Source organism: Vicia villosa, unplaced genomic scaffold (assembly GCF_029867415.1).
Source record: "Vicia villosa cultivar HV-30 ecotype Madison, WI unplaced genomic scaffold, Vvil1.0 ctg.000780F_1_1, whole genome shotgun sequence".
Taxonomy (NCBI): Eukaryota; Viridiplantae; Streptophyta; class Magnoliopsida; order Fabales; family Fabaceae; genus Vicia; species Vicia villosa.
In genome coordinates, this window is record NW_026705349.1 from 2,660 (window position 1) to 74,748 (window position 72,089).

At 34.7% G+C, this 72,089-nt stretch overlaps 1 protein-coding gene and 1 pseudogene across 1 annotated transcript; both read right to left on the reverse strand.

Moving 5' to 3' along the window:
• Nucleotides 1-19,516: 19,516 nt before the first annotated feature.
• On the reverse strand, nt 19,517-22,058 carry LOC131631148 (uncharacterized). Its single transcript, XM_058901924.1, has 4 exons — nt 21,763-22,058; nt 21,416-21,456; nt 20,164-20,476; nt 19,517-20,069 (listed from the first exon to the last, which is right to left on the reverse strand). Exons 1-4 carry the CDS (start codon nt 21,833-21,835, stop codon nt 19,759-19,761), a joined length of 738 nt encoding a protein of 245 aa, XP_058757907.1. The 5' UTR covers nt 21,836-22,058; the 3' UTR covers nt 19,517-19,758.
• A 12,384-nt stretch (nt 22,059-34,442) lies between these two features.
• LOC131631155 (uncharacterized) lies at nt 34,443-36,861 on the reverse strand (annotated as a pseudogene).
• Between the last annotated feature and the right edge of the window lie 35,228 nt (nt 36,862-72,089).

The following is a 72,089-nucleotide window of genomic DNA, read 5'->3' on the forward strand; positions in this document are numbered from 1 at the left end:
AGACTCTTAATTTTCAGATTGGAGTTTTCTTTGAAAAAAGATGTGGGCAAATTTTGGGGTATAACAGTTGCCCCTATTCAATCTTCTTAAACCTGAAGAGATTGTCTGAAATCTGAGGGTAGAAGATGATTGAATAAATAGATGCCCTGAAAATTTGCACTTACCTTGATCAGCAGAGATGTTGGAAGTTGCATTTGAATGTTGTCTGTGAAATGTTGTTGGCAGATTGAAACATTACCTGAGATGGGCTTTCGGATGCCACCTGGACAATGTGTTGATGGTTTGTTCATCAGAATGAATCTGTTGATTATATCTTGATGAAGGATTTGAAAGTTGATCATTGTGGAACCGTTTGAGGTATCACTTTAGATCTGCAATGTTAGATCGTTCTGGAACCGTCTGAGGTTTCGCCTTAGATCTGAAATGCTAGATCGTTCTGGAACCGTCGGAGGTATCGCCTTAGATCTGAAATGCTAGATCGTTGGAACCGTGGAACCGTCTGATCGTTCTGGGTATCGCTTTAGATCCGTAATGCTAGATCGTTCTGGAACCGTCTGAGGTATCAACTTTGATCTGTGATGTTAGATCGTTCTGGAACCGTCTGAGGTATCAACTTTGATCTGTGATGATTGTTCTGGAACCGTCTGAGTATGGTAGACTAGCAATGTTAGATGATAAATGAGTTGAGAATGAGAGTTCAGAGTGAATCTTTGGTTTGATTGTATCTGAAAGGACTGCTTGTCTGAATAAGATTCAGGATGAACACTGCATGTGAGTGAGAACATCTTTGCTGAAGACATCTGTCTACCTGAAAAATCAAGTTAATAATATGCGATGTCTATGATGCATGTATGATATGAGATCCTCGAGCTAGAGGAGAAATATGCAAGTTATGTTGTGTATGAATATGCGTATGATGCATGATTGTGAATGTGAATATGAGTGTGAATGTGATGCATGGTTTATGCAGCTTAGAGCGTGTCAAGCTCCTGATTGGGAAAATAAATCCCAGCTTAATCGTCAAGAAATGAAGGCATTGTGATTGGGAAAATAAATCCCTGCTAGCCATTTGGAAGTGAAGGCATCGTGGTTGTTGATGATCTTCTGTCTCGCTTGAGTACCCTGGGTTGGGGAAATTCTTTGAGAACCAGGATGTTCTATTGAAGGATCTTTGATTACTGCTCGGGGATGAACAGTAGTTTTGAGAGTTCGGACTGTGACGCCCTTTGGAGTGGGAATGAGGAAGATGCATAATCCTCCGATGCACTATCTGACCAAGTTTGGGTGCGGAGATCACACCTTCTGAAGACAGTAATCTGGAACAACCCTGCTGGGGAATAAGACTTCTTTCGAAAGAAAAATCTTTTTGAGGGATTTGTTGAGGAATGTGTCTCCATTGGGGAAACTTCCTTCTGATGCTGGTTTAGGATAATGTCCAAATAATTGGGACATGTCCGGAATGCTATTCCTGTTTTTCCTGGTAAACATCAATCATATTCAAATGCATATGTTCATTCAAAATATCATTGGGATGCTCGCGTATTCAAAACAGAAAAAATGAAAATGTTAGTTATAAGCTGCATTGATTTTTGAAAAGGTGCCGTGATAGGCGGATTAGTATAGGGAGACAACAATCCTAGAAGTAGGAAATTGTCAGAAAGTTTTGAAAAGTATTTATGAAAAGAAATAGCTATGTGAGAACGATCCAGTCAAGTTTCAATTCTGCTATTGCCAATCTGTCTTCGAGCATCTCATCCCTCACTTGTTGGAAGAAAGTGATTGGACTGATCGGTGTCTTTGAGGTGTTGAACCTTGTCGGTGAGTAGGCAGCTGAGCGGGACATAGTTGTATGCTTTATTCCCTAATTTTTGCCTAGGCTGCCCTTTCAGGTTTTCAGCCTACCGGGATTGTATTTGTTTTGTCTCTAATTTTTGCCTGGATCGCCCTTTCGGGTTTTCAATCCACCGAGACGCTCATTTTTGCCTAAGTTGCCCTTTCAGGTTTTCAACTTAGCGAGCTGTATATTTTTTTTTTAAGCAAAGTACTTTTTGACTATGTCCGCATTCACAGGGTGTGGGAAATCCTCGCCATCCATGGTGGTAAGCAACATGGCACCGCCGGAGAATATTTTCTTGATTATGAATGGTCCCTCGTAGGTGGGGGTCCATTTGCCTCTGGGATCACCTTGTGGTAAGATGATGCGTTTGATAACCAAGCCACCAGTTTGGTATGCTTGACTTTTGACTTTCTTGTTGAATGCTTTGATCATGCGCTTTTGGTATAGCTGGCCATGACAGATAGCTGCAAGTCTTTTCTCATCGATCAAGTGTATTTGGTCGAATCGAGTTTGAATCCAATCGTCTTCGTCTAGATCGGCTTCTTTCATGATCCTTAAGGAAGGAATCTGGATTTCGATTGGGAGAACTGCTTCCATACCGTAGACTAACGAGAATGGAGTTGCCCCTGTTGAAGTACGCGCAGATGTGCGATAACCATGAAGAGCAAAAGGTAACATCTCATGCCAGTCTTTGTAGGTTACTGTCATCTTTTGTATGATTTTCTTGATGTTTTTGTTGGCGGCTTCGACAGCGCCGTTCATCTTTGGTCGATATGGAGAAGAATTATGATGTTTGATCTGGAACTGCGTGCAGAGTTCAGTAATCATTTTGTTGTTTAGATTCGTGCCATTGTCAGTGATGATCCTTTCGGGGATGCCGTACCGACAAATGAGATTGTGCTTGATAAACCTGGCTACCACATTCTTGGTAACAGAAGCATATGAAGCTGCCTCTACCCACTTTGTGAAGTAGTCAATAGCGACCAGGATAAAGCGATGTCCGTTGGAAGCAGTAGGTTTGATTTCTCCAATCATATCAATACCCCACATTGCGAAAGGCCAAGGAGCCGTCAGAACGTTTAATGGAACTGGAGGTACATGCACTTTGTCGGCATATATCTGGCATTTGTGACAAGTTTTGGAATGATGATGGCAATCTGTCTCCATGGTAGACCAGTAGTAACCTGCTCTCAAGATCTTTTTAGCCATTGTATGTCCGTTGGAATGAGTACCGAAGGTACCATTGTGTATGTCTTCCATGATTTGTTCTGCTTCCTTCTTGTTTACGCAACGAAGTAAAGTCGAGTCATGGTTGCGCTTGTACAAAGTTCCATTGCTTAGGAAGAATTTGGAGGCAAATCTCCTTAGAAACTTTCTGTCGTTAATAGATGCCCCTTCAGGGTACTCCTGGGTTTCGAGATACCTTTGTATTTCATGGAACCATGATTTGTCTTCCATTTGTTTGGTATCGATCTCATTGCAATAGGCTGGTTCGTCTTGCCTGTAAATGGTGATCATAGGAGCTTCGTCGTCCCAATTGACTTTGAACATGGATGACATGGTAGCTAAGGCATCAGCTAGTTGATTTTCTTCGCGTGGGATGTGTTCGAAAGTGATCTCCTCGAAGTAAGGAATCAAACTCAACACATGTTCTTTGTATGGAATTAGATTTGGGTGCTTTGTGTCCCATTCCCCTTTGACTTGGTAGATTACCAAGGCCGAGTCTCCGTAGACTTCAAGGAATTTGATTTTTAGATCAATTGCAGCTTTGAGACCCAGAATGCATGCTTCGTATTCGGCTATATTGTTGGTGCAATTGAAACACAATCTGGCGGTGAAGGGTGTATGACCTCCTGTGGGGGAAATGATCACAGCTCCGATGCCATTGCCGAGCGCATTAGAAGCTCCGTCAAAAACCATAGTCCATCGGGATCCTGGTTGTTTGTAGTCATTGACTAGCATAATGTCTTCGTCTGGGAAGTCAAAGTTCAATGCCTGATAATCATCTACTGCTTGATGAGCTAAATGATCAGCTACCACACTTCCTTTGATTGCTTTTTGCGAAGTGTATTGAATGTCATATTCTGTTAGGATCATTTGCCATCTTGCAATCCTTCCAGAGAGAGCAGGTTTTTCGAACACGTATTTGATTGGATCCATCTTGGAGATCAGGAAAGTGGTGTGATTTAGCATATACTGTCTTAGTCGGCGAGCCGCCCATGCTAAGGCACAGCAAGTTTTTTCGAGTAGTGAGTATCTTGTTTCACAATCGGTAAACTTTTTGCTAAGATAGTAGATTGCGTGCTCCTTTCGACCGGAATCGTCATGTTGTCCGAGTACACACCCCATTGAATCTTCTAACACAGTTAGGTACATTATCAGAGGTCTGCCTTCCACAGGAGGTAACAAGATTGGCGGTTTTTGAAGGTATTCTTTGATTTTATCAAAGGCTAACTGGCATTTGTCATTCCATCTTTCCACTTGATCTTTCTTCAGTAATTTGAAGATTGGCACACAAGTAGGAGTCATATGGGCAATGAATCTGGCTATATAGTTTAGACGTCCCAAGAATCCTCTGACTTGTTTCTCGGTACGGGGTATAGGCATTTCTTGAATGGCTTTGACCTTGGCAGGATCAACCTCAATACCTTTACTGCTGATGATGAAACCTAAGAGTTTACCGGATCTTACTCCAAAGGTACACTTGTTCGGGTTCAGTCGCAATCTGTATTTCTTGAGTCTGTCAAACAGCTTGTGTAAATGACTCAAATGTTCTTCTTCGGTGTTGGATTTTGCGATCATGTCATCGACATACACCTCTATTTCCTGATGAATCATATCATGAAATAGTGTTACCATTGCTCGTTGGTAGGTAGCTCCAGCATTTTTTAGACCAAAGGGCATTACTTTGTAACAAAAGGTTCCCCAGGGAGTTGTGAAGGTTGTTTTTTCCATGTCTTCGGGTGCCATCTTGATTTGATTGTACCCTGAGAATCCGTCCATAAAGGAGAATACCTTGCATTGTGCGGTATTGTCAACTAGTACATCGATGTGCGGTAAAGGGAAATCATCTTTAGGGCTTGCCCGGTTCAGATCTCTGTAGTCTACACACATTCTGACTTTCCCGTCTTTTTTGGGTACAGGCACGATGTTAGCTATCCAAGGAGGATAACTTACAACTTTTAGGAATCCGGCATTGAATTGTTTTTCAACCTCGTCTTTGATCTTTTTTGACATATCAGGCTTACTCCTTCGCAGTCTCTGTTTGACCGGAGTGCTTCCTTCTTTGATTGGCAGGCGATGAACTACAATGTCCGTGTCAAGGCCAGGCATATCTTGATAAGACCAGGCGAATATCTCGGCGTAGTCTTGCAACAATTGAATCAGTCTTTGCTTGACACTGTTTTCTAAGTCAGCCCCAATTCTGACCTCTTTCTTTTCTTCGTCACTGCCCAAGTTGATGACCTCAATCGGCTCCTCATGAGGCTGTATGGTTTTTTCTTCTTGTTCTAGAAGTCTTGCAATTTCTCTTGGCACTTCACAATCTTCCTCACTTTCGTCCTCAGTTTGGTAGATCGGATTTTCAAAGTCATGACGGGCAATAGCAGAGTCGTTATTGACTGGATCCAGCGTGTATGTGAATCTGCATGGTAGATATGTGAGTGTGTATGAAGAGAAAAACATAGCTATTTGAAAGCGAATAAAGAAAGAAAAAGGATCACAAAATTTTGAACATGCAAGCATCCCATGATTTTATTGAATGCACATAATCATGATATGACAAACCCTTTTTATAGAAGGACCGTTGTGCTAAGGCACACGGCTTTCAAGCTCATGGTTTGATTGTTCAGGAACCACTTTTATCTTTGCACAATATACACAAAGAAAACAGGAAATGGCATTTACTCCTGATCAAAGGAGATCACATCCTCTGCTTTCCAGTTGTTCAATCCACCGTTGTTAGCAGGGAGCACCCAGCTGTTCCAGTTGCAGTTGTTCTTTTCGTCTTCCGTAGCATTGATTCCGCTAGTGGGAAAATGCGTAGGTAATTCCTCAGGATAAGTTGGATGATTTGTTGGATATGAGAATCCAGGTGGAGGTCCCTCTATTGGCTGAGCGAGATGCTCGATAAGGCCGTCCCATGCAGTAGGAATGATGTTTTGAATAGAGACTTGTGCATCCTGATAAGGAGTGTACTGTGACAGAAAATAACCTTCGTTGTTTGGCATCTTCCTGGCTTCTTCAAGAGCGAAGTTGTCGTCGTACTGTTCGTCCCATCCAGTCGGGACAATGTCTTTGATGGGAGTTGAAAAGCTCGGAGGAGCGGAATATTTCACCATATAGTCGTATTTGCCGCTGGGTTCTCCTAGCGTGTCCCATACTTCTTTGGGTGGATTTTGATATTGCTGAGTGACGGGACTTGTGATACTTCCGTCATTTTGATTACCCTCTTCTGTTGGAGTAAGATCTTCCAGAGCGATGTAAGAATTCTGAGGTGTGATATACTGGTAGTTGTAACCGTCATTTGGTCCTCCCACAGCATCCCACATTCCCATGGTAATGGGTGGAATTTCGTCTGGATATGGCTGAATGATGTGGTTCAAGTATGTCCCTTCATCATCAATGGCGTTTACTTCTTGGCTGGCGAAGTGTGATATTAACCCTTCAGAGCGAGGATTTTGATCATTCTTTTGATTTTCACCATTATAGCCCAGACCTAGCTTGTCGGACTTGTAGGGTATATCAGGGAGTTGTCCCCATACTGTGCGATCACCCTGTTCAATCATGGCTTTGGCATCTTTGAGAGAAGCCATAGTTGTAGCTGGAGTAGCAGGAATATGCTTGGTGGTAGAGATATCTGGAGATACAACCTCAAAAGCTTGATACGGAGTTTCGATGGATTCGCCCTCCATCTCAACATACTTGTCGTTGCTCAAGTGACTGACCATATATTCTTCTTCGCCATAGACTGTGACAACCTTTCCTTTTACTGGGTATTTTAACTTCTGATGCAGGGTAGAAGTTACAGCGTTTGCCCCATGTATCCAAGGGCGTCCTAGTAAACAGGAGTATGTTGGAAGAACGTCTATTACGGAAAAGATAACATCGAAAGTTTGAGAGCCCACTCTGATTGGGAGCTTAACTTCTCCGTACACCGTTCTTGTTGACCCATCGAAGGCTCTTACAACCACATCACTTGGTTGTAGCACAACTCCTTTGAAGTCAAGTTTTTCCAGTATTACCTTTGGTAACACGTTTAGAGAGGAACCATTGTCTATTAGCACATGAGACAGAGTGGTGCCGTTGCATTCGATAGAGATATGCAGGGCCTTGTTGTGATTTCTTCCAGCAGGAGTTAGATCCACATCAGAGAAACCAAGACCATTGGGCACTGTAAGACTGGCGACACAATTCTCAAATTGGTCGATTGGGATTTCTTGAGGCACATGCGCAGCTTGAAGGAACTTCATTAGAGCTTTAGCATGAGCTTCTGAATATTTTAGCAGAGATAACATTGAGATTTTTGAAGCAGTATGCCCCAGTTGTTCGACAATATTGTAATCACTTTTGCAGATGATTTTCAATATTTCGTCCATCTCTTGCTTTGATGGATCCTCAGCAGTGATCTCTACCGGATTTTGAACTGGTTCGATCAGTGGCTCTTTGCCTCGAGTGTTGATATCTGGAATAGGAATTGGAACCTGGATTGGACTAGCAGCAATATTTGGAGAAATTTCTGGTGAAAAGATTCTTCCACTTCTCGTGATCTTGCTAGTGCCTGCAATGTTACTTACAGCTGAAGTAGTTAGTGTTGCGTCCTCTTTAGTCGAGGGATCCTGCTTAACTCCATGAATGTAAACATTAGTGTCATATCCCCATGGGACAGCTTTGTCTGAGGAGTATGGAAATGGAGTTGGTCTAGCAATGACTACTGATGCCACTTTGAGTGTAGCAGAAATTTTGAATGGAACCTTGGTAGAGATTTTGAATGGTAAGCTGGAGATCACTGAGACGTCTTCCATTCTTATCCCGTTGGCAAAGACTTTGCCCAACATGTCCATAGAAGGGAGCCTCTCAAACATAATGATACGGCGATCCATGTGTTTTTGAATTCCCATCTTTAGATTTTCACAACCATTGGGTTGGCGTGAGCAATAAAAGCAGTCGGGATCACAACCTGGAAAGTAACCAGCTTGGATGAACTTTCTTTTGACTTCGAGGAGTGGAATTGATACTTCGTTCACATCATAAATGTAAACTGTGTCTATGATAGCATTAACAGTTTTGTCATGCTTTGGCATAGGTGCTGTGATGACATTTGGAGTTTCTGGAGGATCGAACTCAATTTCTCCAGCATCTATCATGTCTTGGATTTTATTTTTCAGGGCCCAGCAGTGATCTGCGTCATGTCCTGGACAGTTTGAATGATAGGCACATGTTGCATCAGGGCGATAATTCAGAGAAGAAGTATTGACATTCTTTGGAGGACCCCTTAATGTGATCAGATCCGCTTTAAGCAAGTGCTGCAATGCCTGAGAGATTGGCATGTTGATTTTAGTGAAATTTCTTCTTGGTGCATCTGGTCGATGCGTATATTTTGGCTGTTGATCTTTTTGAGGTGCAGATGCGGAGATCAGAACTGCCCCTACAGATTGATGCTGATCACTTTTGTGACTTGTCTGAATTTGCGCTGTATTGACCTCATTTCTGATGGGCCTTTTTGTAGTACCAGAGGAGGATCCTACTTGAATTTTTCCATTTCGAATGCCACTTTCGACACGTTCTCCGGTCAGTATTAGGTCAGTGAAACCTGATGATGAACTTCCCAGCAAATGGCTATAGAATGGGCCAGTTAAAGTGCCCATGAACATGTCGACTAGTTCGCGATCAGATAAGGGTGGTTGAACCCTTCCAGCCATATCTCTCCACTTTTGTGCATACTCTTTGAAACTTTCTTTTGGTCCCATAGACATGCCTCGCAATTGAGTACGAGTGGGTGTAAGATCAGCATTGTATTGGTACTGTTTGTAAAAAGCAGCAGCTAATTCTTCCCAAGTATGAACCTTGGTATTTTCTAGCTGGTAGTACCATTCGAGTTGTGTACCTGACAGACTTTCTTGGAAAAAGTGAATCCACAATTTGTTATCTGTTGTATGAGGTTGTATCTTCCTCACATAAGATCTCAAATGTAGTTTTGGACAAGAAACTCCATCATACTTTGCAAAGGTTGGAACTTTGAATTTTGGAGGGATGACAACATCCGACACGAGTCCCAGATCATTGAAATCTAAGCCAGGTATTTTTTGTATTTCCATAGCTTTCATACGATCCTCCAACTGTTGGTATTTGTCATCATCCTGTTCGTCTCCAGAATGATCTTCTTCTTCATTTGAAGAGAGAGAGGGTTTAGCAGAACCCTGGTTGCTTTGATTATCTTCTTGTTCACCATCACCGACTATTTCAGGGATTGGTGGCTTTTTGATCTTTTTGACAGGGATCTTGATCTTCCTTCTCAGGTAACTCAAGCCTGCAGATCCTTTGGGCTTCTTTTTCTTCTTGATTATCAGGGCTTTCAGTTCTTGCTGCCCCTTTGCCAGTTCCAGAATTGCCACTTGAACTTGGGCATTCTGTGCTTCGAGATTCTTGATGCTCATTTCGGATTCCATCTCTTCTGACTGAAATAAACAGCGAGAAGATGAGAAATCCGTCATGTGAACCTGTTATGAAATGTGTATGACTGGATGCCATGTGTATGCAATGTATGAAATGTATGTGCAATGTATATGAATGCAATGTATGAAATGTATATGCAATGCATGAAGTGAAATGTGTGTGCAATGTTTCAAGGATCTTAGAGTTTAGATTTGTTAAAGAAGAAACAAACGTTAGTTAATCAATTTATTCTTTTTTCTTTGCCTCATTTGGGCTTACAAGACAGAAAATAAAATAAATGATCTTTCAGGTCTCCCGTGGGTGCTTTTTCTTTGTCCCCAGGAATGCGTTGATTCTTTGTTCTTCTTGAAGCTGTCTGGTGAGCTCGAATAGCCTTCTCTCATAGTCCTGACAGTGTTCTTTGAAGGTGTCTCTTTCCTCTTTGAGTTGAACCCAGGATTTTTGCAACTCTTCCAAGTCAGTTGGCATATCCGGGTGTAGAATAACTTGAGGTTCGTAACCTTCGACTTCTGATTCGATAGTCACAGGTAGAACAGCGGGATAGGGCATCATGAGTTTTTGAGCATGAGTACGCACCCATCTGAGGTAAAGTTCCATAGGAATAGAATTCCATTGCCCCAGAGTTTTGCTTTCTATTCTATAGACACTGTCCCAAGCCTGTATGAATCTTCGTCGGTGTCTGTGAGAATCATTCTCGTAATCAAACACAATGCCACGGATAATCATGTCATGAGGACCGTTGCTTCTTGCATATCCGAATTGGCGTAGAGCTAGAGAGGGATTGTAAGTGATACCTCCTTTAATGCCAAGGAGTGGCACATTAGGGTATTCTCCACAATGATCAATGATAGTAATGTCTCTTTGAAAGAAGTTGTTCCATCGGATATCTGAATGAGATAAAGACATGATTCTGTAAGACCATTGTGCTCTTTGTTCATTTCTCAGTACTGATCGGGGAAGATGACATGTAAACCACCTAGCCAGCAGTGGTATACAGCACATGAGAGTTCCTCGCTTCTTCGTGGTACGAGTGTGTAGAGAGTGTAGGATGTCTCCCAGCAATGTTGGTACCGGGTTGCGAATTAGGAAAAGGTTGATGATGTGTACACTTATGAACTGGTCGGAATTAGGGAACAAAACCAACCCATAGATCAAAAGAGCCATAACTTCTTCAAAAGCTGGATAACTTTTGTTTTCTAGCAGTAGTCGAGCCTTTTCCAGTAAGAATTTGGCAAGCAAACCCTCAACTCCACTCTTTGTTTCCCAATTGGATTTGATTTCTGACTTTTGCAGATGTAAAGCAGCAGCAATGACTTCAGGTTTTGGTTTTCTTTCTAAACCAGTGAAAGGTAATTGATCTCGGATTGGTAATCCAATTAATTCAGAGAATTCTTCCAAAGTGGGTACCAACTGGTAATCAGGAAATGTGAAGCAATGATGTTCAGGGTCGAAGAACTGGAACAGGACCCGTATCATGTCTTCTTCAAACTTTGAGGTAACCAAATGGAGTAGGTGACCATGCTTTTCAGTGAATTGAGCATTCCTGGGGAATTCTGCTACCAAGACTTTGAGTTCAGATGGCACCGTTGAGATATTGATTCGGATGTAATCTCTGGTGGCGGGAGCCATTACCTGCAAAAACAAAAGTAAACTCTTTGATCCTTGAAATGTGTAGTGAAAAATGATGTGTTTATGATGCAAACATGTGGCACACAAAAACAAATCAAACAATAGCCTTAGGTTTAAAGGCTTGCATGAGGTTGATAGGTGATACCCTCCCCTCTGAAGTTGAGTTGGTTGAAAACCTGTCCTAGAATAGTATTCGGGTTCTATGATCCTTGGAGACAACATCTCAATACGGCGCTCGGACGGCCGATCAAGAATATTCCTCGAGGATAACTAGCTTCGATCAATTTCAAAGCTAGCCACTTAATAGGCCACAAGTCAAGTTCAACTAAAAGGTTCTAAGACAAATTAGTGTTAATGACACTTCGGAAGCCTAATATACTCCTTGATCGCTTTCAAGGGACATCAGTATAAACCAAAGTATCACACTAACGATGACTACCAGATCAACCGTATCGGTACATGCCGTACAGTTTCCTTGGTCTATTGTCATATACTTAAGGTATCTCGAGATTCGGGTTAGAATCTTTCACACAAGCAAAGTACCCAAGCAAACCTGTGAAAAGTAAAGCAATCAGATCAAACAATTGAAAACATCGAAATGATCTATACTCTAAAGGTAACCCCTTTTGAAAACATTTTGAATTTGTATTCCCCAGCAGAGTCGCCAGTTCTGTGGACCGTCCTTTCGGGCCATACCCCTCCGTGGGTGGGATACGTGAACTGACTCTTTTTTGTCGATCGGACGCTTTCGCGTCACTTTTGAAAAAGTTTACAGAGTCGCCACCGACCTTTTATTTTATCCAATGAAGGAAAGGTTTATAAAAGAAACAGAAAAAAGACCTTTGAGAGATTCTGGGTAAGGGGGTAGGTTATACAAAGGGAAGGTGTTAGCACCCTTTGTATCCATGGTTATCCATGGGCTCTTTAGTTTGCTTAGCTCATTTGCTTTACTTTTCAATTGATTCGGAATGCTTTACCTGTGTTTTTGAAATACCTTTGCAAATAGAATTTGTAATGATCCTTGTGCGGATATATACAAATGCTTGTTTATCTTTCGAAAGATGTTTTGAAAAGATCGTTAATTTTGTAATGATCCGTGTTTGGATGTATACAAAATATTGTCTTTTGGAAAATTCGTTTTTAAAAAAACAACAGTGTATGAGAATTTTGTTTGTTTTGATTTTGAGCAAGCAAACTAGGAGGTCTACCCTGAGTTAGGAGGTCTTTATCCTTGTTCCCTTTAAAAATCTATCCATTCGTCGGATATAAACAAAAGGTTCGATTTTGTACTCGAAACAGTAGAAATGTAACTTTGATTTTGAAAAGAGTGAAAAGGGGTTACCCTAGGAGGTGCAAATGTGATTGTGATTGAATTCAGATATTTATCTTTGAAGTTAGTGATCTGACGGTTCAGTTTTATCTTTGACATACACGCAGTTTATATGGGTGCTGGAAATTAAAATGCGGAAATGTAAAGTGCAGAAAGTAAATCTACGCTATTACATCGATTGTGCGGGAAATGTAAACTAGCCTATTTACATGAATTTGACATCCTATACATTTATCTAGGAATTTTAAATTGCAAGAAATAAAAGGCATATTTTTGTATTTTTGTGATTTATTTTAAATATAATTAATGCATTATTAATTAATTTAAAATAAAGAAAAGATGGAAATATGATTAAACCTAGCAAATAAGTTTAAAAATATGTACAAAATGTTTGTTAATTGATTTTAGAACAAAACTAATTTTTTTGGAATTTTTGAAATTTGTTTTTGGATATTTTAAGTTAATCAAAACATAATTATGCAAATAATTACACAAATAATTAAAACTTAAAGAGAAAATTATCCTAAATATGTACAAAATTAGTTTATGATATATAAACAATATTTAACACAAAGAACAATTTTTTTTTTATGATTTTTTGACTAATTAAAATAATTAATAAGCAAATATACAAATACATACTAATTAATTATGAAAAATATTGAAATTTTGAAGAAAAATAAAATATTTTTGTTTCATAAAATAATATATTATTTTAGAAGTTTAAAATATTTTTTGTGGAATTTTTGGAAGTTTTTAACTATTTTTAATTAATTTATCAAAGAAACTAAAATAAAAATAGAAAATAAAATTAAAAATATAAGGATACTGATCTGGTGTGGCAATTAATGAAGGAGCATGGTGAGCTTGCATGTGTGAGGCGTTGGATTGGCTTTGAGATTGATCCAAGGGCACAGATTTGTAGGTGCATGGTATGATGGTGTACACTGAATCCAAGGGGATTCAAAGTCTTTGCAGGGGCCCACGCTGGATTGACCAGCGAATAAGATTTGAGGGAAGGGCCACCTTGGCGCGCTGAAAAGTCAGACGAACCACGCTTGGACGCGTGGTCGTCTTCAACCTCCAGAAGTGAGGTTTTCAGCTTCAAATAGCGGGGGTTTTTAACCTCCCCTATTTGGACGTTAAAATTCCAGTTTTTTAACAACCTATGAACCTGCAAAAAATACGAGTTAGCAATAGAAACAAGTGACCCAGATCCACTAATTAGAGTGTCCTGAATCCAAATATGTCATTTGTTTTAAGGTTTGAAGCTCCTAGCTATGGATACGAAGAAGATGAAGCTTAAACACTCATGGACTCGTTTTAATGGTGGAGCCTGATCCTCACGTTGGAACACTCATGCTAAGGCCCAGATCACACATATAGGTCCCCATAAGGATGTTAGGGTGGTTAGTTTGCAGTGAAATTAGTTGCATATACAAAAACGAAAATAAAACTCATATGTACATGAAGAGCTTTAAGTGCTTTATACGACTCTCATATGTCTATATTTAGAGCTCAATCTTACTCTATAATGTTTGAGGAGATGATTAGAAGTGTTTATTGGTATTGATATTGATTGGAAATTTGAATTTGAAAATTACAAAGTATATGCAAATTTTGAGAATTTTTGTGATATTTCTTGCTATACTCTTCCCCTATTTCGTGTGTCCCTTCTTTTGCTGAAGTATGATGCTTCTTTTATAGCCCAAAGTTGCTTGGAACTCAAGCTAAGAAGCTTTGTTGTCTTTGTTGAAAGTTTGATTTTTAAAATATTAAAAATCTTTGAATTGTTGACCAAGCTTGACTCCATTCAATGCTCTTGTCTTGCTCTTCAATTCTTGCAGAAAAAATGAAGATTCCTTGAAGTGAGTCATACTTGGAGGCCAAGCAACCATTATCCATGCATTTTCCTTTTAATTTTAATCTTAAAGTAAGATAAAATTATGCAAAAAATGGCCAATAAAGATGTGGGCTTTGTCTTGGTCGTGGGAGGCCCATAGTAACATGGCAAAGATGTTTGGACCATAAAAACTTGGACTCATTTGGAAAAAAAACATTTTTGAGCAATGTTGATTTCATGCATTTTCCCAAAATTTAGCCAACTTCAACAAGGTGTAAATCCTTCAATTTTTGTCATATGAAGGAGATCTTGCACTTTTTGGAAACCTCAAAGAGTCCTCTAACCAATGTCTTTGGTCTCATATCAAAATGATTTTTGGTTCTCCTTGTGTGTCCATTTGAAAAAAGTGTCTTTTTGTTGACTTTGAAAATGACCTGTAATGTCTTTGGCCATATTTTTCAAATGGTGAATGCTATGACCATGGGATCAATTGCATTTGAAAGATAATTGAATTTCCTTCAAAATGAGCTTTGGTTGACATTTTTTGGATGAAGGATGAGAGAGTTATGATCAGTCAAAGTTGAGTTGACTTTTCAGGCAAAAACCCTAATTTTGAATCTTAGGGTTTTGTTGATTTTTGATCTTTCCTTGATGAATTGTGATCATCCAATGATCAAATGTTGAATCCTTTGACAAAATATGGACTTTGACAAAAAATTTCATTTTTGACTGTCAGTTGACTTTTTGGGTCAAACGGGTCGTCTGTTGACTGTTTGAGCTGCTGACGGTGCGTCTGAGTGAATTGAAGTTTGAAAATTTGTATGATGGTACTTTGAGATGTATGGATGTATATGAAATCCATTTGAGCTCTCAAAACTTGTTGCTCCTGTTAAAACAAGAAAAACCCTGATTAGGGACTGTCTGTATAGGAGGCAGTTAAGCGTACCTGATTTTTGTGCAGTGTTGAGTTTCTGCTAATCATGTGATATTCAGAAGACTTCTAACACAAAAATCTTGGAAATTTGAATTGTGAATGATTGATTTGATTGATTGTACAAATCACTGTGAATTGTACTGTCTGCAGTTTGTCTGTCAACCGACTGTTCGTGTACTGAAGCAGCAGTTAAAGTGAAAAATCAACCGTCAAAGTTAATTTTCTTTTTTTTTTTTTGTTGTTATTTTTGTTTTTGTTTGGTGTGAAGCATGAAAATTTATTTACATGACTTGTTAGAAAACAGAAACATAATAAATAACTTGATATTTACGGTATGCGGGCAAAATTACCGATAATAACCCTGAAAATCATTTAATGCACAGAAATAGGAATATTTGACTGGCAGAAAACACACAAAATATTATCTTAGTAATTAAGCAATATTATGACAAATAGTACAACATTTAATACTGACAGTACAAATATCACATACTATATTGAACAGTACGACGAATAAACGGTACATTTAAGAAATAAGAAATACGGCAAATTTTAAGAATGACGATTGATAACCCATGCTATGAACAATAACATGTAGATGATTGGGAGCATAACCATTGCAGGTCCACACTCCTCAGGACTATGCAGGCAGAAGAAAGTCATGATCACCGTAGCAATGGTGATGACTGTAAGAAACAGTGTCTCTATCCACTTTGCCATTCTTGTCAGGGAAGAAGAGAAAGGATGGATTATGAAGATAGGAATTTGAAAGATGAATTGGAATTTGATGTGAGATTTTATGAAAGAAAATGAGAGGTATTTATAGAATGGAAAGAAGGAAAGAGACGTTGGGGAATGATGCGATTCCGTACAAAAGGAAAATTTGAGTGGAAGTAAGATTTGAAAGAAAGTGTATGATAGTGTTGGAAAAAGAGAGATGGATAGAATAAAGTTGAGATTTGAATTTGAAAGGATAGATTTGAAAAGATTTTGAAAATAATGGAATATAGCACAAAAGTTAGTGGGAAAACAAAAACAATTGTTACCAGTACAGTGTGAGTTTCCTGCTTTTGCGCCTGCAAAAAGATTTAACCCTGCATGAACTGTGTTAGTACTATTTATCTGTAAAATAAATAAATAGTATTTGTGAAGTAAAGAACAGTATTTGGCGTTTGCGTAAGAATAAATTCCACTGTAAGCCAAGTTACTGTGTAAGAAAAATTCTGAAAACCAAGTTCTTCATATGTCAGGATATTTTGAAAAAATCCATGTTTATATGAGACTCTTAATTTTCATATTGAAACTTTCCTGAAAAAAGAAGTGGGCAAATTTTGGGGTATAACAATGATGATGATGAAATGAGTATAGATGATGCTACTCATAGAGTGGAGATGATGAAAGTATGTTATATATATGTTTGCATGCATTCATAAGCATTGAAGAGGACTGAATCCTAGATGATGAGAGGATTCAGTGAATGGCAGAATTCCCACTGTGTGGAATTTGTGCTGGCAGGGCCATATCTGGATGATGATAGATCGGTCGGTGGGTGATTCCCATTGATGATGATTGGTACCACATGCATAGAGTCAGTTGCATTCATTTGCATGGATTTGATAACATGACTATATGTATACTCTTATATTGTTGTGATGATATGTGTATGTATGTTGATGGACGATCTGGATATAGATGAGTTGGGTGGATAATATAACTGTTAATGTACTGTTATTTATAATGCAATAATATTTGTTAATTGCGAATGAGACTCACCATTACACTATATTTTTCAGATTGAGGATAGCGGCTTCGACTCGGTGAGGATTAGCTCATGAGTCAATGTGTCGGTTAGCGTCGGATCATGCTCTGATAGGTGTAACACTGGGGAACGCTGTTTTTAGTTTATGACATTAACTCTATTTTATTTATCTTATTTAAGGATTAAAGCATGGATGATGTAATGCTAGTTTGATAACATATTCCGCTGTGTAAACATGAGATAGTTGATTTATGAGTTATGTTAGTATGTTTCTTCAGTGAATGCATGACTTGTGACCAATGTGGTTTATTTTTATTTATTAATTGTGACGCCCTTGTGCATGTTACGCTGATTTAATTTAATTAATCGCCGCGGGGTTTAGAAGGGTGTTACATTGACTATTGGCTTGTCTATCTCGGCATCGTTGGCACTTGTTGTTACTTATGTTTTTGTCTCGGATGTTCGAGTTCCTACTATTGTGACTGCTTCGGAGACGGTTGATAAATGCCAACTATGACTATAATTCCACATGAAAACTTGGAATTTTTAAGCTCCATTTAATATTATCGATCAACGAATTCCCCAAGTTTGCTAGAGTGTGACCTTAAGTGTATTTAGTATTGTGTCTTTGATGTGTGTGTTAGTGTGTAGGAAATCCTTGCAACAAACCATTAAAAAAAAATACATAAACCAAAGAATAGGTCACAAAGCAAACCAGAAAAATTTCAGCAAGCTCCTAGGAGAGCAATGAGAGAGCGCGCCCAGCGAGCCAAAATAGAAAAGTTCCAATGAAAAAAAGTGACATGGTCGTCTGGCGTAGGTTTTAGCAAGAAGCTCGTTGGGCGAGACTTTGGCCGCCAGGCGAGGCTGGATATTTCCAAAATGGTGGGTTTAATGCTTGTGCGCTAGCAGAGGCTAGGCCAAAAGAAGAGTTTGCCGGGTGAGAACAGAAAAACAAAAACTCTATAAATAGGAGAAAAATATAATTTGGGCGGTTCTTCATGTAATTTCTACCCTAGAAACTAGTTGTGAGAGAAAACTTCACCAAAAACTCAAAATCGATTAATCGGAGCTGAATATGCAACCATTTTTTATTATTCAACTTGGATGTTTATTCATCTTTTTTCATTTCTTGTAAAGCAAGCTACCATGAAGATGTGTAGATAAACTTCTTGTGTCCGGATTAGATATAATAAACCGTAATCGTATGTATTTCTTTTGATCTTTGTTATGTGAACTAAATTATGAATCAATATAGATGTTATCTTTATTTTCATGTTATGTTTATGATTTGAATCATTATTGAGAAATATCTTTCAAGTCTTTACCTAAGATCATCATCTATCAAAGACCAAATTCTAGACATAGATTTGGAGTTTGATATTCACTTGTATCAAGTCTTAATATTATTGTATTGCTTAATAGCTAGAGAGATTATCAATTAATCAATACGATAAAAACTGCAACACCAGTTAGACATAAGCGGTGTTGATGAGGATACGTGATTATAGCGATTAATAATGATGTTCACATGCTAGATTAGTCTAATACATACGAAATAGGTTAATGAAATCGAATCCTGACATGTCCTTTTAACCGTTAATTTCCTAAGCATTTATCGTTTTTTCATGTTCTTACAAACCGATATTTTCCACAATTAAAACTTTTATGAATCTTTCCTTAAAATTGTATTAACTGTGGAACGACATTAATATCACACTAATCCCTGCGGAGACGGTACAAAATACTTATCTCACCTAAAAACATTTCATCAACGGTCCCATTTCTGACCCCTGAAATAGGTCAGTTGGCTGTTGCGGCTGATTTATCTGTCGCGGCTGATTTATCTGCTTCATAGACTTCACCAAGCCCCCATGTCCGACAGTTTGCGTGTCATGGAATTCGTGCATTAGTAAGGACTTGAATTTGGATTTGTGACTTAACCAAATTCGATCATCATGTAACAACAACTCATCCTTTAATTTATACTTTGGTAGGAAGAAATATTACTTTGTAACCTAGTAATCATGGACACAAATTCAGGACCAGAGGCCATTTCCTTCTTGAGGTTATTTAAAAAGGATATGTGTGGGATAGACAAGGCATAACAGATCTGATAGTTATTTGTGACAACTATAGATAATGCGTCTGCAAGAACATTAGTGCTACCAGGCTTATATTGAATCTCATAGTTATACCCCCAACATTTTGGCTAAATAATGTTGTTTTGATGTTTGTATAACTTGTATTAACAACTCCTTTAAACTCTATCAATCCATTTGGATAACAAAGTCAGTGCCCAATAAGTATTGACGCCAACGCTTCATCGCCCTAGTGATGGCGTGCAGCTCTCGGATGTAAGTCGAAGCGTTCATTACACACCAATTGTACCAAGGAGCCATGGCAATAGAAACATGTCATAGACATTGCATACCATGTAGCATATATAGGTCAATCAATCAATATGCATCATCTGAAATATGAAATATAGTATGCATGAAGACTGCATATCAAACAATTATTTCAAACTGTATATATCTTTTCAACTCTAAAACATTTACAGCTACTAGAATTTCTGCATCACCACTCAGTTTTTACATAATAATATTACAAATTTACAATCCCCTATAAGCCTAATGAATTTTAAAAGTATACCACATATTCACAAATTCTAAGGACAATGCAGAGATCCTGATATAGTCAGCATCTACATAGTCCATAGAAGAAGTTGTAATATCCATCTACTTGAAAACTATTCTTGTTCTTTACATTCATGATCCTGCAAGAGTAAACCTGTACATATAGGACATGACGGATCGCGCATTTCTTCAAGGTTAGTTCTTTGCTCGAGACAATCCGCGTGATAAACATGACCACATACTAAAACTGCTACAACTGCAAGTTCATTGCAAGACAGTGAATTCCCCATAAAATTAAATTTCTGTCTCAGTGGCTTCTCGCAAATCATGCAAACCATCTTCACTACGTCCGATGATACTGAATCCGTTGAGAAAGAACTTGATCGAATTCTCTCTGGCCTGGAACATGTCTTCTCTCGATACTCTAACATAAATCGAAAATAAACAAGAAAAGCTTGAATCAATAAGCAATTTTCCTAGTAAAACTCAATGCACAAAAACAAGCATTAAAGGCGCACCTATATGTTGTCTGGGTTGTGAGTTTGGTTGAGGAGCCAACTTGAACGAAAGCCTGTCATCAAATGAGGAAGAAGAAGAACCCTTGCTGCGAGAAGATGATGCATTGGCATGATTGGCAGAGTTACGTCGAGAATACTGGTGACCATAGTAATACCGTGATCGTTTCAAAAATATTGAACGACCAAGATTCTGAGAATGATGATGATGATGCATCATGACAGGATGTGTATTAATTAGCTTCATAGATCCATCTGATATATCCAATACAGATGGAAGAGCGAGTGCACCTTGATCACCGGAATACAAAGGGTTCTAGAAAGAAGGGAAAAGAGATGGAAAATCACATAAGTTAATCCTATCAAGTATCAATCATGTGCAATGAGATCAAAAGAAAGCAACCGATGTTGTTTGTGAACTACTTTCATGTTACTTTTGAAAATCAGAATGTGTACATAATGTAATTGCATATGTTTATTCTTGTATGACCTTATGAACAATAACTAGTGAGGTAAGGAAAATGAAGCTGAATGATGAAATTAAAAGAGCAAATCATTGTATGCCTGGTTCCACTTTTAGAAGAAGTAAAATTGATTCTAGAGATGTATAACTGATTTTGACATGTTTGTTTTTTATAACGTACTGTATAATTGATTTTTTTCTTCCAGAATTTATTTTACTTGAAGTTAGGATATGTAGGTGTGATTGGTTCGGCGCAAGGTTTTTAAAAAAAAATGCTAGTTACAGCAAAAACGGCTGCGACAAAATGATATCGAAAAATATCAATACTGATCCCGTTATTCATTGTTTTTAAGATAAAGAACAAGTTGTGGTTAATTTACACCATGACGACCGCAATCAGTGTCGCAACACCTGTATCGACCAAAATCGCAAAAGCCTTTACGTGACTACGACCATTATCACCAAGTAGGATCTATTATGAAAAATAGTTATTAATTATACTTTTGATAAACCAAAACACGTAAAAAGCAATCTACACCTCTAAATTAGATTATACCTCTTCCAAAAATGAAACCAAAGATACACGTAATATTTGAAATATTTGAGTATAAACGTAATTTTTACACTAAAATATATTGTTCAAGTCATTTTTTTATATTTATAAATATATTCAAACATAAATCATTTTATCTTCAGCTCATTTCTAATCCGAATCAATTTTAAAAAATTAATGCACAAAACTAAACACACTTAAAAGGAGCAATATTTAAGGAATGAGAGAAGAAATCCAACCTCGTCTGACAAGAGCTCCATCTTGGAAGGGCATCGAATAGCTTTTGCAATATTGATAAAAAGGACAAACCACAATTGTTTAGCAACATATCAATCACACACCATCAAGTACAAACTAAAAACAAATAAAAAATTGAGAGAAACAAAAAGAAACCATTTTCCAACTCATTTTTTCTAGATAGATTCACAATGCAATAAAATGTCACTTTCAGATTTACTTATATATATTTATCATCCCTCATATTAGATTTGGAAAATATCTTAATATAAATATATCCATTTCTGCAAAAAGTATAAAACTCAAACCCTGAAACCCCATAGAATAGGAAGATAAAGAAAAAACGTACCCGAAGGAAGAGAAGATGAATGACGATTCCTTTGGAAGAGAGTGAAATCAGAAGTTCCTTTTCGTCTACCCATTATTATTATTAATTGAAAAAAAAAGAAAAGAAGGAAAAGTGGTTTTGATGGATGAGAATGAGTGACCAAATGGGGAGGGAGGGGTTTGCTATATCTGTGGTGGCTACGCGGCGAAAAAGCATGAAAAGAAAAATAGCTTTTATTGTGAGATGAATTAACGGTGAAGAAATGATTAAGTTTGATATAAGTGTGTTTAGAATTGGAGCAGTTTATTTATGTCTTTTTGGTGTCAAATGAATGAAAAACATGTACTAGTATGTACTTTGTGCAAAGCAAATAGAGAAAACAGGAGTGGAACACGTCATTATAGTCTTGAGAAAGCACAAACAAACCACCTTTTTTCTGTATGACCATGTTACTTGATTTTTGTTAAGCATTTGCAATGGCATGATGGCATGGCACCCATCAAATTCCGGACTGACTAGTTTAGGACTCTTACTTTTACTTTAGTTAGGGGGGTAACACTCTCTTGCCGTGTTCTCCATTTCTTCTCTCTTTTTAGTGGGATTTGTTTTCGGATTCAATATTTATTCTTAAGAATTTAGAGGTGGGAAATTTAATTCAAGGATTTTATTTTAAAAATGAAATTGTTTGACAAACATTTTCATATTTCTAGAAATGTTTGTGATTTTAGTTAATTTTTAAAAAAAATTATAAAATTTTACAGGAATCTATTAATTGAGAATAATTTTATGGGAATGTGAGAAGTTATTAGGAGTTATTGTTTTTCTTAGAATCTTTATACTATAAATAATTATTTTCATTTTTGTAACAAACATGAGTATACTTATTTGTTATTCATGTATTCTAAGGCAGGGTTGCTATTCTTACACTATGATATTACACTTTGTATCTACACCATATAAAATACACAGCAAATATGTGTTCTTTTTGCATTGGAAAAGGTGAGGATAATATTAAATATTATAAAAGGAATGAAACCGTATTTTTATACGGTGTAGTTGTAACATATAGTGTAAGATTATCATTCCTCATTCTAAGGAGTGTGATTTTTAAACTTGAGACAAATACTTCCTGAGGATAAAGTGAAGTATTGATTTTTAAAGAATTCATTTTATATTTTTTTTAATAAATGAAGTTTTTTCAATGAGGTATTAATGAAATTAATCATTTAAATCGAGGAGAATCAAAGCGAGCGGTAAAATTCCCCCCGATAATCAATTTTATTCAGAGCTACTCTCTCGAGTCACTATTATAAGCAAAAAAGTGACCTTAATTTTTGATCACTTTTATAATTAAAAGTCATTAATTTTCAAATTAATTAATGTTTGTATTACTAATATACCTCTAATTTAATCCAATATTATTTAATATTGGTAGTTGATTCATAAACCTAGCTCTCAAAAATCTTCAATGTGAATGTTTGGATTCTAATGTAGGTTTGAGCTCCTTATATAGCATAATGATTTTGGATATTTCTTCATGGATATTTGATTTGATTTCTTCCATAAATAATGCAGAATCTGTTATATATTATGTATTCCATAAATCTCTCCAACAAGACATGGCTTGTTGCAATTTAATTTCAAATTTAAATCTCCATTTAAATCTGAAATAATCTTCTTCTAGCTGTCAAACAACTCACCTAATCATATTGCTAAACCAATAGCAATAAAATCTGATCCAATCTTTGACTAGAGAATCTTCCAAAATGCAACAGTATTGACCTATTGTGTAAGGCCCAGATGTCGTACCAACATGTTGCGACACCATGTCCAACATGTGTCAATTCTACACCTCTATACAGCTTAAGCAAGTTAGAATAATCTTGAACACTTTGAACAATTTTCCATGTTGTTATTTTGAAAAAAAATAGTCAATACAAAGAGCTAATCCACAAGGAACTTCATAAAATTGTGCCACTTCTCGTCTCCCCTTTGCTGAAGACTTTCCCTTTAGAGTATAGGGTTTATGATTTAGGGTTTAAGATTTATGGATGTGATTCCTAACCTTCAACTTGTTAAGATCATGAAGCTCGACGGGTTTGGAGGGAGTTCAACCTTTGCTCAAGACAATAAGGACAATGGCATAAAGCTTGTAAAGACAAACATTTTGAAAGATGAGGTTGAAGGCGATTATCATAATGGATCCCTTATTCGAGCACAAGACTCTTAAAAAACTGGAGGATGTTATAACACCAACTTTATGGGATAATCACTTCAATGCTAAAATTTATGCAACTTCTTGTCTCCCTTTTGATGAATACTTTCCATTTAGAGTTTAGGGTTTAAGGTTTAAGGATGTCATTCTTAATCTCTGACCTATCACGGTCATGAAGCTTGAGGGGGTTTAGAGGGATTTCGACCTTCGCTCGAGACTATAAGGACGAGGGTGTAAAGATTATAGAGACAAACATTTTGAAGGATAAGGTTAAAGTCAGTGATAAGAACGAATCTCCCATCTGAGCACAAGTCCCTAAAAAAACTAGAGGGTGTTACAACACCATCTTTATGGAAGTATCACTTTGAGAATAAAAGTTATGCTATTTCTCGCCTCCCCTTTGATGCTGAAAGTGGTGAGTAGAATAATGACCAAATATATGTCCAACATGCTGGAGAGCCACATGCTAAGGCGCCTGATGTTGGAGCACATATTGTTTAGTACCCATAATTAAGCGGATAAGTTCATTTATGATTAGAAGTCTGAGTTGAATAGCACATAGGGAGAGCTGGTTCAGAAGCAGGATTCCTTGAGGATTATGACTAAGGAGCGCGATGAGGCGAAGCGTTTTGAAAAGAAGTTGAAAGAGACCTTAAAGAAGGCAGAGGAAGACGCTAAAAGAGTCGACGATAAACTCGCTCAAACTGGAAAATAAGCTGAATGATTCTGAACAACCTCTTAAAGTAACCCTTATCTCGAAAAAAGATTAGAGGATGATTTGTCATAGTGCAAAGCTGAAACTGTTAAGACCTCTCACAAGTATTTTGAAAGACCTAATAAACAAGTGGACTTCTTTTACCCTGGCCTATATTTGAGCCAACTAGATTTTTTCAAGATGATCAAGGATGACCAGCTTGTGGACTTCTTCTACTGAGAGGAATGTGGGTTCCCATGTCCTTGACAAGAGGAGATTTGATGAAGAAGACAATCATTAGAAACCCTTTATTGTTCTTAACCTTTATAGTTTTTCCCTTTGTATTTTTTTTATAATCATGCCTTTGGAGGATTTTTGTAATAATGACCCTTGGGGAGTTTTGTAATCAGGCCTTTTCAGGGGTTTATGTAATCACGCCCTTTAGGGATTATGTAATCATGCCCTTCGATGCTTTATTATCAATGTTTTGTTTCATGCTTTCTTTATAGAGCTTTGTTGTTTTTTTTTGTCTTTAGGGCATGCACATTATGTAGCCTATTGCAGCGGGCAGCGGCGAGGATCTTTCAGTGAAGGTTTAACCTATACATTGCCTAATAAAGCATCATTGATTCTTCATTTAACAAATGATTCCTAACATGGTAGCAACGACACTTCAATGAAGTTCCATCAAACATTGCCTAATAAGGCAGCTAGGTTCCTTCGATGAAGGTCCATCAAACATTGTTTATTAAGAAGGTAGTGATCCTTCAATGAAGGTCTAACAAAAATTTCCTAATAAGGCAGCAAGGATCCTTCATCGAAGATCTAACAAACATTTCCTAGTAAGGCGGCAAGAATCCTTCATTGAAGGTTCAGTAAATAACTCATACATAACATGTGAAGATCAAAGCAGTTAAGAAGATATGACACCTCACTAAAAGAGTGTTACACCATTATTTGAATCAAACGTCCTTAGAAAATTCGTACAAATTGAGTGTTTCACAACCTCGTCTTATTCAACCAAAAGCATATAAAATAACTAGCTACAGTAATGTCTCAAATTATTGAGCTTCAAGATCTCGAAGTATTGTTTGAAGTTATTACCTTGAAAAAGCTTTAGGTTTGTTGGATTGACATTCTAGGAGTTATTCCCCATTTCTAGGTGACATTATTCCTCATTTCTCAATAGAGATCTAAAGTTATGATAACTTGACATACAAGTTAACAACAGTTAGAGGAGTGGATCCCTTAGGCCAGATGGTTCTTACATATAGGTTGTGTTTGCAAGCTTCTAGATCAAAGCTGTTATCTATCCTCCGGAATGTAAATGATTATTCTATCACCCTTGACACGAGGGATCGACAATTAACTCAATGGTAATGTTGCAAACATTGTTAACAGTTTGAGCAAATGTTTTCGTGCTTTGTGTTTTCTCAACATCGTTGTTGATCATAATAACCAGGGCAATGTTTGTTTCGAGGAATCGAGCTTGAAAGTGTGAATCAAACATAGTTGAATCAAGAGGGAGATGATGGATAGGTAGGTCAAAGTGGTTTTCTCTATCATCCTTTTCTCATAACAATTTTAATTTTTAACATTTAAGTTTTTTTTTAAGTTCAATGAGGGAGTGAGTTGTTTATTTTTTTATTTATATTAAAATATTTTAATAGTTTGAGTAAACAAATTTAAAACTCATCTTATCATTGTGAAAAAATTAGTGATCTTATTTTTTTAATATATTTCTTATGCTTTAATAATAATATATATATATATATATATATATATATATATATATATATATATATATATATATATATATATATATATATATATATATATATATATATATATATATATATATATATATATATATATATATATATATATATATATATATATATATATATATATATATATATATATATATATATATATATATATATATATATATATATATATATGAGGGTTATATTGACTCCAAGAGTAAGTGTTCAACACTTACTCCAAATCATAACCATTGATTTTCATTAATCTAACGGTTTTAATTGATCATTTAATCAAATTATTTTTGGAAATATTTTTTTATATAAAACTTTAATTAAAACCGTTGGATTAATGATAATCAATGGTTATGATTTGGAGTAAGTGTTGAACACTTACTCTTGGAGTCAATATAACCCTCCTCATATATATATATATATATATATATATATATATATATATATATATATATATATATATATATATATATATATAGTATTATTCTTTTAAAGTGACTAACCACAAAACTCAAGTATGTTGCGTTGAGAGTTCGAATTCATCTCAAATATCTTCGTAATTTTTCTCTCATATAAATTTTATAGGAATCTAGCCAATCGAAAATAAAGTTTGAAATGAAAATTCAATCTAACACATTCAATTCAAAACTACAATATGCATATTTTTTTGTTCACGTTGAAGTTCATCGAAATAAGACATTTGCTTTATCTGAGTCTAATTTGCATACACTATAATATAAAAAGTGTTACACATGTATCAAGAGGTGGCAAAATAGGTTGTGGTCCGCCGAACTGGTCCGCGGACCCGGTTGAGTTGAGATATTAAGTCAGCCGCCCATCTAAGTTCGTTCTCACCAAAATTCATCGTCTGCCATAGCCTGCCCTATCAAAGTCCGTTGTTCCGTCTTTTTTTTTTTTTAAAGCTAATTCTATTAATTTTAATTCTTGATGATTTTATTTTATACATTTATATGTGAATTTACACAATATTTTAAAGTAAAATTTGTTTAGAAAATGTTTTATAAAAAATTACTTTAAAAACTATGTGAAAAATCTAATTAAAATGTAAAAAAAGTCTATTAATCTATTAAAAAAAATAAAAAAGTAGGTGGACAAGTCCGCCGTCCGCCTACCCACCATCTTGGCGGGGTGGATTAGATTCTTATACCCATTTTAATTTGGCGGGTTTGTTTGTCCTGCTCTTTTTTTGGCGGCCCGCTTTGCTACCCGTTCATGTATCAAATTATTTCATGGTGTTATTTTTAAAGCTGGTTTCTAAAATATTTCTAAAAATAGTTATTTTATGTAATTTGGATAAACGTCTATCCATAGAAAATGATATCTTTATTCAAATGTCTATGAAAAATATATATTCTGTTATGAATATTTATGTTAGTGAATGTCCATCTATCTCCTAGTTCTTCATCTTCCTATTCCATACTTAATATGTGTTTAATATGTGTGATTTTCTATCTCCCTTGAGTCCTATAAATAGAGACTCATATTACAATGTAAAGTACACTTGAAATAAGATAAGATAATATTGCTCTCTTTCTTCTCTATCTCTATTTGATCTTTATTATTTTAGTTAGTTTTATAACACGTTATCAGCACGAAACTCTACCAAACTTGAAAAAAATTTGAAGCCCTAATTGTTAGAGGTAATATTAGTTAATTATTTTATTATTTTACTTTCTCATTATTCATGTTGAATTTTCATATTATATCTTATTAAATTATCAATAATCTCTAAAGCATTACAAAAACAACGTGTTTGTTATATAGTTCCTGAATAACTTATCAAGCATCCCTGAAGGATAGAAAAATAAATTATTTTTATAGTTCCTGAAGAACTTATCAAGCATCCCTGAAGGATAGAAAAATAAATTATTCTTATAGTTCTTGAAGAACTTATCCATCCATGAAGGATAGTAAATCAAATTAATTATATGACGATATAATTTTAGTGATATAATATTGTATGATTAAATATGTTTAATTTTATTAGGGGTAATTGTTTGATAATTATATGATAATATGTTCATTTGAATGTGTTTGATTAAAGTGTTTATTAATGAGATATTATTATATTGTTTTTGAATTATATTAGAGGTATCGAATATCTTTGTATTACACAAATGAACTTGGACATAAAATATATAATAGAAAAGCTATCGGCTTTTTCCTCGGGCTTGTACTACACTTATATCAGTACAATTTAAGCACATGTCATTGTAAACTAGTAGTTTACAAATTACACTTAAATGTGTCGTTGGTAAAACCGGTTGGGTCATCTCGGATATAATATGATGCGAATAATTTGTATTGAAGAACCAGAAGTTTCTTCAATCCAGTCAATTTTTGTGTGTTTCAAAAGGAAAATAAAAATTTGAGAAATTACGTTTTTATGACATTAATTGTTGCATCGACTAAAATAATATGCATATGTCTCTACTCACAACCAGAAGTTTGTGAAATTATTTTCTCAACTAATTAGACTAAGATCTTGTTTTATGGATTTTTTAGAAATTCCTGTATAAGTATCACATATATTATTAAAATTGATATTGAATATCATGTAATATATGTTCATAAAAAGAAAATGGACCCGAAGATCCATTCTTTAGACGTCTAAAGTTAATTATATGGTTGATACTTATGAGATCATCAATTCCAAATTATATATTTGAAACACCCAAAGTATGATATTAAGATATTTATTCGCATTAAGCCAACAAGATACTATATTTTAGTCCTCCCTAATTTATTCTAATACTTCTCATCTTAGTGAACATTTGGATGTGTTGTGTATATTCCAATTGCTCCAATATAATACATTAAGATGAGTCATGAAAGAATATTGGAAAAATATAATTAATATGAATCTCAATTTTGAGGATATAATTTGAGAAAATAATCAAATACTTGATTACAGCCCAGTATGCTGATTATCACTTGATAAATTAATTTTCCCAATATTAGGGGGAGGGAATAAGCAGCTGAAATCATGAACAAGAAGTTCAAATGAACAGCTGAAATCATGAACAAGAAGTTCAAATAAACAATTAAAATAAATTGTTGTCTTGATCCTCGTACAAATCAATATGAACTAAAAGTTCAAAATATTATTCATTTGCAAAGTTTATGAAATAAATTATCAGCTGATAGGGGTGGGAATAGGCCAGGCCGACTAACAGGGGCCTACAACCCAGCCTACATAGGCCTAGGTCAGGCCAGGCTTTTTAGATAAATAGAAAAGGCCTAGGCTTTTTTATAAGCCTATTTAGCTAAAAAGGTTAGGCCACATAAAAATCCTTTTAAACCTAAGAGGCCGGCCTATTTAAATACATATGAATAATTTTATTATTATTATATTATATTTTTTACTTTGAATTAAAAATATAAAAATAAATTTTAGTTATCTTGAAGAAATTATGAAAATAAGATGAAAAGAATCTTATGAACAATGTCATAAGTTGTTTCGATAAGTTCTCTCAAACAAATAATATCACAAAATTGATGCTACTAGGTAAACTCAAATAAACTAATGCAAACAAACATTTAATCTCATTGACTTTTTAATTTGTTAGTCAATATAAAGACGAGTTGAATGACTTATTTACAAATGTTCAAATGAAATAGGCTTTTAAGTAGGCTAATAGGCCAATCAGGCCTTCAAAAAGGTCAGGCCCAGGCCAAAAAAATAAGCCTATGATAGGCTACAGGCCAGACTTAGGCTTTGAATATTATAGCAGGCCAGGCTCAGGCTTGGCAAAGCCTAGCTTGGCCCAGCCTATTCCCACCCCTAACAGCTGGTAATACCCCACTCAAAGTGGATTCTCCCATTGGATAATATAATATTGCAAATGAGTTGTAGTTGCGCCTGAAGCGTGGTATGAAAGTTGGTTTCAATGTTAAAAGTCCTCTACTAAGAAAAGAAACTAAAGATGACCCAAGTGAGGATATGAAAATGCTAAGAGCACTTTGATCTAATTTAATTTTCAGTTCCAGAAGAACAAATCAAGTACTTGAAATATGAAATAAAGAGATCTCGATAAATTATGTCATGGATGAAATGGAATGGAACCGAAATTGAGATAACTAAATAAAGTCAATATTGACAATGTCTTTGTATACAATATAACGCTAAAAGTGATCAATGATAACGGGGATCATGAGTCAAAATTTATTAAAGATTAGAGACTAAGTGAGAATTGGCCAAAATAAATATATTCAATTGAGTAAGAATTAAACTCACTTTACAAGTGACTCACTTTTGGACCTGTAGTCCGAACACATCATGGTGTGAAACTAATTGGATATAAATGAGTTTTTGTGAAAAAGAAAAATAAGAATGATATAAAGTTTTATTTATTGCTCAATGATTTTCACAAAGACCTAAGATTGATTTTTATAAAACATATTCACCTGTAGTGGATTCAATTGATTTTTGATAATTAATTAGCCTTGTAACACATGAAGGGCTTAATTTGAACATGATGGATGTAATGACATCTTATTTATATGGTTCACTTAATAGTGACATTTACATGAAACTCACTGAAGGGTTCAATATACCAGAGGCACGTAATTTTGGATCTCGAGAAAATTACTCCATCAAATTGAACAAGTTTCTCTATGGGTTGAAACAATCTGGATGCATGTGGTATAATCACCACAGTGAATATTTACTAAAGGATGGAGATACAAATAACTCAATTTGTCCTTTTATTTTCATAAAATGATATGGAAAAGTATTTGCAATAATAGTTGTCTATATGGATGACATAAGTATTATTGGAACTCATGAAGAGCTTCCAAAAGCTATAAATTGCTTAAATAAAGAGTTTGAGATGAAGGACTTAGAAAAGATAAAATATGTCTAGGTTTGCAAATTGAGCATGTGGACAAAATAATATTTGTACATCAAGAAGGCTATATAGAAAAGTGTTGAAATGATTCTATATGGACAAAGATCTTTAGATGAAAATGTTAGATCATTAGATGTGGAGAAAGATCTTTTTAGGCCTTGAGAAAATGATGAAAATTGCTTGGTCTTGAAGTACCATATCTCAGTGCAATTGGAGTACTAATGCACCCTGCTAATTATAAACATCATGATATATCATTTTCCGTCAATCTATAAGTAAGATAGAATTATTCACCTACACGAAGAAATTGGAAAGCAGTCAAACATATACTTCGTTATCTTAAAGATGCTGGTTACTTGTCAGATTCTTCAATGGTAGATCAGAAAGAGGTTATTTGTTTACATGTGATGGTACAACCATTTCATGGAGATCAATGAAACAAATCATGGCAACAACTTCATAAAGTCTTGCATAACTATTAGCACTACATGAAGTCACTTCGAAGAAGACATTTTAAGCAACGACTACAAAGAATATCGTCTCACATGTAAATGTCTGCATGAGGGGGAGAAATACATATGTTTTGCACTCTTTTTTCCTTCACCATGGTTTTGTCCCATTGGGTTTTCCTGGTAAGGTTTTTAACGAGGCAATTCATATTCAAGGGATATTGTACTCTTTTTCCTTCACTAGAATTTTTCCCACTGGGTTTTTTCTAGTAAGGTTTTAACGAGGCATATCCTCAATGGACATCCAAGGGGGAGTGTTATGAATATTTATGTTAGTGGATGTCCATCTATCTCCTAGTTCTTCATCTTCCTATTCCATACTTAATATGTGTTTAATATGTGTGATTTTCTATCTCCCTTGAGTCCTATAAATAGAGACTCATATTATAATGTAAAATACACTTGAAATAAGATAAGATAATATTGCTCTCTTTCTTCTCTACCTCTATTTGATCTTTATTATTTTAGTTAGTTTTATAACATATTCAATAATAATTTTGTGAAGAACCTAAATGTAATAGTAAATCTGGAGATCTAAATAGCTGTTAATTGAACTCCAGAATTTGGGCCATATTGAGTTTTCAGGATTCTGCCCATTCTGAAATGTCTTATTGAGAATTTAATATGCCACCATAAAATTTGAATCCGACACCTCCCTAATATTTTCATAATGTTAGAAATATTCGTGATAAAAATAAAATAAAATAGTCAAACGAAATTTTCAGCAGGAGTTTAAAATTTCGGCTTCGCATAAAGTTCTCAGTTGTTATACTGAAATTTTCAATAAAAAACACAAAAGCTTTTGCGGGAAATTTTTAATAAAAAACGCACACATTTAAAAATTGTTGATAAACAATTTTATGAGTTTTTATCGAAAATTTTAAAATTTCTAATGAATATATGTATATATCGAAATTGCTGATAAAAAATTGCATGAGTTTTTATCGAAAATTTTGAAATTCTCGATAAAAACTCATTTTTTAAAATTTGATAATTTTTAATAAAAGTATTATGATAAAAGTATGCAATATAAAGATTGAGGGGGTGTCAGGTATAAGTGAATATTGGATTCCATATTTTCGACGCAGGTCAGACCTGTGCACGAGGAGCAGACTCTACAGCAGAGGTCTTTAAATTTTGGAGGATCAAAATCTTAAAAACTCTAATTATTTTTATATTAAAATTAATAATTATAAAAAATGTTATAAAATATTTAATAAATTGAAAAAATATTATGATAAAAACTCTATAAATTAAAAAAATAAGATCGATCAAAGTCAAAATAATTATAATTAAATATTTTTTTATTAATATATAATTATATTTTTGATGTGTTATTTTAAATTATTATAATCATATTTAAAAATAATAATTAGGCAATTTTTTAATTAGAACGGAACTTTCAGTCTAATTGGGCCGGTCCTGCCTCGAAGACAAATACAAACATCTTTCCAATTGGAAATTTCTTTACGGACCCCCAGCGGTGAAAAGCCTTACTGAAAATCCGAAAATACCTTTCGGAGATGAATTGGGATTTTGGTTAATTTGGAGATGCATCTCCAAAAACACAAAAAAAATTGAAATTTTGATTAATTCAAATATGCATATTCGTAAAAAAACCCCTCAAAAAATGGTCAGAGAATTTTTGGGATATGCATATCCGAATTAATCAAAATCCCAAAAAAATTAAAAAATTTTGGATATTGATTAATTCAGATATCATAAAAGTAATATAATTTATAAGTTATGAATAGTAATGATGATAATTATATAGTTGATATTTCTTTTTTAATTCTAAATATAAATTAAAAAAATACTCATAAAAATTTAATCAATTTTTGATAAATTTTATATGAATAATTACTAAAATTATAACTAATACAATATAATTATAATTATATAAAAAATAAATATATTATAATTATTCAACAAAAATTAAAATAAAAGAGATCAACTAAGAATAAAATTATTTATTACTTTATTTTTATTTTAATATGAATTTCGAATTACATTAATTTTTCAAATGATTTTTTTATGTATCATAAAAAAATAGTAAATAAGAGGTTAATTTTAATATTTATTAGGCTAATATTATTATTATATCTTGATTATATATAATAATATATATTTAATAATATATTTTAATTAATACAATTTATTATACTATTAATTGTATTTATTCACCTTGATTTTAATTTTTTTATAATTTCGTATTTTTGTCGCGGGTGTTTAAAAAAGTTTGGAGGTCCATAAAAAAGTTTTCTTCCAATTTCTAGATAAATAAAAAAAAAATTGTGATTTTATTTTGACTGAAACAAAGTTTGTGATTTCCACTCACGAATGTTAAATTAAATTTATGCATGGGAGAGCAGATCAAATTAACCGGTGTAATACTTCCTTCAATTCCATTTTTTTCTTTCCTTTTTAATCCATGAATTATAAAGCTCACCAATTAGAAGTTTATAGATGATATGATATGCAGTGGCGGAGCCAGGAAAAAAGAAAAGGGATGGCCGCTAAAGTAAAATAAAAATTATAAATAAAATTGTAAATCATATTTCATAGAAAGCATTTAAGTTGAAATAAATATAAAGTTGATTATCAAAAAATTAAATAACATGACTTGAAAATACCTTATAATAAAGCTTTACGTGTTCCGAGTGACTTGAAATCTTCAATAATAGACTCAGAACTAATGTTTGTACTAATCTCCCTTTCAATATAAACTGTCATGCTATCTCTTAGAAACCCAACATCCATCTTGTTTCTCAACTTAGTCTTGATAATTTTCATTGTTGAAAAAGACCTCTCAGTTGTTGCCGTAGAAACTGGAAGAGTCATGATAAGACGAAGTAGCCTATCAATCAAGAAATAAATTTCAGCTTGTCCAGTTTCCACCAAACATGAACATGGCTCTTGAATAATTGATAAATTATTCAAATTTGATGCTTGGCGAGCAACAAATAGAAAATGCCGAAGTTGAAATTGCAAATTATTCTTCTCTTGATCACTAAAATCCATAGGATAATATTTTTCAACTAGAGAACAAATAGTATCAATGTTAAAATCTTTATACTCATCCTTAGGAGACAAAGCACAAGAAAGAGTTAACAAATCCATTGCCTGCTCACTAAATCTGCTATTCAACTCTTGTAATTGTTTGTCAATGGTAGTGAAAAAGATTTCAACTTTGAAGTAATGTTGAATTGTGACTTGATTTTCTTCAAGGCGAGATCGTCCAAATCTTGTTGCTGAATGAATATCATTAAGATCGGGAATCTCAATACCATGCTTTTCACAAAAAGATGTCACTGTACTAAAACAATATATCCCAACCATTTTCTCTCAAGTCTTGAATAAAACTTTTTGTTGAACGAACCAAGTCCATTTGATTCTGTTTTTGCAAGGCTTGACAAAGCAAATCTGTTATCCCCATAATTTCTTTCATCAAATGCAAGATAAATATAAAATCAAATGCCTTCAAGTAATTGTAAGAACTATCTGCATCCCCACGTGTAGCATAATTTCCCCTTTCTTTTGCAATTTTTTTTAAAACTAAACAAGTTGCTTCATACATGTTTATCAAGCTATAAATAGAATTGTAATGTGATCCCCAACGAGTATCTCCAGCTCGTTTCAAAGTACCAATTTGATTTGAACCTTTACCAGTTACAATCTCACCAATCTCTAACAAATGTGTAATCTTTTCTAATTGGGAAGCTTGTAACTCATCATGGCGCTTAGTGGAAGAACAAACAACATTGACTACAAAAATCAGTTTATCAAAGAATTTATGAATTGGTTTGACTTCTCTTGATGCTGTAACCAAGGCAAGTTGCAATCGATGAGCAAAACAATGAACATAGTATGCATAAGGACAATCCTTCATAAAGAGTGCTTGTAAACCATTCCATTCTCCCCTCATGTTACTAGCACCATCATACCCTTGTCCGCGAATGTTAGACACATTAAGGTTATGTCGAGAGAGTATATCACATATTGCTTCCTTAAGAGTTAAAGATGTGGTGTCTTTAACATGTGCCACATCAAAAAATCTCTCTTGTATTAAACCAACTTTATCAACAAATCTTACTATAAGAGCCATTTGTTCCTTTTTTGACTCATCGCGAGCTTCATCTACAACAAAACAAAATTTGGAATCACCAATTTCCTCACGAATATGCTTTTTCACCCTACTAGAAAGAATTTGCAAGAGCTCTTTTTGAATTTGATGTGAGGTATATTTGCAATTTTGTGGAGCATTTTCCAACACAACTTTTGCAATTTCATCATTGTAAGATGCTAAAAGTTTTAACAATTCGAGAAAGTTACCTTGATTTCTTGAATTGCTAGTTTCATCGTGACCCCTTAAAGCACGAGCTTGAAGTGTTAACCAACGAACAGTGTCAATTGAAGTTTTGAGATGAAGCCGGTTACTCATTCTTTGACTTGAACTTTGAACTTGAATAACATTTCTGATATGACAATCTTGATTCAACAAGTCTTGACAAGCTTGCATTGCATTGTTGTGTGGCGAACATGGATCCATCCCAATGTGTTTAAGAAAGGAACAATGTTTTCCATTCCTAACTTTCTTCCAAGTTCTAAATCCCGTAGAAATGAAGACATGTGATCCGGGACGTCCACTTGGTTTTTTGCTAAAAAGGTAACAAGGTAAGCAGTATGCAACATCTTCGGATGGTGAATATTATAACCAAGAGGGAAATATGCTAAACCAAGTGTGTTGAAACCTTCTTGGATGATCCTCATTACCGGACAAAGGATAGTTGTCTAAATGAATTTGATATGGACCCCATTTTAGATAAGCTCTTTGTATTGCATCCACTTGATTTGGTGGATATTGCCAAATCGGAAGACGCTTTCCAGGATCACGTTCCAAAGAATTTTCAAAATCATGATGCTCTTCAATTCTTGGAATCTCAAGAATTGTTTCAGGTTCAAATGTCGGGATTATAATTTCTTCATCTCTCTCTTCTCTTTCAATTTCACATGCTTTCCTCTTGAAAAAGGAATCAATTTTTCTATTATTCATCTTTATTTTTCTGATGAAAAAAATGAAACATAACAAAATGTCAAAAATTATCACACATAATAAAATAAAAAATATGTAATAGGCAAAAATTATCACACATGAAAAAATTATCACACATAGTGCAATTAACAATCACAAATTACATATAAAAGAAAAAAATAGAACAAAATCTAATACTTTCATTCTTGATAAAATTATCATTCAAAGTGCAATTAACAATCACAAATTACATATAAAAGAACAAAATAGAACAGTATTTCATATTTCAACTAAACTTAATCAAGTTCCAAAATTACAAAATAAATAAATATAGAATCTCCCTAAATCAAGCTTCTAATTACAATCAAGTTTTAACATTAAAAATATACTAACATCTAAATATTTGAAAAAGGCAGAAACTCCCTAAATCACAAATACAACATTTTAGAAATCCAAAAATGTCTCAGTAAGTACCCCTAAAAACACAATACAGAGAAATCTGAAAAGAAATCTAAAACCAATCTTCAGCACCCCTTAATAATTATTCAGAACTCAAAACTCTAACCATTTTTAAAGAAGAAGAAGATGAAAACCCTAAAAATACAAAATTGACAAAGGAAGAAGAATACCTTTTTTATTTGAGAATATTGCAATGATTCCTCCAGCAACCACGGCAGCAAGTCGACCGCGCCCACTCGTTTTCGTTTTCGTGGAAGAAGTCGCCGTCGGCAGCGTCCACTGGTCTTCGTTTTCGTGGAAGTAGTCGACAGCGTTTCTTTTGTGAAAAAGTGGAGGAAAATAAAAAAAGGAATGAGTTTTAATTCAAAATGAGGGCATTTTAGTATTTTTCTCTATTTAAAAAAATATTTAAAAAAAATAAAAGGGGTGGCCATGGCCTTCCCCTGTATCTACGTGGCTCCACCACTGATGATATGTCATTAAGATACATTTATATTACTGCCTTATATGCTTATATTAATAATATTAATTTTGGCATAGTTCAATGACTTATTAAGTTATTATCAAATCATTTTAATTTTACGTAAAATTTCATATACGTATACATAATTAAGACAATAGAATAAAATAAGCCATAAGAATCAACATAGAAATGAACTTTCGAATTATGCAGAAACTATGTTTTTTTTATGATTTTGGAAACAACCTTGTATTTTTAATTAAAGAAAGACGGCAAATAAAATAAGCGATATATAAACAGAAAATACTAATATACTAATATGATAAGAATAGTGATATATACAAACTGATCCGATCCAAATCCAAATAATAATAGTGTACGAAAGATACAATCCGAAAACAAAAAAAAAACCGACCACAACTGGGTATGCCTAATCCTCTCACCCTGGGCCCTCCTCTGCCGCCTGTATGCTGCCGCACGGCCCGCATCAGTGACGATCATCTCCATCACGGCGACTGCCTCTGGACCGCCCTGATGAACGACACCTCGATCCAACGCGTCCCGCCCAAGCATCTCTATCCGCTGGCAGATCGGCAGGAGATCAATGGCGTGGTCATCCTCGGCCTGCTGGTTCTCCAGGATCTCCTCGTGTGCTGGCCTAGGAGCACCGGGAGCGTCGGGTGTCAGTAGAGGATGTGACACCCGATAGAACCATGTGACGTATCCCTCCACATTGTGCCAGTCCTGGGTGACCCGCATGCGACGGTACTCCTCTGGTACCACATGATGCTCTCAATCCTCAAACATGGCAGTGAGTTGCACTCTGGTCACTGTGTCGGGAGCATCCTCAAAGGGTGACCTGGGTATCATCTGCACAAATCCGAACTGCCGCATGCACCGCTCAGGGAGATACCAGACCATGATGGTACTCCCGCATGCCAACCAGCCAGAATATAGAGATATGCCGTCAAAGGGGACAATCTGAGTGTAGTCGCTGAACGGCCTCCAGGTGACATCATAGTGCATCGTGCGGTCCAAGTACCCACGGTATGGTCCCACCGCATTGTTCCCCCTCTGGAGAACGTATCTGGCGGCCCTGGGCATGGCGTCAACGTACGTAGGATCGATGTGGAAGCCGTGGATGCGGGAGAAGTAGGAGATGATCCATCTCTGAAACATAAATAAATACGAAACATAAGTAAATACGAAACACAAATACGAAACATAAATAAATACGGAACAATTAAAATGAAACGTACCGTGAGTAGTGTGCAGGATCTGGTCAACTGCCTCGTCCTCCAGTTGGAGGCCTCATTCAGCTTCTGGTATAGGTATGCCAGAGTAGCTGCCCCCCAGTTCCACTGTGAACGGTGGTCAAGTCCATGAAGTAGCGCACTCAAAGTCAGCAACTTCGGGCTCCATACCCAAATAGAGCGCCATCCACTCAGTGGCTTCGACCCTCTGGATCCGGGAGTGGGTCAACAGCGGACCCCTGATCGGCAGGTGGAGAAGACACTGCACATCATGCAAGGTGATCGTCATCTCCCCAACCGGCAAGTGGAAAGAAGACGTCTCCTTGTGCCACCGCTCCACAAAAGCCCCCTGCATGCCGTGGCTGATGGTGGTGTACCCCGTCATGCAGAGCCCACTGAGCCCTGAACCTCTCACAGCGTCGTTAAACCACTCGGCAGTCGGTTTAAACAGACTGGAAATCTTTCGGGCATGATTCACCATTTTCAACGGCTCTCTCTCCTGTTACAAAAAAACAAATAAAAAAGTATGTTAAATAGACGGTTAATAAAATATTGAATAAACGTCTAAATTATAAACGGTTAAATAATGTAGTCGGGCAAATTATAAAAAATACCTCTCCCTCCCAGATCCGCCGAGCGATGTGGTCGCGGTAGGATATCAGCACGGAAGTGTCAATGGGCCCTCCCGGGTAGCTGTCCTCCTGCTCATCCTCCTCCCCGGGTGGAGGGTCAACATCTGATACCCCCTTCGCCTCGTGGTATGGCACTGCCTCCTCCTCTCGCTGGCGGGAAGAAGATACCCGAGCCAGCCTACTCCTAGATCCAGATGTAGAGGTACCCTCGCCCATCTCCACGGGAACTCGCACACGTCGTCCCCGGCCCTGCCCCCGTCCCTGTGTCGACGCCAGCTGCGCCGCCGCCCGCTCGCGTCTAGCCGACGCAGTCTGGGTCTCTCTACCCTGTCTGACGCGTGCTGGTTGGTTGTCTGACATGTTCCTGTAAACAATTGAAATCGATTAATATGCGAGACAACAGAAAAAACTAAAAAAATTTCACTTCTGATACAATTCGGAAGTTCATTTCCGAAACTGGGAATGGAGGTGTTTTCGGAAATGAACTTCCGAAACACCCCTGCGCAGAAGTTCTTTGCAACCTCCAATGGCAGACCCCAAAATCCTAAATCAAACCTATGTCTACACATTCTAAACATCCTAAATATCAGTACAAACCTAACCTAATACATTTTTTGCTATTTGTAAACACCCTAATATAAATTTTAATCATAGATCTTAAAATCAAAATGCTTACCGATTGAATAGATTGGAGGACTTTTGAATGTAGTAGAGCAAGTAGATGGAGCCTTTGATGTAGCTTGGAAGTGGTTTGCAGAAAAATCTCTTTGGGGTTGAGTTTGGAAGAAGATTAGGGTAAATGAATTGGGGGAGGGGGGCTGTTTTGCTTAATCTGCAAAACGCGCAGTATTTCGGAAATGAACTTCCGAAATGCTGTTTTCGGAAATGAACTTCCGAAATAAGACAATTTTTTCAAAAAAAAAGGCGCTTTCGAAGATGCATCTCCGAAAACAACTTTTTCTTGCATTTCGGAAATGCATTTCCGAAGTCAGGGGTAGTTTGGGTTTTTCACTAGAGGTGGACTAGAAGGTTGGGAGGTAGCCAAAGAAATTTCCTTAAATTTTGTTAGTTCTAATATATTTGTGTATCTTTTTGATAAAGTAAGTGTCTTTTTGACAAATGAGTGCATCCACTTCTAAAGATTGAGACATGTGAATCCTAAATGTCAAATATTCAAAAGGGCATATGCATATTAAAAATAGCTAAATTAGTATTATATTTATGCTATGCTTGAAAACTATCTTCATTTGTATTGCTTCTATGAATTTTGTTATGATTTAGAACATCCTATGTGTTTTTTTCTGTTTTTTTCATCAATTGTGGCAGTGGCGGATTTTGAGAAAAAAATTGGGTGTCGAAAATTAAAACATATATAAAAATTAGGAAATTTTTTTACCCACCTCCTAACTTTCTTAGTCACCTCTGGTAAATTTACCAAAATACCCTTTGTTTCGGAAGTTCATTTCCGAAAACGTACTTTTATTGGAAAAAAAAGGTGTTTTCAGAAATGTATCTCCGAAAACGTGTTTTTTTTAATGAAAAACATTGATTTCGGAGATGCATCTCCGAAATAAAGTTGTTTTTCAGAAAATTGGTGTATTCGGAAGTTCATCTCCGAATTCACCCCCCTTGGAGGAATTCGGAAATGTACTTCCAAAATAATGTCTGGACAGAAGAAAAATAACAAACAAGAACGATTCGCTTTATTTAATTGGATGAAGATTACATCGATCACATTACATAAGATTAAAGTTACATATTATTAAACACGGGTAGGTGAGGATGAGTCAACATTTTGATAACGTCGTCCCCCGATCTTTGAAGTTTCGCGTCCAACTCGATCGGACCCTTCGAAGAAAATCGGTCGAAAGTTGACCACAAAACCGCTAAATCTTCGTCGTTCTTGATCTCAAAAGGTGTGAACTCAATGTCTCCCTCGTCATTAAGCGATGGCGAGCGGTACTCGAGCTTGACAACCTTTTGATTTTCGGGATATTGCAATAGCGTGTTGAGCGACGTTATCAACTCAGCAAACGGCGTGTCACACGAGAAGCGAAATTGGAACGACATCGGGTAGCCGGTGGTGAAGTAGACAAATGCTAGGTGGGGGTAGGTTTGTGTCATTTGTGTTTTCTGGTGTGAAGAGGATGAAGAAGAGTGTGTTGTATTTATAGACTTATTGGAGCAATGATGGCCCAACAAACCTTATCCTGCTCAGTGGTCTTTTCGGAAATGAACTTCTGAAAATTGGAGGCAGACAAGTATATTTCGGAAGTTCATTTCCGAATTATGCAGAAACAGAGGTAAATTTTGCATTTTGTTGATTGCTTAGTGTTTTGTGTAAAAAATACAAAAGGAATTCAAAATAGACATAAATTAGACAATGATGACATAAAACATACTTATATTATATATGTATTGAATTGGTCCGATCTTACATGATAAACAACAATACATACAAAAATGGTCATTACAAACAAAAAACGATCCGGAATAAACTAAAATTCACCGAACCAATCGGTGGATCCTAAATCCAAAATAGGTATGTTCTTCGACCGCTCTCTATTTTGCTCGCGCTCTTGGCTCATCATTTCTTCAAACTCCGCCATTCTTGAAACGAAAGGATCCGGCCAAGTCTCCGCCTCATTTGAATGATGTGTCGTCCATTGACAAGAAGTAGCCGGTATAGGACACCTCGGTTTCAAAAACACTTGGACGAAGTGCCGCGATCTTAGATACCCGATGCATATGATGCGGCTCGACGCGTCCAATGGCGGTCGACTATGAAGTGGAAAGAAAGTCTCACTTAGTCCAAACCTCGTCAAATCGACACACACCCGATCATATGCACTTGCTATTAGATGACCCATATCGGGGAATGACATCCACTTTGAAACCGGAGCGATACCGGTAAGTGATGGAACAAGTGAATCATGTAGTTTCGCAAACTTTTCTTGATTTTCATATAGTCGGCCGTAGATGTCCCGATACGAAGTCAACTCCGCAAGAAGTTCCCGTCGAACTAAAGTGTGATTATTTTCCCCTTTACCGAGCAAACCCGCAACGGCCCGATATCCACAATTGTCGTCGCCTCCAACATCAACTATGTTATCGATATATTTGTGCATAAAAAGTGGCATCTCATCAATGTAGATAATGGGTGATTTTTTGATCGGCGGTGTGCGAGGTGGCTTCGAAATACGGGCTCATTTGTTACCACTACACTTGGACTTCGGTGTCGGTGAATCCGGGAATGATGCATCAACATGTTCAAAGTAGGAAGGAGATCGTTTTGTTGATGTGTCTTCTTGTGTATTTTTGGACTTTTTCGGTGCACCTTTCGTTTTAACCGGTTGAGATGGCGGTTTCAAATCGGTGGTCTCCGGAAATGCAACTTTTCGCAATTGTTCTTTTATGTGCATTTTCATTGTGTCATCTGCTTTAGCAAACTTCTCCATTATCACTTCCAACTCGCCGGAGATGGTGATTTTGGAGTCATTTTCTTTCGACGGGTCAAAATCATTAAAACGAAGCTTCTTCCAATGGTCGGCTACCTCATCCATGCGTATTGGTGAATTCAACTTCTTCTTTTTTGAAAGTATACAAGCACATGGAAGGCCGTATGTCTTTCTAATGGTGCACCCACATAAAGAACTATCCGGCCCCATGGTCTCCGACCGCTTCGCTTCATGAAACAAAAAATTCAAACCCGATCGGGATATGTTGTAAATCAATTGGGAGAATAGAATTTGGCCCTTATACCGGTGTTCCATAACCGTCTTGCTCCGACCGAACGATGTTTGAATTTCATTGTGTTGATTTTCAAGCATTTGGTTCACGGTGTCCCATCCCCGACACAAATCTCCCTTGCTATCACCCAACCACCTCTTCAAGACCGCATGTGCGAATTCAACTCGGTTAGTCGTGGTGCAACCAAGATGTATAACTCGATTTGTCCAAGCGCACACGACTTTTTCCTTGACTTTGTCAAGAATGGTGGATTCAACGTAATGACAAAAAGTCTTAATGGAACCACACAAAGACCTAAAGTGTACCAATTTCTCGGTATACACCTCTTCGGAGTATGCATCTAAAATTTCCCTCCATGCCGCCATTATCCTATCAACCACAACACCAACTTTGATAACTTTACAGTTTTCATCCGGCCTATCTTTTGTCCCAACCGCGGGTTTCAACTTACTTCTCACGTTGCAAGTTATGTGATACCGGCAAAGTAACGCGATAGATGTCAGGAAGATGGTATCGACCGCATTCATCAAAGCATTGTCCCGGTCGGTGACAATGACGTTTGGCATAACCTTTTGATCAACTAACAAAGACTTGCATATTCCTAAAGCCCATGTAAAGTTTTCTTCTTTTTCACACTCCAAAAAAGCAAACCCGACCGAATAAGTCTTGTCCGTCGAGGTCACACCGACTATCTCTAGAAGAGGAAGCCTATATTTGTTTGTCTTGTACGTCGAATCCATGACTAGCACGGTTGGAAATGTGTTGAATAATTTGATACTTTCGGGATGAGTCCAAAAAATATCACGCACCGTAACTTTGTCCTCGGACGTTCGGAAGCTTGACACATATTTGTTATCGCCTAATAGTTTCAAAAGTTGTTGCATTTCCGACCGAGGTCCCATTTTCAAAACTTTGAGATTGTGTCGTTCATTGTAAACTTGCTTAATATTTGAAATGTTATCCGGTTTTTTCCGTTTCAAATCGGCAAGTATGTTGCGAGGCGCCACTTTAACTATCGATAAATTCGAAATCACAATATTCTCTTCACGGGACAAACGACACGCCATTGGAAGCCCGTGTAACTTGGCATCCAAGGCATGATTATGAACTCCACAAATGACGGTTAAACGCCACAAATCATCAACCCTCAGAGTAGCACGCAACTTAAACGGACACCCGTACTTTCTCGATCCCGTGTCTTCGTGTTTTAGCACCCGGTTTGATTGTACATAACTCCCACCCCGTTCGCAATTCAAAACTACGAAAGCTTTCCTCCTACTATTTCCATTGTCGGACCTTAAAATAACAATTCCAAATCCAAGTTTACTAGCTTCGTTACGAACCCAATCAAGAAATTGTTCACGACTACCGAAGCTCCGATCATTTGTAAATTGTTGTCGTACATCAACCACATTGATCATAGATTTAACGTCGATAACCGGATCGTTATTAACGTTGACAACTTCCGGAACTACTGCGTCATCGTCTTGCACAATGTTGTCCGGATGCACCATACCTAACATATGCAAAAATTAGCAAAATTGGCCAAAACTGTTTTTTAATTGCCAGGGCTTATTTCGGAAGTTCATTTTCGAAATTTGTTAGGTAACATATTTCGGAAATGAACTTCCGAACCATCGTAGGTTTCAGCATAAATTTGTTGAATCAATATAGTGAAATAGGGGATGAAATGAGAGATGTTTACCTCAAATTGTAGCTTTCTATGCTCCCTTTAACGTGATCAACGGTTTGAAACTTGATTTCAGGACGGAAAATGGATGGAGATTGATTGAGTTTTGGAGAGGGTTTGGAGAAGTTTTGGAGAAAAAATGATGAAATAGTGAAGGAGGGAAAATTGTATATGCAGAAATGTTTTCAGAAATGAACTTCCGAAATATTCACGGTTTTGAATTTTTTTGACTTCGGAAATGCATCTCCGAAAACACCACTTTTTTGGTGTTTTCGGAGATGCATTTCCGAAGTCAAAAAAAATCTTTAAAAAAAATAACTTCGGAGATGCATCTCCGAAGCAGGGGCAATTGGGAGATTTCGCTGGGGGTGACCCCCATAAGGAGGTGGGTAAAGAAAAAACCTAAAAATTAACACAATGGATCTTCTCCTTCCATCCTTCCCTCTCTTCAATTAAAACATGTGCAATATAAATTGAAAACTTAAAAATAAAAGTAAAGAGAAGAAGAGAGAAAAAGTGTTAGAGAGAGATAGAGATTAAATTGTGAAAGAGATAATTGGAGAGGAAAATAGAAGGAGAGGATCCAAACCCAAAAATTAATTATAAATTATTAATTGATATTATGATTAATTTTGTTTAAATTGACTTAAGGACGAGAGTTATACTAAGAACTTCATGTGAAAAAAAAAGGTTAACATCTATCACTAGGTCATATGAAGATGAAGGGTGCGATGACTTGTTTATATTAAGATGCACCCCCAATCCAACTTGAGATGCTTACTAGGATTGTTAATGGAATAATAGTATTTGTGAGAAAAAAATAACTAAACCGAATTAAATCATAATAAAAATTTACTAAATCTGAACTGAACCATTTTAATTTATTAAAAATCATACTGAATCAAAAATTATTAGTTTGATATATGATTTCGTAATTTCAAACTGTATCAAATTATTAGAAGACAATTTATTCCAAATCGAGTCGTTTATTAAAGAATCGAACCGTTAAAATATTTTTCAATTTTTTTAAAATTTAACTTGTTTTAAACATTTTTCATTTTCAGTTTTGATTTGTTTCTGTTTCAGTTACGGTTCGGTTCTAAAATTATTTGAGCATAATAATTTAATTCACTAACCAAACATAATGGTTCGGCTATTTTAACTTCAGTTCGATTTAGTTTAGCAGTTGGGTTCAATTCTTAGATTTTTTTTAACAGTGCTAAGGAAAATTTAAGAAGGTTGTAGAAATGCATGAAATATTATTATCTTTTTTATTTATTGTATATATTTTTAATTTATATAAAATGTGTCACTAAAATATTCATTTTAGAATGTCCCGTAGCTAAAACATATTTGCATTTTTAGAAAATTTAATATGACTAATTAACATTTTTATATTATAATTTGGTATAAATAATTTGCACGATGGATTGCTGAATAGTTATTTGACTTCACTCTAAATTCTAATAAATACATTCTATTTCGTTTTTACAGAAAAATTACAATTAATATGAAATCCTAATTAGACTATTTTATAAAATCTAATAAATACTACTTTTTTTAAACCAAAAAAAAAAAAATATCGTTAAAAAGAAAAGAGGATACAAAGAGAAACTAAAGAGAGACCCCTTAATAAAAAAGCATAATTTTAGGGGTGTCTTCTTTGTCCAACAAAAAATCTCTAATCAAACCACAATGTAAAGAAGTAAACCAAGTGAAATTTTTGGTTTCCAAAACAAGGTTAGTCAGAAAATCGGCACAAAAATTGACTTCGCGGTAGATGTGTGTGATCATGAAGTCCATATCCAAAGTGTGTGCACAACACTTGAGTCAACGGTACTTGATTTTCCATGGGACAAGGTTACAATTAGTAAACGCGTTAACAACAAGAACACAATCTGTTTTAAACCACAACTTCTTCCAATGGAACTCAATAGCTTTCTCAATAGACAAAATGGCAGCACAAAGCTAAGCAGTAACCGAACTCCCCTCATCAAGGAAATCACAAAAGCTTCCCACATGATCCGCTTTGTCGTTTTTGAATATGCCACCACAGGAACTTATCATGGGGGAACCCTTGGCCACACCATTTATTATACATTTAATACATCCCACATGGGGAGGGCACTAAAGAACATCCAAGGCGCACAAGGGCCTGCTAGGACTGAAGGTGGATAAAAACACAAGAAGGGGGTTTTGGATTGGGTTTTCAAAACTTTTTCCTTTAGAATGATTTTTTGTATGAGATAAACGATAACGAATGTAATAAACAAAAAGATGACACATTCCATTTATCCAGGTTCCCCTTATAAAAGGTTAGTCCTGTCCACCCGCCAAAGTGATTTTTCCTTAGAAAAGGACTTAATCCACTAATCATAGAAATGATTACAATTGCACGGACCAACTTCCGATGACTTAATCCTTCTTCAAGCTATCTGAAATAACAACATGAAGTGGGTGAGATATTATATCTCGTTGGAGTTCCCTATCTTATGAGTCAACTCGGCTCTGCAAGGTTTTACGAGTCTTTACCACACGACGCAATATCATACTAACTCATTAGGTAATAACAAGAGAACTTAGCTCTTGTTATTTCTATCTGTGCATAAATTATCAGGCACCTAGCCACTTGGTCATGTAAATTTTCTAGGAGTTGATTAATCAGAACAAACAAAGCGAACTGTGATAACCTATCCATTATGGCGGGTTTTACGGTGTGAGCTACCCCCCGAAGTCCTAGATATCTCCATTTGGATTGGTTTTACGGAACAGCCTACCCCTCGGAGTCCTGGATGTATGCCCATTAAGGCGAGGCATTCCAATTAAACTTGCCTCCCTTTGACTGGGTATTATACTCCTATAAGATAGTTACATCCTGACTGGCCCTAGGCATTTTGATACCATTATCCTCACATAACGAATTTCCCTTTTAAAATATCATTATCGAAACAAGCCGGGGATAACTTACTTAACGGATTCTGCTTTCGAAATCCTAGCATCGATATTAGTCGACTATGAAGTGTCGTTACACTTCTACACGTCTATTTCTCCTATGGAGTTCTAACTTGACTCATAGGATTCCTCACTTACCAATTATTTTACTTTATGTAAGAATACACATATACATCATTAGGATTTCAGATTGGCCTATCCTAATTAATTTAACCTAAAAACTTGGCTACATCTCCAACATCAATCGAATGTTCGACTTTCATGCAACCCTTCTTAGTGATCCTTATCACTTAACGAATACAAGTATCAAGAGTTTCTGGTTTGGTGACCACACTTGATCACTCATCTTCTTCCATGGTGACACCATACTAATTAAACAAAGTAGGGTTTCACATACTAATTCAACCACATTCACTATATGAAGCCAACATAACATCATAGTGCTATATGAGTTTCATTGCTTAAACCACACAAGAAAAGGTATACACTCGCTAATTTGATCATAACCAATCATGTTTCTTAGCATATTATCATGGTATTATGTCACTGTTACAAGTACCGTCACTTAAAACCTCACAAATAAGGAATACAAGTGAAAATATCAAAGTTCTAAGGAGTGGAACCGATTACACTAAAATTATAATCGATTACGTAGCTATTATGTAATGTATTTTTATACTTTCCAGGTGTGGTAATCGATTACACTAAAAGTGTAATCATTTACACACCCATTCTTCTTCAAAAGAAACGAATTTCTAGAGGTGGTAATCGATTACACCAAAATTGTAATTGGTTACACCTCTGCTCATATTCACAAAAACCTAGATTTTGTGCATGTAACAGGTTACACATGGAGTGTAATCGATTACTATTTGCTATATTTCTGAAAATTCATGTTTAAAACTAGTTTTCCAACAACCAATCCTCAATCAAGCACATCCTAATTCATTCTATCACGTCAAGAAGATCAAAACTCATCAAAAGCAGCATATGCACACAAGGATCATCACACATCAAGAATTTCATGAGATCACATAAAGAACTACAAGAAATTCATGTAACTATCTAAATTCGCAAGCATGTACCACCTAGTAATCTAGCCCCAATGGCTAAACTACCTACAAATCCACTTTTAATTTAGAACCTGGATTGAGATGAGCACGAGGTGGTAATGATGACTCTAAGCTTAGGTTGCTACTTTTCTTCAAGAACTAGCTCAAAACTTGAACATGCAACTAGATTTGGATGAAGCTTGATGAAGAATCTCCTTCTTCTTCCTCAAACCCGCCTCCCTATCTCTCACTTCTTCTTCTACTTCTGATTTCTTAGTTTTGAGCGATAAAAAAAAATTGGAATGAGAATAAATGGCTTAAAATGACTTATATAGTGGCTTGAAAAAAAATACTTTTGCCCTTATCATTTAAGTGGGCTTTCTAATGATGTCAGTTCCCCTTAGTTAAATGATTAGAACTTTGATTAGGGTTTGAAATTTTTCTCATTTGCATACTAATCATCATTATCCTACTAATGCATTATTAATAGAAGGAAGACTAACGTTAGAAAAAATTAGGGTATTACAAAAAGACACTAGAGCTTCTAAAGCATGAGATGATTACAGTCTAAATAAGTACTTGATCAAGGTGAACAAGCGCTTAAGATCTATTTTATTCAATAGAGATAAATAGGATGTTTTAATGGAGATGAAGTGAAGAGATGGGAGGAAAGGAGAGGAGGGGGATGTATTTTAATTAAATATGTGTTTGGCTCAAAATAGAGAATAGGGAAAATTTTAATAGAATATATCTTTGGTTCACGATCGGAAATGAGATATTTTAAAATTAATTTATCTTTTTTATCCTAAAATAAATAATTATACATAAGAGTGCATTTTATTAAAGAGAAACTTGTTCATCATAAACAACACAAATAATCAAACACAAAATATTAAATGTTTCAAATAAATTAATACACATAAAAAATATGAAAAATGAATCATATAATGGTATTCAGGAAACAAAACAATAATGATAAGAATAAAATAAAACATGTGAAAACAAACAAAATATAGTCATAATAATGAAAATAATGAAGTTGTCGTAAAAAATCAAAGAAAAGGAAAACAACAAACATCAAAATGGAGGGTCGGGATCACATTCTTGCTTTTGACACGAACGTGGAAGAAGTCAGTGTTGGTGTTACCTTCCTTAATCCACTTAGACTTGGATCATTGACATAACTATTTTTTTTTTACTCTGAGCAGGGGTCAAAGATTCTCAATGGTCCTAGTTCACGAGAGTGAGACAATGTCATCTTTATGGAGACTTCTTTGATCATCTTTTAAGTTTAAAGATCTAACTTCCTCCCCTTGCCCCTCAATATTATACTATAAATTTCTAAAGACGTATTTACTCTTTGAGAGTAGGGGTGGGAATAGGCCAGGCCGGCCTACGGCCCAGCCTACATAGGCCTAGGCCAGTCCAGGCCTATTTAATAAAGAGGTCAGGCTTAGGCTTTCTTAAAAGCCTATTTTATTAAATAGGCCAGGCTTAGGCTATTAAAAAAGCCTATGAAGCCTTATAGGCTGGCCTATATTTTCATATATATTAGAGATATGTTAAATAAGTTGGTTCATGCATGCGTATATATTAGGAAAAAAAAGCTAAATAGGCTACCATATGTATAACAAATGTTAAATAGGTTCACTTATATATGTATATATAGGCCGACCTACAAGACTTCTTAAGTTATATAGATTAATTGAAAACTTTAATGAGATACAGGCTTTTTAAATAGGCTTTCAGGTCAGGCCAGGCTTTTAAAAAGGCCAGGTCAGGCCAAAAAACTGAGCCTATAATAGTCCTTTGGCCAGGCCTAGGCCTTTTAAGTTTATCGTAGGCCAGGCTCAGGCCTTCTAAAGCCTAGCCTAGCCTAGCCTATTTCCACCCCTATTTGAGAGTGCCTTTAAGAGATTTTTTTTCTTTAAACACAAAAGTAGCATTAAGTAGCATGAATTTTGTATTTAACTCATCAGATGTGCTCAAACATTAAATTTCACGACTTGTCTATATTTTCTAAAACTCTTTTACATTAATCAATAAATTTTTTGAACTTGGATGATAAATTTAGAAGAATTCTTGGTATCATCCTTCAATTTATAAGTGACACACCACATACTTTTGTAATGGCAAAAATATTTCTGTTAAAATTTATTCAGAAAATAGCAAAACAAAATTCGGTATTATATTTGAAAAATTAGGTATGAATGGAAAAATTTGATAGTGTATTTTAGAAAGTCCGGTATGAATTTTTACTGAATTTTTTTAAAATAAAATTTAACATACCGATTTTTTTGAAAAATTCAGTATTTTTTAATAATTTTCTGAATTTTTTAAAAAAACAATAGGTTATATTCAATTTGTAAAAAGAAAAAATTTAATACTGTCAAATTTTTCAAAAAAGTGTTGTAGTTTTTTCAAATAGTAATAATAAATAATTATATTTAAATACTGAGGTACATGTTAGCAAAATTCAATTCATTTTAACATGTCAACCTTTCACATTTGTGTCAAAAGAAACATTTGCCAATATAAGGTCCCAACTAATGATTTATTAGTCACAATAGAGTGTATGAAAGTTCTAACAACTTTTAAGTAGTAACAAGTGACTATTGCAGGTTCCAACTGTGCAACTTGATCTGAATGGTCTTAAATGAGGAGATGATGTTTGGACATCATAATATTAATATCAAATATTGTTCTTACTCTTCACCCTTTTTTAATTTTTAGTAAATATTAATTAAAAAAAAGAAAATGAGATTAAAAGAGTCGTAGAAAAGTCGAAGAAATGTAGAAGAGTAAAGGAGATAATACAATATGTTTTTTATTAGATTTTTATCAAAAATAATTAAACACATATAATGAAATATATAATGAAGATTGTGTATAAATAACATGTAAACGAACCACAAAGTGCGTTGTTATTATTTTTTAATATTAAAATTAATTTTTTATAAATTATATTTATTATCTTACAAGACACAACATTTTTATGGATAACTTGTGCATTCTCTTTAAAAGGTTTATTATTTTTTGTACTATAAAATAAAAAATGTAAAAGACAAATAATATGAAAAGCATGATAACGGTCAAAACATTTTTTTTTTGAATATTAGAGCACTTTATTTGAAACAATTACAAAAGTTGATTATTCAACATTAAAATTTTAAGTTCTCACTCTCATTAGTAAAAAAAATCAATTAAATTTACACATTCTCTTCTATCTATTTATCTATCTGTGCACTAAAATATATGTTGATCTAAATCTTGATATTTTGTCTTGTGGATCAATAAAAAATCACATTCTTACAATTATATCTTTTAAATTCATATAGGAGACTAAAATTTTATAATTTTAATTTTAAATTAAGTAGGTGACCAGTTAGATATCTTTCAAATTTAGTTGGGTACAATATCCAACATCCAATTGATGTAATGTCATTATTTTATGCTAAATTAATTTAAATTTTAAATTGATTTTACTTTTAAGGTAACTACCCGGTAAAACCAAATTCATATCATAGGATTCTTTAATTAAGTATGATTAAATTAACCATTACCTCATCTACGTTTCCAACACAGCTTCAAAGAAATTTCGTAGATTCCGTGAAATGACATTCTATACCATTTCATTCGTTTCATTATCTTTAAATATTTTGTATATTAAAAAATATAATAAATAAAACAAAAAGTGTTTTTATTAATTTATAATTATTAACTATTAATCTATTTTTATCATAATAATTTAAAATAAAATTAATAATTTACAAATAATTCATCAAAATTATATTAATTAGAGAATGTAATTGAAAAATATAAATTAAAATTGTGTTAAAAAATTAAAAATAATACTAGTAGCTCTTTAGAATAATTATAAATATGAAAACTATTATAGAGAAAGTAGGTAGATTGTAAAGCAATAAACAACTTGCTATCATTTAGTTTATTGTACCATGTAACAAAAAATAAAAATTTTAATATACAATATACGAAGTCGACATGCAGAAAAGTGAAATGAACTTTCCACAATATATGTAAAGATGACACGTTAGTTTTATTAAAAAAATGTTGACACGTTAAAAATATTGTACTACTTTGACACTATCTACCACCATTAAACTTTTATAATTAAATAATGTAGTTTTTTTAGACAGTTGAATAATATAGTTATTCACAAATAAAATCAACTTTTTTATTTTAATTTTATTTATATTTATATGTGAGAAAGTTTTGTAATTGTCTAAAACAAGTATGAAAGGGCATTCATTATGTATTTCAATGTTTGACCAGATTAAGAGTATCATTCTAAATTAATCACCTCTAATTAGTTAGGCATTTGTATTTAATTGATACACGGCAAGAAGGTATAATAGAATTGAATAGGGTGGCAAATAAGTATGCCTCCTCTTCAAAAACAAAAAAAAATAAATAAATGAAATAGGATGAACATTATCGTGCGGGTCTAAAATTTTGATTTACTTAACTGGTAAATTCATGAACACTGTATCTTTAAAATTAAAAAATATATAAAAAAATCATATAAATATTTATGTTTGTAAAAAGACGGCGCACGACATAACAAATGTATTAAAGAATATAAATTTAAAATTTTAATTTGTCTTATAAAAAATACGAATAAAGACATAATCAACAGAATGGATAGTTTTGGCAAATCTAAAATTGGAGGGTGTGGATTGAATTTATCTTAGTAGATAAGGGTTAGAAACTCGAAGCTTCTCATGTCCACTCCATTTGGTCACCTCAAACAAACCATGACTTTTACATCAAACCAAGTTTATACGTAGTGTCCAAACTCATAATTAATTATACATGACAAGTAATGAAGCAATCACTCTTTCTGGCATTCTCAAATTTATTTGTACTTTTTTAAAATTATACTAGTTAGTTAACTATAAATTTTTTAAAAGTTTATTGTTAATTTAGTATAATAAGTTTTCCATATAAAAAAGTAATGTTGGAATGAGAGAATCCACATTGTGTTTCCAAAAAAAGTTATAAAGAGGTTAGAATATATCGAAAAATTAAAGTATTTTTTTTGGAGTAGAAGGAATATATACTTGTACATATATATGAAAGAGTATAATTTTTAGGTAAATTAGATCTTATCCTATGCCTCGTTAGGCACCAAAGAGTAAGCGCCAGCATCTATTTACGTGTTCATCCAATATCTATTATTCACTTCTATCTTTAGGTTTATCTTATTAAAAATAATTATCTTCTATCGAATCAATTGAAACTATACGACGTGTGTCATCTTGACACATTCTCACGAATTTTTTTAAAAAGTAAGGATAATATATATATATATATATATATATATATATATATATATATATATATATATATATATATATATATATATATATATATATATATATATATATATATATATATATATATATATATATATATATATATATATGGACAAGAAGAAGATCAAAACGGCGGTATGATGAAAGTTGTATAAGATAAATTTTAAAGCGTGTGTTTGTGAGGGCAAGGTACCTCTACCATTGTTTTAATTAGAGCTGTTAAAATGGATTATCCGATCCTAAACGGGATGGCCCTCGCGGGTCCTGGACTATTGGGTAACACATATATTAACTAGTTTTCATCATTTGGAAGGATAACAAGAAAAGGTGAATGATATACACATTGTGCTCATCAACTTCATTCGCTCATGTATTCATCAACAATTACACATAACAATTTTTGTTGATCAAGGTGTAGAACTGTGGTGATAACGTTGAAACTGAAGATTGAGATTCAAATTTGAGTTGAGCAATTGTGGGTTTTTTCTAGAATAAGACCATTGGGGTTTTGTTCTCCAAGATCTTGAGGATTTGGGGATTTTTGCACAAATCTTTGCTTCATAGATTCAGCCGAGTGAAAGAATTGGGAAACTATGGGTTTGCTCAATTAAGTAGCGGTAACCGGAGGATTGTGAAATAGGATTTAGGGTCAAACATCTTGAGATCGAAATCAACCGAGTGAAAGGTTTGCGGAATGCGATATGCGTGCAAATAAGTAGCGATAAACAAAGGTTTGTTCGAAGATTTTGGCATACTTGGTTCATCTCGAATCAAGGGAAAGGAAGAGCATAGTATCATAACTCAACAACTGTAAATTGAGTATTGGTGACTATTTCTTCTCTTGTAAAACTTTGCAATTTAATATCATATATCCTAATTCTAGATTCTATAATTGGGGGCAAAAGTACCCTACGCGAGGACAACAAGGGGAACTGCCTAATCAAATCGTGTGTTGTTTTTCCTTTTCGCACCTTTATTTTCATGTGCTAAAGTTTGTGTGATTTAGTTTGTTGAATATGTTTTACCATAGTTGTAGTGATTGAAAAATATCTTGAAAATTTGTAGCATTCAATTTGACTATTATCTAGTAACATCATCACTACAATTTAAGTAAAATTGAACTTGGTGTATTTCGCACACCAAGTGTTTGATAAATTGAAAAACACACAAAATCTTGAGTTTATCTTAACCAAGTCATTGGAAGTAGTAAGTACTCAGTGATATCATTTAAGCGTTTGATTAATTGGATATCGTATTGATTTAATCTCATCATTTTTTAGTCCATTCGGTTTCGCATGTCCGATCTTTCCAATAACGGATCGTTTAGACGAATTTGATTTTGGGAGCTTTCGCACCATTTAAAAACATTTTTAAAAAGCGCAAGTTTTTTTAAGGGATCTATTCAAACCCCTTCTAGATTCGTCCTATCGTCTAACAATGTTTACACTAAGCTTAAGGTTCGATTCGCCTCCACCAATTTATACAATTGGATGCAATTGGGTTAACCGACGAATCCCCTTCAGGGTACTTTAGAAACCTTAACATGAATCGCACATTCACATTAAACATATCGATCAACGATATTTTACAGAAAAGTTCTCTTATTTATTATCGTGCACTAGAAAAATAAAAGAATGATTTTTATATAATTTTTGGCACTTGAAACATGTTATTTTTGTATGTTTTTTATGCATACAAATTATCTCTATTTATAGAGAAATCCATGCCATTTGGTGAAGGAAAACAATCCTTTGAAAATTTTTGTTCATGAATGGTTATATTGCTTCAATTGTAAAGCATTATACCTTTTGTCTAAAGGGTCTTTTTTAACCATTACAATTTTCCAAATATATTTTTAAAATTTCTCTCACAATATGTGTGTGTGTGTGTGTGTGTGCGCGTGTGTGTGTGCGTGCGTGCGTGCGTGCGTGCGTGCGTGTGTGTGTGTGTGTGTGCGCGTGCGTGCGTGCGTGCGTGCGTGCGTGTGTGTGTGTGAAGATCAAATGACATTAAAGTGTCAAATTTAATATTATAACACCTACAATAACTCTTCAATGTATATTCATATGAAAAATTCTATTGTTGGATTGAAAGATATTATCATATAGATCATATCGATAAAGTTTAATATTAATCGAAAATCATTTGATATATTAAAGAGAAGAGTCAAATTAACGATTTTCAAGAAATTTTGTAAGACGTTAATTTGTATGCATCTCATTGACATGTTAAATGATTTCCGATTGATTTTAAATTTTATAGACATGATCTATATGAGAATAACTTTCAATTTAACAGCGGATTTTGTTATACGGATATGCGATAAAGAGTTATTAGTGGTGTCATAATATTAAGTTTGACATCTTGATGTCATTTGATTCTAACTATATATTAGGGGTGGCAAAACGAGTCGTGGCCTGCCGGGCCGGCCTGTGCACCCGCCAAAAAATGGCGGGTTGGATTAGGATTTTGGACCCACCAAAGCCCGCCTCTCGCCATAGCACAACCCTCTAAACCCCGCTGCCCGCCAAAACCTGTCGCTCCGCCAAAATCCTCTATTTTTTAGTTAATTCTAGTAATTCCAATTCTTGATTATTTTATTTTATACATTTATTTGTAAATATATGCAATATTTTTTAAGTAAAAGTTGTAAAAAAGATGCTTTATAAAAAATTATTCTAAAAACTATGTGAAAAATCTAAGTGAAATGTAAAAACAAAGTCTATTAATCTATTAATAAAATAAATTAAAAAATAGGCAGGCTTGTGGCGGGGCGAGCTAGACTTTTAAACCCATTTTAACTTGGCGGCCTTGTCCGCCCCACCTTTTTTTTGGCGGGCATATGACGGAGCGGGACGGGCAATCCGCTTTGCCACCCTTACTCTATGGTGTCATTATACATGTTTTGGATTGGTCTAATCCTGACTTGCATAGTGTTGGGTTGTCGCGTTTCGGGAGTCAGAGAATTAGGAGATGACCATGATTTATTAGTACATCTTATCATAGTCTACCAACATTTGAGAACTATCAGTTGCTAAGGACAACAAGATTTTTTGACACATGCCTTTCGAGACAATTGTCTATAAAAAATACTCTAAAACTTCTTATTAGAATTAGAGTTTTAACCTAATTCTTATATATAAAACTGCATTGTATGGTGAAACATGTCACTTTATATAAAAAAAATTCAAACTCTATCGCTAACCAATATATAATTTGGGATCTTTCAAATACATCTAAACTTTAAAATGATTACAAACTAGTAAAGTACTTTATCAAGGTCGACTAGCACTTAAAGGCCATCTATTGATAATTACAATTAGATCTTCTGACATATATCCTCTGGGACACCTCTTTCTAAAGTAAATTCTAGGACCTTTAAATTCTATAATTATTTTATAAACTTTCAATGAATAACTCAGACTCAAGTACACATTATTTCAAATTGTAAATGTTACATTTATGGTAATTACTAATTTGATCCTCCTAGTGTTTGCGAGTATACCCCTCATTATCAGGTGTATACACAAATGTTTTTCGTAGCAAAATTATGTTGACTAAGTGACTCCATACATAAGAGGAAGGCGGTAAATTGTGATATTTAATTTTTAAATAAAATTTTGATTTATAGAAAAGTTTGATATTAGAATATTTATTTTTAAAAGAAACAAGAAAATATAGATCGAGCAACAAAGAGATAAGCAACACAATAATATACATAGTAAAAACTAGGGTTAAATATGTAAGGGGTCCCTATAAATATTGCAACTTTCAAGTTTAGTCCCTACAAAATTTTCCTTCAAACAATGGTCCTCGCAATATTTTCCGTCTCTATTTTTGGTCCCTCCCGTTAAATTTCACTAACGGAGGCTTACATGGCATGCCATGTGTCATGCCACGTCAGTTCAAGTCAACTCTAAAAAAAAAAAGACATGGTCCCTCCTAAAATTATTGTTTTCTAGGAAAAAGAATCAAATCTTTTTTTAATTTTCCAAAAAAAATTATTTTCAGATTTTTGTACCAAAATTTGTATTTTAATTTTTAGGAATTATTTGATATAGACAAAAAATTATTTTCAGATTTTTGTACCAAAATTGTTTGATAAATTGTTTGTGAGAAATTATTATTTTTTCAGTTATTTAAAGGGGGTTTAAAACCCCCGCAATCTGCCTCTTTTTCTTTAATTCTACCTTTGTCTGACGTGGCGAGACATGTGGCATGCCACGTAAGTCTCCGTTAGAGCAATCTAACGGGAGGGACCAAAATTTGTGACGGAAAATTTTATGAGGACCAAAATTCGACGAAATTTTTTGTAAGGACTAAAAGTGAAAAGTGCCATATTTATAGGGACTAAAACTTATTTAACCCTAAAAACTAAAGTGAGAAGGAATAGTGAAATCACGCAAGTTAATATATAGGTTCAACCTAGCTATTTGACCCACTCATGTTCCAAGAGTTTCCTCTTGTGATTTTTAATAAAAAATAACTTTGAGCTTTTCACTAAATCAGCCCAAAAACCTCACACAAACAAATATATCTTTTATATAGGCTCAGTTCAAAACCTAAACTAGAGGTTTTCACAAGTTCAACTCAAAACATTCACCAAAGCTTTTATACATGCTAAACTCAAAACCTAAACATAAGTTATTAACAAGTTAAACTTGCAACCTTCATATATGATTACAAATGAATCACAAAATATTATACTCTTAAATAAAGCTTCCAGTGCGACATCGATACAACAACTCTCAAAATGAGCTTTCACTTTCTTGGCACTAAGACAAATTTAGTGAAAAAGATAGTTTAGAAAAGAATGAGAGAAATAAATGATAGGGTTAATACCTATTTTTTCCCCTGCCATATGGGGTGTATTTGAAAAAGCCCCTGCCAAAAAAACGTTTCAAGAAGTGCCTCATAAAATTTCAGAAGTTTGATTTTGAACCTTTTTCACGCCACCTCATTAAAATGTAATGTGGCAGTATTTTCTATAATTTTTTAATAAAGTTATTTGCCACATCATTAAATCATGGAAGGGAAAGACCTTACTACCCTTAGTCTGTTTATCAACATAAACCCATGATCTTGTTGACCTAATCCATTATCGTGAAGCTTCTTCTTGTTCCTTTTCTAAACTTTCTTCTTCTTGTTGCGCTTCTTCGTTTTGAGGCCAGTGTTCTTCGTCCCATATTTCAGTAACATGAGTCAACAAATTTCATCTAACTCAAGCTTATCTTCAAATGGTAGAGTAACTCCCAAATGTGGCCATAATGTCTCCGTGAAGTTATTTGTTTCAAAATCGGTTTCAAATCCAGGGAGAAAATACTGGAAGTGTAAGTTGTGGGGTAAAGAAGACGACTGCAACGCATTTCTTTGGGATGATGAATTTTGCGGTGTAAGAGATTTTGGGCATCTTGATATAGGTTTGGTAGAACGGATGAGCAAAATTGAGAGAGATTTCTCACTAAAGATGGAAGCCATGAAGAAAAAGATTAATGTGTTAACAAAGAAGATGAATTATGTTTTAGTTGTGTTAATTTGTCTATGGGTTTTCTTTCTTAGTTCATGTAACAAATAATTTCATCTTCTTGCTGTAGCTTCTGTTATTGTAATTTTGTTATTGTAATTTGTCTATGTTATGTTATGTTGGTTCATGTTATGTCATGTTGGTTTATGTGACAATTTATTTGTCTATGTTGTAATGGCTTTATGAAGGTGTATGGTTGTATTGAAATAGATTACAATGAAAATGACATTTGTTCTGATATGAAAGTCTTATGTGTTTTAGTTAAGCCAATACAAAGTGAACTTGGATTGATACCAAAATATTGAAGTAACAAGTACATAATTAACAACTTGGATTGATACCAAAATATTGACAATAACAAGTACATAATTAACAACTTGAAATGATACCGAAATGGCACATAATTAACAACTTGGAATGATACCAAAATGAAACATAACTAACAACTTGGAATGATACCAAAATGAAATTGGAATGATACCAATATGTTCTGATAAGTAGGAGTTACAAAATGGCACATAATGTGCTTAACATAAGGACAATAACACAGTACATTTGAAATCACAAAATGGCACTTAATGTTCATAACATAAGGACAATAACACAGTCAAATTGAAATCACATAATGGCACACAAAATGTCCCCCATGGTGCACAGCTACCGAGTCATTCGTCTAGCAATTCCCTTCCACTTCTGCTTTGAGATTTTCTTTGATGCACTCCAACCAGATCCTCCAGGTTCATCAATTGTCAAAGGTGCATCAGGTGTTGATCCAGGCCCATCATGTCGTTTGGCATTTCTCACCTCTTTCAACCTCTCACTGATCCTCTTTCTTGTTGGCTTCCCAGACAAGACCTTTTTCTTTTTCATTGTAGGAGGTTTTTTGAGAGTTGTTGAAGCAGGCCCTGATTCATTCATTGCAGCAGGCTCTAAATCATCTAAAGGAACACTTGTTGCAGCAGTAGGTTGCATAACAGCAGGTTGTGTGAGATTATCAACTTGTGATGCTTGTTCTTCATAAAGAGCCATCATATCATTAAGCAATGTATCTAACTCTGGGTCTTTAACCACAATTGGCTCTTGTGCAGTAGAAGTTGGAGCTGCCTCAGTTTGAGCTTCCATATTTCCACCATCTTGAGCCTGTTTAGTAGAAGGTTGAGCAGCTACAGGTTTTGTTGATACTTTGGTCCTGGGTGTCTTTCTCTGCATTCAGTATCAAATATAAGAACACATAATTTGTTACAGCAACAAAATATAAAGACATGAATTGTGGCACAATACCTTTCTCTTGAGTGCATTAGGATCTTGCTCAGTAGCTTGACACTTCCTAGAATTGTGGCCCAATTTGTCACACTTTGTGTATCTATATGATACACCTACCCTCCTCATCCTTGATCCACTCTCATCCAACTCTCTAAACCTCAGTTTCTTAGGCCTTCCAGGTCCCTTCTTGTATTGTGGTGGCAACAAATTTTCAACATCCACAGTGGGCCGCATGTCCATGCCATTTATTGGACTAACATTGTTTTCATAACATGCCTTGTAAGCATCTCTCATGTAACAAGGGTCAACATACTTCTCAGGATCTAAATTCTGACATTGCAATGCAGAAACAACATGTCTACAAGGTATGCCTACAAGATCCCAAAAGCAACAAGTGCAAGTTTTCTTCCCAATGTCAACAAAAAACTGCAACCCATTATATGGGTGATGAACTTGCCACAAATCACCACTACTCCATGTAGGCAGCCATTCTCCACTTAAATGAGTTTCCTTATCAAGCCTTTTCCTAGGATTAGGCATGACATTATGCTTCCACTTATCAAGCTTCACAATACTATTAGCAATCCTATTCATGATATAATTCCTAATCCATTCTACCATAGTGAGTATTGGTTTATCCCTAGCTTGTAATATGGTACTATTGAAAGATTCACTCAAGTTATTCATCAAAACATCACACTTAGGGTAAAATGAAAAAGAATGCTTACACCATAGTTTTGTTTGCACTCCCATCAACCAATCCCATGCCTTCTCATCAAGTTGCTTAAGCTCATTCATCTTCTTCTCCCAAGCCTGGAAGTATGTCGCCTTGGCAGCCCCCATTAAAAGGTCCTTAATGGCAGCTCCACCACCAAATTTCTTCTTGAAATTTGCATACAAATGTCTGAGGCATACCCTATGTTCTATTTGTTCAAACATCTCCTCAAAAACACTAACAAGCCCCTAAAACCAGCATAAGCACACAACAGAAAAAAAGCATATCACATTAGCACTATACTATAAACAGTTTAACTTCAATTAACACTATACCATAAAAATGAATAACAAACACAATTTGTACCTTTTGTTGATCTGATATAAAAACATACTTTCTCTCAGATCCAATGTCTTCCATTAGCAATTGCATAAACCATCTCTAGCTTTCCTTTGTCTCAGTCTCCACCACACCAAATGCCAAAGGATAATATTGGTCATTTGGGTCCCTTGCTACAGCAATTAACAGCTAACCTCCATATTGTGTCTTAAGATGACACCCATCTACACCTATAAATGGTCTACAACCATGGGTAAACCCTTTCTTGCAGCCATCCAAACAGAAATAAAATCTCCCAAATCTTAGTGGTAGTGTTGGATGTGGTCTCTCAGTGTTTATCTTGACAGTATTACCAGCACAATGTTTTCTCAACTCAGCTGCATAACTCCATAACATATTATAATTTTCCTGTGCATCACCTTCAATTATTTCCTTAGCCATTGCTTTTGCTCTCCAAGCTTTTCCTTTGGTGATGCCTACTGAATATTTCTGTCTAAGCTCAACCATAATTTCAGATAACTTGACTTTCCCTTGTGACTTCCTCTTTTCAACCACTAACTTAGAGACCCACTTGGAATTGGCAGACTTGTTATTTAATACCCTTGCACATGTGTGGGTCCCCACCATAGTCTTTATCTGGTAAGTGTGACTGTCTCCCACTTTACTACATAATGCCAAAAGGCCACATTTACCCTTGCACTCAACCCTAACCCTATAACTCTCATTCTTAACAAAACGTATCTCTCTACCATTTAATACAGACCACACCCTAATAACATCTTTAAATTCAGAGAGAGATTTGAACTCCATACCTAATTTGAATTGAAAGTCTTTGTTGAGCAGCTTTGATCTGAACTTGCCATACTTTGGCTTGGAAGGTTTCTCACCCATGTCACTATCATCAACATCTTCACTGTCAAGTTCCTCACTAGCATAATCCACATCTTCATCATTGGTCATATTCCTCTTTGAACTAGATCCTAAGACACTCTTGGGAACCAAAAGATTAACCTTCTTTACCATGCTTCTGGATTTCATGTTTTTTGGATCCTTAGATGCACAACGCTTAAATCTCAAAAAAATTCCATTGACATTCACCCTATTCCCACTCTCTGGAAGAACTACCTCCACTTGATCGAATTGTTCATCTTCTACTTTAATAACTCTTTCCTCTTCACTGTCATCGAAACATTCTCCTGCATTAGTATCAGAACCACTGCTCCCAGTTTCACTAGATGTGTTGAAGTCATTCACATTAGGATGAACCACCTTGGTCATCATGTCCTTTACACCATGCTCCACCCAAATATAGCCATCAACCTTACAAGACATACAGTGCTTAATAATTTCTACACAAGCTTCATCATCAACAACATTTGTAAAGCCTTCATCTATTTGCGGTATCTTTCGCCATAGCCTAAAACCTTCATATCCCCAATCTTTAACCAGAGTAACAGCTTCAAAAAACTCCATTTATCTTCATCCTGCCCTTCAACAATAGTGTCGCTACCCCATCTGTAATATATATGACCATCTTGCACAAAGTGTCCCCCATGGTGAAACACTACACTAAAAACACCCATACCTGCAAAAAAAAACAATATCCCGTCCAATATTTTAGAAAGATTTCCAGTTGGGACCACAATCTTATACTAGTATGAGAATAGAAATTCTGAGAGAACAATACGTACCTTTTTGATCAGCGAATTTAGAGCGTATTCAGAGTGTGCGAAATCGTATTCAGAGCTTGCGAAATCGTATTCAAGTGTTGCTTTGTTACAGATTTGTGTTGACAACGATTGAAGATGAAACTTTTAAGAACCCTAATTGTAGGGTCTGAAATGATAACTACATCAAATGCACATAACAGATGAAGAGAAACGGACTAAGGGTAGTAAGGTCTTTCCCTTCCATGATTTAATGATGTGGCAAATAACTTTATTAAAAAATTATAGAAAATACTGCCACATCGGACATTTTAATGAGGTGGCGTGAAAAAGGTTCAAAATCAAACTTCTGAAATTTTATGAGGCACTTCTTGAAACTTTTTTTTTGGCAGGGGTTTTTCAACTACACCCCATATGGCAGGGGGCAAAATAGGTATTAACCCTAAATGATATAAGTATTTCTATTCAGAAAATTAATGTGAAATGAAATGAGGAGAATCCTCCTTTATATTGAAAAAGATTTGTCTCAAAAAAGAAATAATTTGTGGACTATTTTAATTAGTTAATCGATTAAATATATGATTTATTCAATTAACCAAGCTAAAATAGGAAACTTGGAAAAACTATGTCACTTAATCATTTTTGGACCTTCTTAATCGATTACGAGACATTCACTAGTACAAAAAACACATTTAACCTCATATGCGAAGTTGACTTAACCTCGATTACAGAGATGAGGTAACGAAAGGCGTCATGATAACCAGGGGATAATTTAAATGGTCATTAGTTTGATCCCCAACAATGGCTTTTTAATATTTTCAAAACTAGCACCACATACCTCTCTATTTATGACCAAAACCGAGGGGAAAGAAAAAATATTTTTTTAATACAAATTACATTGTTTACACAAAATATTAATTAAATAATTTATTTACAAACTACATTATTAACACAGAATATTAAAGTTTTAAAATATATTAAAAAATTGAATGTGATTCATCGTCATCACTATCATTGAAGATCAGATACTGGATCTTCGAGTCATTGAATCTTGGAGAAGATCAAATGATGGATATTGCTTGCATTTGTTTCTGATATATAACAAAAAATGGTTAGATAAATAAAATAAATATTCAGTTATATGATTATTTAAGAACCCAAATCTTTAACCCAAATGATTTTCTGCTCTTACAATCCATCATCGAGAATTTTTCTAAGCTTCTTTAAGTTTCAAAGTTTTCATGTCAAATGTTTCATTATTTATTTTGTTTATATTCATAATTCTTTTATTATGGATGTTGAAATTCTGGCACAACATGACAGATGTCGTATACGATATCAAGACATCAGGATGTCAAACGCAATGTCAAATGCAATTTTAAGACATCGTAACAACAGACAAAGTAATAAACAAGTTGAAGTAAACTGCATGAAATAAATAATATGGGTCAATTGTTAACCCAGTTTGGTGCAATGTCACCTATGTCTGGGGGCATCCAAGCCAGGAAAGAAATCCACTATAATAATATTAGTTTGAAGTTCTAAACAGCCTCTGGTTTGACAAACTTCACACTTAATCATTACTCGTGTAATCTCTATCTAAGACTCTCCTTGATATGAGATCCCTCTCACTTCTCCTCAATCACACACTTGTGATGAAAACAATAACAATAAATAGAAGACACATTTCCAATAAAACAGAATGCACTCTTGCTTAAAATCTTATGAGTGATTCACAATTACAACTCAAAACTCAATCTAACTCAAGCATCAAAATGATATAAGAGTGGCTCACAGACAACAAAGAACAAACTAAACCTAATGGATATTTTCACATCTGCACCTTCTATCTTCCTTAGGTTTAGAGTCTTTCTTTTTATAGCCAGAGGAACGCTTGGGCTTGAAGATTAAATCAGGCTCCAGCAAATCAAATAAAATATTTTTAAATCAAATCAAATAATGTTGCCTTGAATGTTATGACATTTGCAACATAATCTTCTGCATAATCAAATACAATCTTCTGCACAATATTATGTTTCATTAAATATTTTGACATCCAATCTTGTGAAACAAATCTAATATTCTGCATAATCTTCGGAACAAAATCAAATAAATCTTCTGTATAATATTATGTTTCACTAAATGTTTTGACATCCAATCTTGTGAAACAAATATTTAGATATCTCAGCTTTGAAACAAATCTTTTGCAAATCAAATCTTCATACACACTTCTTGGATTGCAGTAAACACAAAATAAATCTTCTGCGAATCTGAAATAGATCTTCCAAATATAGAAACAAGTCATGCTATGATGTCATACCAACATGTCAAGACATCTTGCTGAATTACTTGTTTGAATAAAATACAGACTACAAGACAAAACATAACAATCTCCTCCTTCGAAAATATTTTGGCTAAAAAAACCTTTGCATACACATCTTGTAAATGCCAAATTATAACACAAACATCCAAGAACAAGAGGGATAAAACATTAGCATTACCTCATAAGAACATTTTCAAAAATAATGCACAAAAGAAATTAGAACTACACCAGTTCACATCAGAGGTGTGGACCTCCGATTTTTTTTAATACCGGGCCATACCTCTGATCTGTAGAGATACGTGAACTGACTCTTTTTTTGTCGCTTAATGCTTTCGCATTTTGAAAATTCACAGAGTCGCCACCGACCTTTTATTTTATCCAATTAAGGAAAGGTTTATAAAAGACACAGAAAAAAGACCTTTAAGAAATTCTGGGTAAGGGGGTAGGTTATACAAAGGGAAGGTGTTAGCACCCTTTGTATCCATGGTTATCCATGGGCTCTTAAGTTTGCTTAGCTCACTTGTTTTTCGATCACTTTTCAATTGCTCTGAAATTGCTCATATGTGGTTTCAAATACCTTTGTAAATTGAATTTTGTAATGATCCGTGTGTGGATGTATACAAAATGCTTGTTTATCTTTCGAAAGATGTTTTGAAAAGAACGTTAACTTTGTAATAACCCGTGTTTGGATGTATACAAAGTATTGTCTTTTTTGAAAGTTTTGAAAAATCAACAGTGTATGAGAATTTTGTTTGTTTTGATTTCGAGCAAGCAAACTAGGAGGTCTACCCTGAGTTGTAAGGTCTTCATCCTATTTCCTTTAAAAATCTATCCTTTCACCGGATATAAACGCAAGGTTCGATTTTGTACTCAAAACAGTGGAATTTGACTTTGACTTTGAAAGAAATGAGAAGGGATTACCTTAAGAGGTGCAAGTGTGATTGTGATTGGATTCAGATATTTATCTTTGAAGTTAGTGATCTAACGGTTCAATTTTATCTTTGACATACACGCAGTTTATATTTGCTGGAAATTAAAGTGCGGAAATGTAAAGTGCGGAAAGTAAATCTACGCTATTACATCGATTGTGCAGGAAATGTAAACTAGCCTATTTACATGAATTTAACATCCTATACATTTATCTAGGAATTTTAAATTGCAAGAAAAATAAAAGGCATGTTTTTGGTTTTTTTATGATTGGTTTTAATTATAATTAATGCATGATTAATTAAATTAAAATGAAGAAAAAGATGAAAATATATTTAAACCTAGAAATAAGTTCAAAAATATGTACAAAAATATTTGTCAATTAATTTTAAAACAAAACTAATTTTTTTGGAATTTTTGGAATTGATTTGAAATTGATTTAAGTTAATTAAAACATAATTATGCAAATAATTATACAAATAATTAAAACTTAAAAAAGAAAATTATTCAAAATATGTACAAAATTAGTTTATAATATATAAACAATATTTTATATGAAGAACCATTTTTTTTGGGATTTTTTGATTGGTTAGAATAATTAAAAAGCAAATATATAAATATATACTAATTAATTATGCAAAATATTGAAATTTTGAAGAAAAATAAAATATTTTTATTTCAGAAAATAGTATATTATTTTAGAAGTCTAAAAATATTTTTTGTGTATTTTTTGGATTTTTAAAACTATTTTTAATTAATTTAACAAAGAAATTAAATAAAATAGAAAATAAAATAGAAATAAAGGATACTGATCCTGTGTGGTTGGATTGAGAGTCCATGATAAGGATGGTTTGATCTGGCACGTTGGATTATTCATTAAATGAGATCAGGTGGTCCAGATGGTGAGGCACGTGGTAAAAGCTACACCTGCGAAGCACAGAATCAGAGGACAATTTAAAAAAAAACGCGCGCGTCTGAACCAATGAGGTGGGGACACCTCATCATCTTCAACCTCTCGCCAGGGCCTTTTACAGCGTTTTTATGAAAAAAGCGCTATAGTAAGTGAACCTCAAACCTGCAAAATAGCGAATAGGGGTAAACATGCAAAGAAGTTTGGCGCGATGGTTCCATTCGTTTCGTCTTGTTCATGCGAATCTAATGGTGCTAATCAGAACTTCTAATTTTGCCTAATTTGGAAAGCCCTAAATTTGAAGCTATGAACCCTAAAATGGTAGTTTCGTTTATACATGTCCAAACTTCAATTAAGTTTCCAGAAATGATCTACACCTCAAACCAAACTCAATAGTATGTCTACATCTTGTTAAACATGTGTGAATAACCAGATACGAATTGATTTTAGTTTGAACAAATTTTGACCTGTGTAGCTCGATTCAGTGAGCTTCAAGGCTTGTGATTGATTGAGATAGTTTCAGTGATGTTTAAGGAAGGTATATGAATGCTTAGTTTGTATTGAAATGGACTGAAATTACAAATTCGAATTTGAGTTTTTCTTTGGATTTTTTGAAGTGACTACAAGTGTTATATGCTATGCTATGCTTCTGGTCTTGCCTCCTTTTGTTTGCTGAACTATGATAGCTTATTTATAAGCTATGTGTGCTTAGAATTGAGGCTAACTTGCAGCTAGTTGCCTTTGTTGAAACTTTGCATTTTTTAATATAAAAAAAGCTTGAATTCTTGACCAAGTCATCTTGCCTTCAATGCACCTGCCTTGTCCTTCAATTCTCTGCAGAAAGATGAAGATTCTTTGAGGTGAGTCATGCTTGATTTGTAAGCTACCATTATCCATGCATTTTTCTTTTAATTTTAATCTTAAAGTAAGATAAAATCATGCAAAAAATGGATAAAAAAGGTATGGGCTTAGTCTTGGTCGTGGGAGGCCCATAGTAACATGGAAATGATGTTTGAATGCTGAAAACTTGGCCCCATTTGGAAAAAACACATTTTTGAGCAATGTTGATTTCATGCATTTTCCCAAAATTTAGCCAACTTCAACAAGGTGTAAATCCTTCAATTTTTGTCATATGAAGGAGATCTTGCACTTTTTGGAAACCTCAAAGAGTCCTCTAACCAATGCCTTTGGTCTCATGTCAAAATGATTTTTGAAGCTCCTTGTGTGTCCTTTTGAAAAAAGTGTCTTTTTGTTGACTTTGAAAATGACCTGTAATGTCTTTGGTCATATTTTTCAAATGGTGAATCCAATGACCATGGGATCAATGGCATTTGAAAGATAATTGAATTTCCTTCAAAACAAGCCTTGGTTTGAATTTTTTGGATGAAGGATGGGAGAGTTATGATCAGTCAAAGTTGAGTTGACTTTTCAGGCAAAAACCCTAATTTTGAATCTTAGGGTTTTGTTGATTTTTGATCTTTCCTTGATGAATTATGATCATCCAATGATCAAATGATGAATCCTTTGACAAAATATGGACTTTGACAAAAAATTTCATTTTTGACTGTCTGTTGACTTTTTTGGTCAAACGGGTCGTCTGTTGACTGTTTGAGCTGCTGACGGTGCGTCTGAGTGAATTGAAGTTTGAAAATTTGTATGATGGTACTTTGAGATATATGGATGTGTATGAAATCCATTTGAGCTCTCAAAAACTTGTTGCTCCTGTAAAAACAAGAAAAACCTTGATTAGGGACTGTTTGTGTAGGAGACAGTTAAGCGTACCTGATTTTTGTGCAGTGTTGAGTCTCTGCTAATCGCGTGATATTCAGAAGACTTCTTGAACAAAAACCTTGGAATTTTGAATTGTGAAAGATTGATTTGATTGATGGTACAAAACACTGAGAATTGTACTGCCAGCAGTTTGGCTGTCGACTGACTGTTCGGGTATTGACGTAGCAGTTAGAGTGAAAAATCAACAGTCAAAGTTAATTTTCTTTTTTGTTGTTGTTTTTTGTTTTTGTTTTATGTGAAAAATGAAAGTTTATTTACATGACTTGTTAGAAAAACACAGACATAATAAATAACTAATATTTACGGCATGCGGGCAAAATTACCGATAATAACCCTGAAAATCATTTAATGCACAAAAATAGGAATATTTGACTGGCAGAAAACACACAAAATATTATCTTAGTAATTAAGCAATATTATGACAAATAGTACAACATTTAATACTGACAGTACAAATATTACATACTATATTGAACAGTACGACGAATAAACGGTACATTTAAGAAATAAGAAATACTGCAAATTTTAAGAATGACGATTAATGACCCATGCTATGAACAATAACATGTAGATGATTGGGAGCATAACCATTGCAGGTCCACACTCCTCAGGACTATGCAGGCAGAAGAAAGTCATGATCACCGTAGCAATGGTGATGACTGTAAGAAACAGTGTCTCTATCCACTTTGCCATTCTTGTCAGGGAAGGAGAGAAAGGATGGATTATGAAGATAGGAATTTGAAAGATGAATTGGAATTTGATGTGAGATTTTATGAAAGAAAATGAGAGGTATTTATAGAATGGAAAGAAGGAAAGAGACGTTGGGGAATGATGTGATTCCGTACAAAAGGAAAATTTGAGTGGAAGTAAGATTTGAAAGAAAGTGTATGATAGTGTTGGAAAAAGGAGAGATTTGATTTTTGAAAAAAGAGATTTGAAAAGATTTTTGCAAATAATGGAATATAATACAAAAATTAGTGGGAAACAAAAGATAATAATAATCTACTTGTTACCCAACAGTCTGAGTTTCCTGATTCTGCGCCTGCAAAAAGATTTAACTCTGTACCAATTGTGTCAGTACTATTTATCTGTAAATAAATAAATAGCATGTGTGAAGTAATAAACAGTATTTGGAGTTTGCGTAAGAATAAATTCAACTGCAAGCCAAATTACTGTATAAGAAAGATTCTAAAAACTAAGTATTTCATATGTCAGGATATTTGTTGAAATAAAAATCCATGATTATATGAGACCCTTAATTTTCAGATTGGAGTTTTCTTGAAAAATATGTGGGCAAATTTTGGGGTATAACAGTTGCCCCTATTCAATCTTCTTAAACCTGAAGATATTGCCTGAAATCTGAAGGTAGAAGATGATTGAATATTTAGATGCCCTGAAAATTTGCACTTACCCTGATCAGAAGAGATGTTGGAAGTTGTATTTGAATGTCGTCTGTGAAATGTTGTTGGCAGATTGGAACATTACCTGAGATGGGCTTTCAGATGCCACCTGGTAAATGTGTTGATGGTTTGTTCATCAGAATGAATCCATTTATTATATCTTGATGAAGGATTTGAAAGTCTTTGTGTTGACTGTTTCGGAACCGTCCAAGGTTACCGCTTTAAGTCTTGGAAGATAATCGTTACGGAACTTGTCCAAAGTTTTTCCGATTTAGATTTTGGAAGTTGATCATTGTGGAACCGTCTGAGGTATCGCTTTAGATCTGCAATGTTAGATCGTTTTGGAACCGTCTGAGGTATCGCTTTAGATCTGCAATGTTAGATCGTTTTGGAACCGTCTGAGGTATCGCTTTAGATCTGCAATGTTAGATCGTTGTGGAACCGTCTGAGGTATCAACTTTGATCTGTGATGTTAGATCGTTCTGGAACCGTCTGAGGTATCAACTTTGATCTGTGATGTTAGATCGTTCTGGAACCGTCTGAGGTATCAACTTTGATCTGTGATGTTAGATCGTTCTGGAACCGTCTGAGGTATCAACTTTGATCTGTGATGTTAGATCGTTCTGGAACCGTCTGAGGTATCAACTTTGATCTGTGATGCTTGTTTTTTGAGTTGGTAAGTAATCAGAATGAATCTTTGGCTTGATTATATCTGAGAGAACCGTTCATGGAATTCAGGTGAACACGGCATGTGATTGAGAACATCTTTGTTGAAGATATCTGCCTACCTGAAAAATCAAGTTAGT

What these genes read in the sequence shown, in the direction of transcription:
- LOC131631148 (XM_058901924.1), bottom strand. Translation starts at nt 21,835, where the DNA reads ATGGGTAGACGAAAAGGAACTTCTGATTTCACTCTCTTCCAAAGGAAT. An exon ending in TGGAGCTCTTGTCAGACGAG is followed by an intron (nt 20,477 to 21,415) that starts GTTGGATTTCTT and finishes CCTTCTTTCTAG; the next exon opens with AACCCTTTGTATTCCGGTGA. An exon ending in ACAACCCAGACAACATATAG is followed by an intron (nt 20,070 to 20,163) that starts GTGCGCCTTTAA and finishes GATTTATGTTAG; the next exon opens with AGTATCGAGAGAAGACATGT.